This window comes from Dioscorea cayenensis, unplaced genomic scaffold (assembly GCF_009730915.1).
Source record: "Dioscorea cayenensis subsp. rotundata cultivar TDr96_F1 unplaced genomic scaffold, TDr96_F1_v2_PseudoChromosome.rev07_lg8_w22 25.fasta BLBR01001115.1, whole genome shotgun sequence".
NCBI lineage: Eukaryota > Viridiplantae > Streptophyta > Magnoliopsida > Dioscoreales > Dioscoreaceae > Dioscorea > Dioscorea cayenensis.
The window spans coordinates 1-52,074 of record NW_024087506.1 but is presented as its reverse complement, the minus strand read 5'-3'; the positions used below and the strand labels follow the sequence as shown (position 1 = coordinate 52,074).

Sequence of the window (52,074 nt, the reverse complement as noted above, 5' to 3'; positions counted from 1 at the left end):
TCACTACAAAGAAAAATTACTGTTTAGAAGCGGTATTTTTCCGTTCTAATCCGTTGCTAAAGTAAATTAGCAGCGAATTAGAAAGCGAATTTACTGTTCGAATACCCTTGTTCTAATTTAAATAGAAAGCGGAAAAAAATATTCCATTTCTAAATTTAGAAAGCGGATTGGAAACAAAAAAGCATTATATTTCTAATTTTTGAAAAATTAAAACGGAATAAGATGTGTTGCTAATCCGTTCTAAGTTACAAAAATAGAAACGTATTCCAAACAGAATATTTTCTGTTTTATTTTTGTTCCTAATCCGTTCCTAAATTTTTTTTAAAATTAAAAAACAATATTCAAACAAATAAAACCGTTTCTAATCCGTTTCTAACATTTAAGTCAATAAAATAAAATAAAAATTATATCCCTAATTTTTTTTAAAAACCTGCTACATAAATTTTTAACCTAGAACACCAACAAATAAGATAAACTCATCAATTCATACAAAAAGAAATATTTAAGTATATATGTTTAACACAAAATAATAAGTATACGACAAATACAATCATGATAATGATTTTCAAATTCACTAACAATTACCAGTTTAAGTACTAACTAAGCAATAATATTTGAATGATGTAGATGACATAATACTTATGCACAAATAATCTCTAGGTTTGTGAGGATAAATTAACGTTACAATTTATTTATCCTCACAAACAACATCAATTATTTATTTTTACCAACATGTTAAGGATTTACAAATTCAATAAATATTACAAATATAAGCAAACAAATTTATTTTAAATATTATATAAATCTTATATAATATAATAATAATAATAATAATAATAATAATAATAATAATAATAATAATAATAATAATAATAATAATAATATAAAAGATTATTAAAAAAAATTAAAAAAAAAAGAGTTTACATATAAATAAACAATGTGCCCTAGATAAGGGCCACACTCCCATCACTCTTTTTCTCCTGCTTTCCCAAAACATACTTTGTGGGTCAACAAAGGCCTTTACCAAAAGGCACAAACATCTTGCTGGTGTTGCACAAAAATCCAATGCCATAAAGTTTGTGAGGAATTTTATTTGCATGGCCAGACACCACTCATCCACTTTGTAGGCCTATATAGTATATAAAAACATTTTTTTTCTTTATTAATTTAATAATAATAATTATTAATAGTATATATATTTTTTTAAAGTACCTGAGTGTTCAGCACTTGTAGTAGTAGGCCAGGTTATCTATGCACATCTATATCACAACTTTGGAATGAGAAGATTGCATGTTGTGTGTGGGTTGGATCACTTGGAAATCACTTTGGTGGTGGACTTCCATTCTTTTGGTCAATAGATTCAATTGCAAACCCTGTCCATGCATAAATGAGAAACTCATATATGAATGAAAAATGTTTTTAATGGATGATGCTAGTGAAGATATACAATTGGAACAAAAAATTAATATAACAAAAGTGATGTGGTCTTTTTGTAGGTGTGAAAAAAACTTTTTTTGCAACCTTGAAATTAGGGTTCAAACAAACAATCATGGATGATTCTATAATGATATCAACATTGACTTTTAAGACAAGCTACTTTCGTCCCTTAATTATCTATCATCAAACATACTCATATATACATAAATATATATATATATATATCTTAATAGCATAAGATAGGTGCAATAGTCTAAACTCATGTAGACAGAGGTAGTTCGTAGTCTCTTCAAAAAGAAAGTGATAGATATAGATAGGGAAGAAAAATTAAGATGGCTTTAGGATTATGTTTATCTAACACTGTTGGACTTGTGCATGGCTTTGAAAAAATTCATATCCAACTTACATCTATCATATCTCCAAGGACCCGATAGCGATCGTTTGGGTAACAAGCGTACCTATTTATGACATCTCATTATTGCATTTCATTTTGCAATAGAAGAGTTTGATGATAGGATTATGTTTATCTAACACTGTTGGACTTGTGCATGGCTTTGAAAAAATTCATATCCAACTTACATCTATCATATCTCCAAGAACTCGATAACGATGCTTTGGGGTAACAAGCGTACCTATTTATGACATCTCATTATTGCATTTCATTTTGCAATAGAAGAGTTTGATGATAGTGTGAACTTGAGACTTAATTTGGTATTCAGTGCTTGGGAATTAATCAACTTTACTAGACTAGTGGAGAAATGCCTCTTCCATGTGCATCTTGAAGATTTTCTCGGACAACCCTGAACAGGGTTTCAGTAAGAAAAAGTTGATTAAGATTGAGCAAGATAGTTTCATTGCATGATTCGAGATCAGTGTAAGACTACTTTGCCTCATCAAAATATTATAATGAAAAAGAAGATGGAAAAATAAAACAGCAATGAAGAACCAGCTGACAACATTTGTTCTCTACGTAGAAGATTTAAGATTTATTGTGGTTAACTGATATATTTAACTGAGACTTGAACTTTGCAGATGGCATTCTTCTAGGGGGAATTCTTATCATGTATGAATTGCACAACTTTTTGTGCCCCATCTTATTCCTGATGTACTCTTTCTGGATACCCCAAATTATCACCAATGTCATTCGGGATACAAGAAAACCATTGCATCCTCATTATATATTAGGCATGACCCTCACAAGACTTGCAATTCCACTCTACATATTTGGATGCCCGAGTAACTTCATGCGTATTGAGGTCAATCAAAGCTGGTGTATATTTTTGGGAGTCTTCATGGGATTGCAGGCATCTATTCTTCTCCTTCAGCATTATTTTGGTTCTCGTTGGTTCATTCCACGGCAGGTTAGAACCTTATATAATTTGCATATATAAGTTGAAGGACGGATAATTTATTTATATTGCACTCACCATGGCTGGAAATTCCCACATGAAAGTGTGCTTGCTTTTGACAACAACATGATGGATAATTTGCCTTAAAAGTTCTTTGAGAGGGTTAAAAATAATTGTGACAATTCTTACTTGTTAGGCAGCATTTGCAGGTATAAGTAATGGGAAGAGCAGAGTTTCTGCAGTTAATGTGTGCTAATCATTATTGTATGACAAGGTTATTGGTTTTGTAGATTGATGCTCATGTTGGTGGTGTTAATGATCTGGTATTCTCTCATCCTAATAAACAATTGTGTGTAATCACCTGTGGAGATGACAAGATGATTAAGGTTGGATCTTAATTTAGGTGGTGGTGTTCATATATTCAGGTAAATATTTAATTTTTGACCATGTAATGTAGGTGTGGGATGCAAGTAGCGGCACCAAACAATATACTTTTTGAAGGTCATGATGCACCTGCTCATTCGCTTTGTCCCCATTACAAGGAGAATATCCAGGTGACCTTCCATCTGACTATTTGAGACTGCTTATATCTCTTTTGATGATCCTTTGCATGTTAACAAGCATGCGCTCTTTTTGTCTTTTGCTTATTTGCACCTTCACAATACTTATACTTGATCATGCAGTTCGTCTTTTCAACTGCATTGGATGGAAAGATAAAGGCATGGCTGTATGATAATGTGGGATCCAAAATTGATTATGATGCCCTGGTCACCGGTGCACTACAATGGCTTATAGTGCTGATGGATCTAGGTTAGTTTTATCTACTGCTTAATTTTTGTATTACTCATCCTTAATTTAGTTTACATTTCCTATTTCCTATAATGTATAAAGTAAAACTTTGTTCTTTGTAGGCTCTTTCCTGTGGGACCAGCAAGGATGGAGAATCTTACATTGTCGAATGGAATGAAAGTGAAGGTGCGGTAAAAAGAACATATCAAGGATTTCGTAAACGATCAATGGGTGTTGTGCAATTTGATACCACTAGAAACCAGCTTTTGCCTGCTGGTGATGAGGGTTTGAAACCGGTTCTTCCTGTAGTTGTTACTGGAATGGTTTGTCAAATAACTCAAGTTTTTCTTTTATTTGGTTGATTTGTCCATGCTTGCTTTCCTGTTTTTATTCAAATAATTTTATGAAGAATTTCACATTTGTTGAATGAGATATGACTGTGCATTATAGGATGGAGACAGCAGAAACTTGGGAGATGTAAAAAGTCGAATAGCTAATGAAGCAATGGAGAAATCAAAAATTTGGAAGCTCACAGAAATTAATGAACCAGCTCAATGCCGATCCTTGAGTCTCTTTGATAACATGAAAACAAGCAAGGTCGTGCTTTCTTATCTTGATGTTTTTTTCTCAGATTATATCATTTATGATTCAGTTCTTATAGTACTACACATTACATATGACTCTTCTGCTGTACAAAGCTTGTAGGCCATTTAAAACAATGTTCCAATTATTATCTTTTCGGACAAATTATAGGAGAATGTTTTGAACATATTTGTGTTCGGTTTTTCTTCCCCTTAATTTGAACTGTGATTCTAGTTGTAATTATGACCTACCTTTTAAGAGAGGGGTATCTGAAGGAGCTTGTTGCTTCCAGCTTGTAACTACTGGGACAAGTCTTAAGCAGGATTTAAACATGTTTGCATAAATATTTTCCTCATTTGCTAATACATAGTTCTACAAGAATTTTATGTTCCAACACCTTGAATTATGATAAAGGTTGTTTTGTAGAACTATCATAAAAACTAACATGACATGGGTTCCATCCATTTTTAGCAATATGCTTATGTTTTTTTTTAACCTAAGTAACATTGGTAATTTTATTTTTTTGAATTGCTAACAATTTTCGTTGACTGAACATGGTGTGATATAGTGGATGTATGTTAATGTCTGATTTTTGATGTTTTAAGTTTGAACCAAGGTAATGGAAAAGGCAGAATACTACTAATCAATCTTAGTCAGTAATGTCTCAGTTTACTGTGATGAAAGGTGATAATAGAATGCCTTAATTTGATTGAGATTTGCTCCTGTGTGTACAGATATCGAGGCTAATTTATACAAATTCTGGAATTGCCATCTTGGCCACGAAATGAATGCCATCTGAGTGGAAAGGTGGGAATATTATTGTTTAGACTACACAAAGCTTATTTTGCAAGTTCTTGCCAAAATTTAAGTATGAGTTATTTGTTTTACAGGCAACAGCAAGTGTCGTTCCTCAATTATGGCAACCTGCAAGTGGTATAATAATGACCAACGAAATAACTGACATAAATCCTGAGGAAGCAGTTCCTTGCTTTGCTTTGTCGAAGAATGACTCTTATGTCATGCCTGCTGGTGGTAAAATTTCTCTCTTTAACATGATGACTTTTAAGGTACTCCTATGACAACTCTTGAAGGCATTTCTTTTTCCAGTCAGATCATTTCATATTCTCAAAATTGTAACCATTTTAATAATATACTGATAAATGCAGACCATGACAACATTCATGCCTCCGCCACCAGCAGCAACATTTCTTGCATTTCATCCTCAGGATAATAATATAATATCTATAGGAATATGGATGACTCGGCAATCCAAATCTATAATGTTCGAGTAGATGAGGTTTGTGACTACGGATGTAATTGTGTGATTAGTCACAAAAAGACCAACATTTATAAGTTATTTGTTTATCTTGTTGCAAGTCAAGAGTAAACTTAGAGGCCACACAAAAAGAATCACTGGTCTTGCCTTCTAGAACACGCTGAATGTGTTGGTTTCAATTGGAGCTGATGCTCAGGTTATGGTTATATGAAAAATTCAACTGGAAACATGCAGACACACCACTTCGCAAATAAGCTTGAGATTTCAAATTGTGGTTATATGAGACCATGCATCTCTCACCTCATGAATGGTCCTTGTGTTGTTGCTTGATGTTACTGTAATTTTTTATCCCCAGCTGCAGAAGTTGCACTCACATCTCCACCAATTAATGACAGTGTCATATCAAAATGGCATTTCTGACCATAATGTAAATAGTTCCTTTCAGAGCCAAAGACTGCCAGCAGAATGGGGTTAGGTGAAGGTATTACTCATATATTCATGTGGATTCATTGGCTATTTGCTTGTCCAGAATGAACAAAGTGTATGGTTGTGCCTTTCTATTTTACAGAAAAGAACTGTAAGAAACTATAATTGGTGTTGTGTTACTCCTTCTGGTAAATAAAATATGGTTTTATTATATCAATCAATAGATTTTGTCAGTTTTTATTATCTACTACTCAGGATATTTAATTATTGTGTTATTTATCATCCTAAAAAATGATAATAATAAAAAAAATAATAATAATCACAATCTCGGCGGTTTAAACCGCCCCCAAAAGAAAATTCCAAAATTATCTTTCAGAATCCTGGCAGTTACATCATGGCGGTTAAAACTGCCGGAAATCTTGATCACGAGAGCTAGTGACAGTTACAAACCACCGCGGATGTCGTAATCCATCTCCCGGCGGTTATTCCGGCCGTTGATCATAACCGCCGGGAAATGCATTGCCGACATCTGAATTCACGGCGGTTTGTTAACTGCCACAGAGTGCATTTAGCGGCGGTTACAACCGCCGGTAAATGACCTAAAAACAGCCACTAAATGCTTTATTTCTTGTAGTGGACTAGTCAAGAGCGTTCAACAGCGTGCGGTTCTCGTCCCTTTGTAGTAGCTCGTCGACCATGGTTGATACCTGCTCCTTGGTGCGCGAGGGCTCGGCGGTGCATCTCACTTGGAGGACCTACGACCTTGGAGATGGAGCTCTAACGGCGAGTGGGGGTTTGGGAGGGAGTAGGGTTTGGAGGCTAGTGAATGGCATTGGTGGACGCATTATCATCGTACTTTGGATGCGCTGACGAGAGACGATGAAATTTAATTAAAAGGAAAAAAAATATTATTATATGTTTAAAAGTGGAAGTTTCTTGTATGCCCTTGATTTTTATTATATGCTGATTTCAGGACCATAATATGGTGATTTTTTTTTTTTATTTGTACAAATACATTTTTCAAAGTAGGTTAATTAGGTTGTTTATTTAATTTTCAATAATATTGTTTATTTTATTTTTTTCTTGTATATGACCTCAATATTGTTTTTTTACTAATTTGTACAAATACATTTTTCAAATTTGTTAAAAGTTATGAAATAAAAATTATCGATAAAATTGGGATAATAGATTTTTCCTAGTAATAAATTTTATTTAAATAAATAATAAAAAATAGTGGAGATGATTTTTCACCTTTAAATATATTTTTTAAAATTTAATATGTATGACGGCTAATACATGAATTGGCCGCTATAAAAACTATTATTAAAAAATAATAAATAAATTTCTATTTATAGTAGCTAATTCAAAAATTTGCTGCTAAAACACATATGTATCAGCTAATATAAAAAATGTGCCGCTATAGATTTAAAGTAACAAATTTAATAATAGTTTTTATAGCCGCTGTAGATCAACTTTCTTGTAGTGAGAACAAGATTCAACCATGTGTTAAGTTACTTCAACAGGTTCTATAGATCATACACTAATTATATCACATGCACAATCCGATTTGCAGCTAATTAAATTTACTGTCATCAACTCTTGTCCCTCTATAACTTAACTTGAATGAATCTTATTATTTCTTCATTTTAACATTGGCAAACCCACAGCACTTTGATTTTGTAGTTGCATATATGGAAGTCTAAATTTAAACATCCATTTCCTCATAACTTACATGTTAGGTTTTGATTGGATTCACTTCTGGGCGTAGAACTTAAACCAAAGATATATAATTAAATTCACATTCATAAGGATTGATGAGATGTGAAAAGTGAAATTCATAGTTTTTATGATATGACTGGTTTTCATCAAGCAAATGATACAATCAAGTATTGATTGTTGCAAGGTTGCTTGAAACTGGGTTGAAGTCGTTGACTGGTCAGGGATTCAAAAGACACAATGTGAAGAAGCAAAAGGTTGGTTGACTTGTCAACAAGCAAATGGCAAGGATGCCTCTCCACTCACATTAAATGAGCCACTCAGCATTAAAAGCAAAGAAAAGGAAGATCCCTCACCGCCACTGTTAGCCAATGAATGCTCAAGCTTTTTGTGTGTACTAAGTTTTATTAACGTTGTTTGTCTTAAAACCATGCTATCATGATGAAAAACTTTTTGTAACTTTTAAAATGGATTTGGTTTTAGCCCAATGAGATGAATGGAAAAATACATTCTCTGAAGAACATTTTCCTCTCCACCTTTAACTTTGTTTCTTTCTGGTCACTGTGTCTGTATCCTTTTGGGTACTGAACTTTGACAGGGAACGATCCTGAACAAAATATCAGGACCTCAAACAGTGGTATCAGAGCTGGTACTTGTCAAACATCAATGGCATCCAGCAGTAATCCACCAGGAGGCGTTGCAGGACCGGCTGTGCCCATCTTCGATGGAGAAGACTATGATCTTTGGAGTCTCATGATGAAGACTCTCTTTAGATCTCAAGACCTATGGGAGCTTGTGGAGAAGGGTTTTTCAGAGAAGGAAGATGAAGTTAAAATGAAAGAGAACAGAAAGAACGACGCCAAGGCATTGTTCTTCATACAACAAGCCCTCTCTCGGCCCATCCTTGCACGAATTGCTTCGGCCAACACAGCAAATGAGGCTTGGATCGCTTTGAAGAAAGTTGTTCAAGGAAATCCAAAGGTGGTGGCTGTCAAACTTCAAACACTGAGACAGGACTTTGAAAATCTCAGGATAAAAGGAAATGAAGGAGTCCAGAGCTACATCACAAGGGTCCAAGAGGTGGCAAACCAGATGAAGAGCTTGGGAGATACCATCTCAGAAGCTATGGTTGTTGGGAAGCTGCTGAGAAGCTTGGGACCCAAATTCAACCATGTGGTCACTGCCATTGAGGAGTCCAAGGACCTCACCAAGCTAACAATGGAAGATGTGAGTGGCTCTTTACTTGCTCACGAGGCTAGGCTGCTAAGACAAGTTGATGATCAGTCCGAGAAGGAAGAGAAAGCATTTCATGTCAAAGGTGAAGCAATGGGAAGCAAAGAGAAGGATAAACATGCCTTTAGAGGTTGTGGAAGAGGATACTCTCGAGGGAGATTCAGAGGAAGAGGGAGAGGCCGATCAAGTGAGAATCGGCAACAACAACAACAACAACAATAACAAGGAGAACAAAGGAGCTACAAAGGGAACATACAATGCCATATATGCAAGAAGTTTGGCCACATGAAGATGGATTGTTGGTATAGAGATAAGAGCGCAGATAAGGAGGCTATAATGGTTGTTGAGGAGAAGGACACATGCAATCTTTTCATGGCTGTGTGCGAAGAAAGAGAGAAGATCTCATCAGTATGGTTGCTAGACAGTGGATGTTCCAATCACATGACTGGTGAGAGGGGCCTGTTCTCTAGCCTTGATGAAACTCAGAAGGTTAATGTAAAGCTGGGAGATAATAAGGAGATGCTTGTACAAGGGAGAGGAACCGTGTCACTCGCTGCAACTGGAGGAAGGACCAAGTTGTTACATGATGTACAATATGTTCCGGGGTTGGCGCATAATCTCTTGAGTGTTGGTTAGCTCGCGGACACTGGATACTCAGTAATATTTGCAAGAACTGAGTGTGTGATTCATAGTGATAAAACTGGTGAGATAATGGCAAGGCTAATTAGAACAAGAAACAACATGTATCCTCTCAACATTTCAGATGTGGGACATGCAAATGTAGCAATGAGTGTGAAAGAGACGACGAGGTTATGGCATCTCAGGCTTGGCCACTTGAATTTTTATGCATTAAGGAGTATGAAGAGTCATGAATTAGTGTTGGGACTTGGCAATATTGGTAAGGTGAATCAATGTGAAACCTGTGCCATGGAGAAGCAAGTCAGGAAATCTTTCCAATCTAAGATCGGGGAAGGTGCTCGTGCTCCTCTACAGTTGAGTCACGCTGACATCTGTGGGCCTATGCAGACGAGCTCTCTGGGTGCCAGCAAGTATTACTTGTTGTTTGTTGATGATCATACCAGGATGTTCTGGATCTATTGTTTGAAGCAAAAGTCTGAAGCATTACAAACCTTTATGATATTCAAACAGATGGTGGAGAATCAATCGGGATTGAAGATCAAGGTGTTGCGCACGGATAGAGGAGGAGAATTCACCGGCAATGACTTCAATTCTTTCTGTAAGAAGTGTGGAGTTATCAAGCAGCTTACTACTCCATATTCACCACAACAGAATGTTGTCTTGGAGAGGAAGAACAGAAGCATTATGAACATGGCCAGGGCTCTGATGAAGGAGAGAAGACTACCAAACTGCTTTTGGGATGAAGCAGTAAACGCAGCTGTTCATCTAATCAATTTATCACCCACCAGTGCTCTGAGAAATATGACACCATATGAGGCCTGGCATAATCGAAAGCCCAAGGTGAGTCATCTCAGAGTTTTTGGGTGCATAGCTTATGCTTTAATTCCCTCAAATAAACTGTAAAAGTTAGACACAAAGTCTGAAAGGTGTGTGTTCATTGGATATTGTCTGAATTCTAAGGCATATCGGCTGTTTAATCCTATCACATCTAAGGTTGTTATAAGTAGAGATGTAATATTTAATGAAGGTGCAGAGTTGGGATTGGAATTCTAGTTCACGCCCGGGAATTCTCCATTGATTTTCTATGATGACTCTACTGCTGGCGAATGTGGTTCAGATGAAGTCACTCACCATAGTCCCAGTTCACCTTCAGCAATTCAAAGGAGTGTACTCGATCTGGGTTAATACTGAAGGAGAGACCGGAGATGATGCTTACCATGGTGATGATCAAGTTGGGAAATCTCCAGTAAGAAAGGTGAGATTACTGAGGGACATTTATGAGAGCTGTACATTTGCTCTAAATGTCTGTGATCCAACCACATATAAAGAGGTAGTGAAGACTGAGGCGTGGAGACAAGCTATGAAGGAGGAAATGGATGCAATTGAAAGAAATGGCACCTGGGAATTGACCGAGCTCCCTCACGACAAGAGTGTAGTACAATTGAAGTGGGTATACAAGACCAATATCTCTCAGATGGGAGAGTTCAAAGACACAAGGCCCGCTTGGTCGCGAAGGGTTATACTCAACAAGCAGGAGTTGACTTTCATGAAATCTATGCACCAGTGGCTAGAATGGAGACTGTGCGACTTCTCCTTGCTGTTGCAGCTCAACAAGGTTTGCCAGTTTATCAATTTGATATCAAGTCAGCATTTCTGAACGGGGAAATCCTTGAAGAAGTATATGTTGAACAACCAACTGTTTATGAAAAGAAGGAGAAGAGAACAAGGTGCTCAAGTTGAGAAAAGCTCTATATGGCTTAAGACAAGCTCCTAGAGCATGGTACTCGAATATTGATGGATATTTTCAGAGTAAAGGGTTCATTAGGAGTGCAAATGAACATACCTTATATAAACGAAGTGATAGAGATGGAAACTTACTGCTGGTAAGTATCTATGTAGATGATATTATTTATTTAAGTTCCTCTCAAGCAATGGTGGAGATTTTTAGGCAAGAGATGAAGAATTGTTTTGAGATGACAGATTTGGGATTGTTAAACTACTTCCTAGGACTGGAAGTGAAACAAAATCAAAATGAAATCTTCATCACTCAAAGAAGATATGCGGAGGAAACATTGAAGCTGTTTCAGATGCAACATTGCAACCCGGTTTATATACCTATGAAATGCAGTGAGAAGCTTCAAAACGATGATAGTTCAGGAGATGCAGATCCAAAGGTTTATAGAAGCTTAATTGGGAGGCTGCTATACCTCACACACACACATCCTGACATTGCTTTCACTGTGAATTTACTCTCACGGTTTGTTAGCAAACCCAGCAAAACTCATCTCGGGGCAGCAAAGTATTTGTTAAGATACATAGCAGGAACAACCAACTTTGGAATAAAGTATACCAGAGTTGAAGAATGGAAACTGAGTGGCTACAGTGACAGCGATTGGGGAGGTTCAATAGATGACAGACGCAGCACTTCTGGAATGGTTTTCGATCTTGGTTCAGGGGCCATTTCATGGAGTTCCAAGAAGCAAGAGGTGACAGCTCTAAGCACAATCGAAGCTGAATATATTGCTCCATGGCCACAACTTGTCAAGGAATTTGGTTGAGAAGAATCTTTGGATGATTGTGGAATGAAGGGTGATAAAAGCCATTGAAGTGTGGTGTGATAACAAGTCTGCTATAGAGATTGCAAAGAATCCCGCACACCATGGGAGGACAAAATACATCGACATTCGCTTTCATTTCATTCGTGGCTTGGTTGCTGATGGTTCAATTATATTAAAGTATTGTAGGTCTGAAGATCAGAAGGCTGATATTCTCACAAAGCCCCTGCCAGTGAAGGGGCATAATCATCTGAGATCACAGTTGGGAGTTGAAGAAGTTTCAAGCAAGGAAGGGTGTTGCAAGGTTGCTTGAAATTGGGTTGAAGTCGTTGACTGGTCAGTTATTCAAAAGACACAATGTGAAGAAGCAAAAGGTTGGTTGACTTGTCAACAAGCAAATGGCAAGGATGCCTCTCCACTCACATTAAATGAGCCACTCAGCATTAAAAGCAAAGAAAAGGAAGATCCCTCACCGCCACTGTTAGCCAATGAATGCTCAAGCTTTTTGTTTGTACTAAGTTTTATTAACGTTGTTTGTCTTGAAACCATACTATCATGATGAAAAACTTTTTGTAACTTTTAAAATGGATTTGGTTTTAGCCCAATGAGATGAATGGAAAAAAATACATTCTCGAAGAACATTTTCCTCTCCACCTTTAACTTTGTTTCTTTCTCGGTCACGTGTATCGTATCCTTTTTGGGTATCGAACTTTGACGAGGAACGATCTGAACAAAAATATCGGGACCTCAAACATTGATTCCTTCTCCCAATGGATTAAAAAGTGTAATTGGAGTTTCATAACTTGTTCTTCAACTCTGCATGAGTCCGAATTGTGTTTCAATCTTTGTAGTTTGTCTAGAAAAACCATGAATACAAGTAGATTTTTAATGATGTTTTCAATTTTTCAATGTTTCTTGTTTAGATCATATGTTATCAGCTTTAGTTACCATTTGGTTTATGTAAAGAGAAAGTTAGGGTGACTGACTTTCTGCTTGAGTACTTTGAAAAGAATGCTATGTCTAATTCAGTGCTTGACAGAGGAATGCTGGAGAATGGTTCAAAATCTAATATCATAGAAAATCAAAATCAGACTCTTTATAGTTGTTAATGTATTTGTAAATGCTTCAGTTATAAAAAAGATTAAATACTGTTTAAATAATGAATGATGATCTTTCAAGATGGATCTCTTCCTGCATAACAATGTTGGGTAAATATCTTGAGTGGGTACTATACTATGGTCAAATTTCACTTTGAGCATCAAACTTCAATTTGTATCATTTTGGTTACCCAATTTTAATTTGATTTCACTAGACGGGTACCAAGATGTTTTTGGGAGAAATTTGATAATGTTGCTGCTGGAATTGATTTGTTAGTAGAAATTGACGACGTCATCTACTAACGTGTACATGCCACATCATAAATAATGTCTATGTTGCCACCTATTATGTACAAGGGGACGTCATTGAATTGCATAATAGGTGACCACATTGACATCATTGATAATGTGGTATGTACGTGTTAGTAGATAACGCCATGAATTGCTACTAACAAGGCAATTTTGATAGTATTATCATCAAATTCCTCTCAAAAATCTCTTAGTATCTGCTCAGTGAGGTTAAATTGAAATTCAGTAACTGAAATGATATAAATTGAAGTTTGATGCTCAAAGTGAAAATTGACCATAGTATAGTACCCACTAAAGATATTTGTGTTTACTGTTTACACAAGGCATGACATAGCTGTGAACATGCAACAACCATTGCACTGAAAATTAAGATGCAACAAATTTAAGTATAATGTACTGATAAATGTCTGATAGATAGTGTTAATTGAATTTTTTTATCTGGATTTAGAATGAGTTTTGTACCCTAAATTTAAAGACTTGTAATTATTAGTCATTATAAATTTTCCTTCTCACGTTTATGTAACAATGTTTAATTTTTTTCTTAAAAAAAAATATAAATTGCAATTGATTAAAAAGAGAAGGGAAAGCACAGGCTGGTGACCCAAGAAAAGAAAGATAAAGAACAGACTGACGACTGCATTTATGTAACAAATTAAATACATAATCTTTCTTTGAGAATTTAAAGAATAAGTTCAGGGTGGGCATCGTTGGGATCTGTTCAAGAGGCGTGCTGGCCAGATCTCTTTCTTCTGGAAAAGTGTCCTTGACTGTTATCTGGCCTTAAGTGGTGGTATCTTACTGAATGTCAATAATGGCGAGGAAACCCTTTTCTGGCATGACCGTTGGCTGGAGAAGAGAGTGCCCAGACACTTGTGGCAGGAGGAATTCTTAGCCAGCCAATGTCAGAATGACACTGTTCATAATCTTGCTCACTCGTTGGAGAAGGCTCCGTTTGTTGATAGCCCTTGTGTGATGCAGATCAAGGATCAGATGTGTACATCGAGAGGGAATTTGAGTGATAAAAAACAATGGCAGCTCACTGGGAATGACTCTTTTTCGGTGAAATCTTTCTATAGCTTCTTGAATGATGGTGGGTTGCATTGCCTAGCGGTTATTTTCTTCTGGGAAAATACGTGCCCAAAGAAAATCATTTTATTCAATTGGTTGGTGTGGAAGGACACGATTCTTTCTTTGAAGAATCTCTTTTAAAGACGATGTAATAAGCTGCCAACGGCTACTTATATTTTGTGTCACTCCGATATTGAATCGGTTGATCATTTATTCCTTCAGTGTTCCACTGCCAGAGATGTTTGAGACTATTTTAGGTGCTTGTTGTATATGCCGGCTCTGCCTTATTCTATGTTAGAGGTGTGGGGTTCGTGGAGATTGGGCTCACGACCGTCCTTTAGGGCCATAGGTGATCTGATTGTTAGGGCCCTTGTGTAGAATGTTTGGCTTGTTCGAAACGATTGCATGTTTAATGCTAAATTGGTGTCTTATCATGCTCTTATCTTGAAGACTAACTGTATGCTCTTATCTTGGTTCTCAGCGGCTTCTGAGTGTTCACAAGCAAAGTTGGAGGATTCTATGGCTATAGTTCGGCGAGGTTTGAACTTTTTAGGCCTATGTTCGGAGGGGACTATTAGGCAGTAGTCTTCCGAGGAGGCGCTTGATCCTGTTGCAGACTAGAGGTGGTTGTTCTTCTGAGGTGGTTGTTGGTCTTCTGTTTTTGGCTTTTCTATTTTTGTTGAGTGTTGTTGTTAGAGGTACCATAGCTACTAGTTTTCTCTTCTCCTTTTGTATGCTGTCCTCTCACCTTGGTTGAGAGTGTCGTTGTACTTCCTTCTCTTTTAATCTAAGTGGTTTATCCATTTTTTTAAAAAAAATCACAATTAATTATATATAAAATTCATTATTTCTACATTACTTAAAACAAAAAGAACAAAACCCAAAATTGTGTGTCACAGCCACGCTCACGGTCCAGCTGAGCTAGAAAAACCATTCTATTTCCCAATGTGATTTATTATGACAACTATAGTTGTCAAATGAATGATATTTTTCTTCTTATAATTTTCTTTTATGGGTTTTATGTATTTATTAGAATGGAAATTAAGCGTAAACTCTAGACTTGACCTTATCAGCTTGTATTTCATAAAAAAATATGTGGTGTATTAATTACTTGTGGAATTGAAGGGTCACATTTGCCTATTTTTCCCGGTGGACCCTAAGATGTAACTCATGCCATGTTAGACAAATTATTCATTAACATTTCTTATAAAGAATATAACAAGTATATAGTCAAGAGTATTGATTGCTTGAAGAATTGACTAGTCAAATTTGCTTATTTTTCCAAAGGACGCTATGATAGCTCATGCCCATAAACTGTTAGATAAACTATATGTTGAAGTTTTTAATGGTGGATATAATGAATAACCAGTCAAGAGTAAAACTTGCCTGTTTATATCCAATGGATCCTTTCGCAGTTCATGTAGATGTGATTGACGAACTACATTGATCTTTTTAAATTATGGTAGGTGTAACAAACAATTAACAAGCTCAATAGAGTACACTCACATATTTCATTTAAAGGGCTATCTGTGCAGTAATGGACAATACCCTGAGTCAGAACACACCTACATAGGCTAATTAGTTTTGTTGACCACTCTCTAAGGTTTATGCTTTGGGGATGGATGATTTTATATAAGGTAAAATGGTGGGAATAAAATTACAGTTTAATGGAAGAACTCATATATATATATATATAATAAATCCTTCACCTTTATATAAAACTATTATTTTTTTAAGTATCCAAAAAAAAGAATATTAACAAGTAATAATATTACTGAATATAAAAAATAAATAAATTATTAAAAAGAAGAGTTGTTAGATATGTGGTCAGAAATTTTTGGGTGGGGGCGGTCTAAAGTGGATCTTTTCAAATATTTATTCTTAATACCTTATGTTTAGTGTGGTAGAGTATATAAAAACACTGCTAAAATTTTTTCATTACTAATGAGTCTTTGTTAATGAGTTCAACATTGGACAGAGAAAATGGTCTGTGAAACCAGACAATTAGAACCCATGTGTGGGTCAGTGAATGACACAACAAATTGGACCATAATGTGAAAGTAGAAAAGTCTCAGTGGAATTCATAGATCTTTGCCATGCAAACATAGAACACAAAATTAATGAAAGCCAATATCATTATGGTTCACTTATATTGTGTTCCGCTTGTTGTTGCTAGTTATCTTGCAACAACATTATGGTTATCACCAACGATTAAGTGGTATATTCGTAACTAAGTCTCTATTAGAACCTTTCATAAGTGGTTAGAGTTCGAATCATGGGCGATGACACATTTTTGGAAGTGTGAATAGTAGTTGTGTGCAGGTGGTCCCAACACCCATGTGTGCATAGCCCTGCCTCCACTTACTCCGCCGAAGTTTATGCACCCTCCTACCTTTCTTGGCGACCTGGCCACTCATCTTGGCAAACAAAAAACATTATGGTTGTCTTTATGAAGAAATGATTGCTCTTTTTTATATCAAATCATGGTGATTAGGAAAGTATTGATCCATACTCTATATTCATGTCAAGGAACAACAACAGTGACACCAACGACCAAGTAGTCTATTGGTAGCCAGGTCCCCATTAGAACTCTTTACAAGTGGTGAGAGTTCGAATCATGAGTGAGGGCACATTTCTTGGAGTGTGAGTAATGGTTGTGTGCGGGTGGTCCCAATGCCCTCGTGTGTGCGGGCCCTTGCCTCCACTTGCTCCACCGAGGCTTGTGCATGTCCCTGTCTTTCTTAGCGGCCTAGCCACTCATCTTGGCAAAACAATAGCAATAACTATGGGGTGTTTATCAACAACAAAGCATGTCACAAGATTGGACATTTTCTATACCAATTTTTGGAACTCTGATCACATTCTCAACATCTCTTTATTCTTGAGATTCAAGGAAATGAGAGCCCTAATTCTATCAAGAAACCAAATCAATGGCTACATCCCCATTACTAATTGTTTTGGGAGTTTGGCGGGATTGAAAAACTGGACTACTTGGACCTCTCCGACAATTATTTCAATGGCAAAGATTTGTCATTTTTGGGTGCATTAGCCTCTCTCAAAGGTCTCTCCCTGTCAGGCAATTGGATGGGAAGAGAACTATTTATCAGAGATTCAGAGGTATGTATCAGCGTAACTGATAGTTTTACATCAGCATATGATTATATAATAGTTTAAGATTTTTTTTGGTTAAATAAGTCCACATAACATGTTTTATTTGCATCTAACAGGTTATTCATCTCTAGCATCCGGAGCTTTGCCAAAATTGAGCAAACTCAAATACTTGGATTTGTCATTAGAAGCATTGTTCCATATTTAATTAGACTATCTTCTCTAAAAACTCTCATCCTTAATGTGAATAGTCTTCAAGGAGAGCCTCCCATGAGTGGTGGGTGTTCTGTTTTATGTTTCATATATAACAAAGGATGTTAATGCAAAAATATTCTCTTAGATATTAATATATATAATTTTTCTCATTTAATTACTGAGTTGAGTAGATTAAGGAGACTTGAGAGGAAATATGTTTACGGATGATATCCCATCAATGGTAAAAGATTGGAACTCATGCACAGAAATTTCAGTATTAAATAATGAACTTAATGGCACTTCCTTCGCAGGTAAAAGTTAGTTATATTCCAAATTATACTTTTCTTCACAATAAATCTTCTGTTAATAAATTCATATACACAATTAATTCACAACGCAAATGCATTTTTTCAAGATTGTGTGCAATGAAGAAACTTCAAATACTTGATCTTAGTCATAACAAGTTCAAGGAAGACCTTCCCCTCTACTTTAGGAACCTCTCATACCTAAATTTCTTTGATATTTCCATTAATCAAATTGAATCCAATTTCCTATCAACTTCCATTAAAAACCCTATAAAGTTATATGTTTCTGCTTCAAACAATGGTTTTCATGGCATTTTCTCCATAGGATCAGTTGTTAATCATACTATAATAAAGATGTTGGATCTTTCAAACAATAATCATTTGGAGATCCACATTGAAACTCCAAGTTTGGGGCCATTATTTGAGCTGGAGGATCAGCTTTTGTCAAATTGCATCATCAACCAAGATAATGGGTTGAAAACTATAATATTATAACTTTGTTATCGGAGAATGATGCCAATTTACATTACCTTAGCCTACAAAATGATTCCTTAAGTGGAGCACTTATCCTCCCATCCAATCTCACAATGAGTTTGTCATACATTGATTTATCCCACAATCAACTCATTGGAGAACTACCTATTAACATCGGCCTTGTTCTTCCCAACTTGACATATTTAAATATGTCACATAGCATGTTTCAAGGTATCATCCCTACCTCATTTATTCATCTGAGACTTCTAGAATTTTTGGACTTGTCATATAACTGTTTCTGGGGACACCCATTTCTTTTGGAGATATATATGCTACATATTGAAATATTAAACCTTTCTATGAACAAATTTATAGGAAACTTACTTCAAATAACTCAAACCTAATTCAATTATAAGTTTTTCTTATATTTGGGAATCAGCTCACCGGGGAAATTTCTGAGAGCCTTTGCGAAAGCTCTTATCTTTATTAGTTGGATACTAGTGAGAACCAGTTTTCTGGTGTGTTACCAAGAAGTATAAGTAACATTTCACAACTATCTGTCCTCAATGCCACGAGAAATAATTTAGTAGGTCATTTCCCAATTGAGCTTTGCAATCTATCTTACCTTGAAGCTCTTGATCTCTCAAGAAATCATTTCTTTAGTCAACTACCATTCTTCTTCAACTTATCTCATTTGGAATATTTAAATTTGAATTATAATAACTTTGCCGGATCCATCCCAAATTTTTTGTCAAACAGTCCACTGAGAACATTAAATATAGGGAATAACCATTGCTCTGGGAATTTCCCGAGTTGGACAGGAAAAGCATTAAAAAATTTCCTTAAGAGGAAACAATATTTTGTGGCTTGATATCAAACCAAATTTTTAACTTAAGACACATCCACATTCTAGACTTAATTTGCAATAACTTATCTGGAAATATACCTCTATGCCTGCAAAATATGTGTCATGATAGTGATTGGCAATATGAATTCATGGATTCAATGTTTAACTCGTTTGCATCTGAAAATATATATAACATGCATAGAGTCTTTGTCCCTAATCTCGATTTCACTCTGATGTTTGAATTACTTAGATTTAAAGGTATTATTGATTTTGCAAACAAAAGAGAAGTTTATGATTACAAAGGGAACATAATGAACCTTTTTTTTGGGTTGGATTTGACTTCTAACCAATTAGTGGGTGAGATTCCTTGGGAGATTTGCAACATCATTAAGTTCCATGTTTTGAATTTGTCTAATAACTGCTGGTTGGATCCATTCCTGAAACATTATCAATATTGATGGAGATTGAAAGCTTAGATCTCTCCCACACAATGCTCAATGGTAGCATACCTACAAAACTAAAGAAGCTACATTTCTTAGAGGTTTTCTTTGTGGCATACAATAACCTCTTTGGTCCAATACTAGGAGGAATCTCACAATTCAGCACATTTGATGAAAGCAGCTATGAGGGAAACCCCTATCTTTGTGGGTCCCCTTTGGTGAATAATTGCTTTATTATAACATAAATGCTGCCATCACCACCATCACCACAGAGTGAGGTTGGAGATGAAGAAGCAACGGAACATCTCATATTCTTTACTTCATTCGCCATTGCTTACATCATCAGCTTTTGGGAATGAATGGCTCTTCTATACTTCAATAAGAGCAGGCGGAATTCCTTTTTCTAACAATAGACGGATACACTAAACAAGCCATTTACAAGGTTGGTAAATTGATATCAAGGATGAAATCTTTTGGTAGGCATATTTATCCACATATTGCATTTAAGCTGGGTAATAATCTTGAGTTTGGGTACCTTATTATACCCAAATTTCATTTTGAGCACCAAATTTTGATTTGTTTCTTTTTGGATATCTTATTTTTATTTACTTACACTGGAGGCCAACAGGGAAAATCCAGTGAAGTTTTGCTTATGTGGCCACCGGAATAGCCACATCAACCCCTAAAAACAATATCATTTCTTATGTGGCATGGACATGTCAGCAACTTGATGATGTGGAGAAGTTGATGCCACATCAACGTCCACATCACCTGCCACATCAGTCACCCTAAAAAAACCCTCCCGTCCCCATTTCTCATCCCCACCTTTCCACCTCCCGCTCTTCCCCATCTTCCCTCGTTTCCATCGGAGCAGCCCATGGCCACCTGACTAGCCTGAACAAAGTCCAAGCATTTCACATTTCTTCTCTACACCGACAAACAATATTTCTCTATCCAGACCATACATCCTATCCCTCGCAATTGACGGTGACCGCAGAATAACAAGTGACAACACTCGACATACATGGACGTCAATTGGGCGATAAGACCTCTGGGGAAGGAACCACCAAGCTATCAAAAGTTTACCTGACAAATATTTTGAAATTAGAAGTGGCGATTGACCATTAGGGTTTCATGTGTAGTCTATTTTAAAATAAGATTTAGGGTAAACTAATTGATCATCAATTGTTGCCTTGCCCTATTATATGAGATGAGGATAAAACCTAAACTTCATCATTAGTAGTGAATACTAGTAGTACTTTTCTTTTTATTGCATGAAGAACCAAAGCACCTTTTTTGGAAGATTCTCACATGGTGTATATTCTTTGGTTTTGGATGTGAGCTATTTATATGTTGTGGAAATGAATTGTTCTATAATTGAAGGTATGAGATGTTGGCTTTTTATGGGGAGTATATATATATTGTCTGTATATGTGAGAAGTCATCAATTCCACACATATGGTCCCCGCATAGATAAGGAGAAATAGGGTTAATACCTTGAATGAAATTTGGGCATAGTTTAGTACTCACTAAAGATATGAATCTGTAAAGCTGTAAGCAAATTTTGTGCTTTCCTTGCAAGCTGTGTTTAAGTCCTATGCAAACTTGTTAATTATTAGTAGATGTTTGTTACCTTAATTGTCAATGTTATATTCCCTTAAAATACTGTAAAGTTTAATTTCTTAGTTGCAAACTCATATGAATAACATTTACTTATGCAAGTTTGTATGGTTTGTTTTAGTTTGTACTTTGTAATGTTATGTTCTCTTAAAATATGTTAGGTATTTTCCTTAGCTGCATATATATATATATATATATATATATATATATATATATATATATATATATATATATATACATATGTATTCATTAACAGAAATTAAAGTATCTTCATATACTATTGCAGTTGTATTTGTATTTATTTTAGTGAGATGTTGCTAGTATAACTGAGTACAAACAAATTTATTGATTGGGTTATGCAAACAAATTTATTGATTGGCTTATAGAAACAATTTTTTTTCAACACCCAACATTGAGTATTTCACTTTTAAGTTGCAATATACAGATGGTGAAGTGCACAAATGGGCCGACCGTGGTATAGTTGGGTTTGCAGACTATTGTTGCCTGGATAAAATATATAGATTAGAACTTGTAGACATGGCAAAGGAGATGGGATTAATAGTTGATGGTTGTAGGTTCTGGTGATTAGACATTAACACCAGCACAATGGGTTTAAGAGAAATAATTAATGATGCAGATGCACTAGCAATGTTAATGACTGTGAATCACACCAAAGTAATAAATTTGTATCTAAGGTATCATCCTCTGACAGTGGTGCTGTGAAGGTTAATGTTGTTAGGAACAAGAAATCAGGAAATGCATCAATTAAAAATGTTGACAGAATCATAGAAAAAAATCAGGTGGGTAATGTTGAAGAAAGTGAACCAAGAAATGTAGAAGGTGGTAATGCAACAGATGAAGAAGCTGATGATGATGATAAGGAATTAGATGAGGGCAGTGAGCTGCATGACTCAGAATATAGTTTCAATAGTCAGGAGGAGGGTGAGGAGGAGGGAGTTATTGCTGATAGTGGTTATATCCCTATGCATATACTTGTGGTAGATGCTGGGGTACCCGTAGATGCTGAATCAGATTATGCTTCATCTGATGAATTGAATTCCTGTTCTTCAACAGATGAGGAACAATTAGAACCAAATAAACCAAAGTATGAAGAATTCAATCAAGATTGTGATATGAAGGATCCCCATTTCAAGATTGGGATGAAATTCTCTAGTTTCAAGTAGTTTAGGGAGGCTATTAGGAATTATGGAATAGATGTGTCATGAACTTTAGGCCCAATAATAAAAAGAGGTGCAAGGCATATTGTAAGAAAAAAATGTCCTTTTTATTTATGGGCTGCACCCATAGTAATTGATAGAAGCACAATTCAGATTAAATCAGGTATTTTGAAGCATGAATTTACTCAGGATCACAATGTTAGACATGTCACTGCACAATGTTATGATACCAACATGATGATATCACAAAATTTGGTGCTCCAAGTGAAATTTGGGCATAATAAGGTACACACTCAAGATTATTACCCTAATATTTCTATGCCATGTAAATGTTGGAGAATAAATCAATTTTTTTATTTCAATTTTACTGCCCTTAGCTTTTCTCAATGAACTTTATATAGACTGGTCTGTTAGTCAACTTGGTGATTGTCCCATCTATGATTCTCATGTTATAAATTAATACGTCCAAGGCATTAGTGATATCATCATGCTAGTATCATATTAGCTTTAAATTGTTCAGAATTAGATCTAATCATTGAATGATATTGAAAATTGCTGAATTCCATGGTCTAGAAGACCATATCAAATTGATAAATAAACACCTTGTTTATTATGAAGTTTAAACGTACTCTATATTTGTGTTTTGTATCAATGTGTGGTCCAATAATAGAAGGTAGTATGATGTCTGTCTCTAACTTCAACATATATAAATCAGACTCATCCTAAATATGAACACAAATTTATTTTTATTGTTATTTGTTTATGTGATTGCTCACGCCTTTTTTTTAAAGTTTTCTAGCACAACTACTATGCCTTAACAAAGGCTGAGCATATATGATCTAAACCTCATGGTATACATAACCAAATGAGAAACTTAAGGGTGCACATGCAATTGTTGTTTTTTTCATGACGTACATGATCACAAATCAAGTAACAATTTCAAAGTTTATAAAAAACCTAAGAAGGGAATATTATAAAGGTCATTATCAAAATAATAATGATAATAATAATGGTGTCAAATGAATTATTTTTTTAGATATCTCTAAAAAATTTATATAAATAACTGCACTGCAACGCAACAATAAACAAATAAATATCTAAACTATTTAAAAAATAAAAAAAGAGGAAACTTACTGGTTACCAACATGGTGAATGTAAAAGGGCAACCAATAGAGGAAGGTGAAAGCCACAAGATTTGAGAAGGAGAGACATAGGGCAAACTCTACAACTCCTGCCAACCTCCATGCTTCCATGAACCCCCCTTATCCTTCTTCCATTTTGATTCTACAAACCTTACCTCTTCCTCTCCATCCTCCAAATCATCCAAGCACTCCCGGGGATTCATCTCCATCTCCGTCACCATCTCCCTCTTCCGGGGCTTCGAATCCCATTTTTCTTAGATCAACCACCAAGAAACCCCAAACGAAGAACCCAACCAAAACTATGAGCATGTTGAAGATGTGATCGAAGTTGGCAAGATGGCAGCGCATGTGGACATACATGGAATGGGGGATCACAACGTGGATGGGATGATGCTGAGGCATGGTGAGAAGATGGACGCGCAGCATGGATGGCGGGATGGTGTTGTCCCGGTCCAGAATGGGAGCTCTCTGAAGATATGAGAAGAAAAGCATGGTGCCTGCGTGATGGCAGTTGAAGTAGTTGAAGTTTTTGAAGAAATGAATAGTTTAATGGGGTCAATCTCCCGGTGTGAGGGAAAGACCAATGCTGGCACACTTTAAGGTTAAAGTGTGGCCAATGGGAGTTTAGTTTTTGTGTCAGCCAATCGGGAGATGGCATTTTGTTTAATGGTCTGTAATACTTTATTATATAAGTGAATGTTAGTGGAGTGTGCTGATTGGGTCTTATTGCCTTTCTCTCATCTGTTTTTTCCTTCTGACCCCTTGACCGAGTGTGAGAGACCAACCAGGCATTTCATCAAACACTGGTTGTTCTCTTGAGCATTTCGTCAAACACTCTACTTCTCTTCTTCTTCAGTGAGCTCTACCTTGTCAATCTGGTATCAGAGCTCCTCTATGGCAACTAGTAGCTCGTCGGCGTCAGTAAATGCACCGGTGTGTCTCTCTCAGCCGTCGGTCCCAGTGTTTACTGGCCAGGAGTACGGGCGGTGGAACTTGCGGATGAAGACCATTTTCAGGTCCCAGGAGTTGTGGGACTTGGTGGAGAACGGCTGGACGGAGTCGAAGGATGAAACTGTGGAGAGGGAGAACCGAAAGCGAGACACGAAGGCACTTTGTCTGATCCAGCAAGCCGTGGACGGTCCGAATCTCAACCGGATCGCGGAAGCTAAATCAGCACATGATGCAAGAGAGATTTTGAGAAAGCATTGCCTTGGTACCTCCAAGGTGCTGTCGGTGAGGATTCAAGCGCTTCGGCAAGACTTTGAGACGCTGCAGATGGGAGATGATGAGGGAGTTCAAGGGTACATCTCTCGAGTCATAACAATCACCAACCAGATCAAGGCACTCAGACATAAACTCAAGGAACCCGAAGTGGTGTCCAAGGTGCTCCGCAGTTTAGCACCGAAGTTCGACTGGGTTGCTATCGCGATTGAGGAATCAAAGGAGATTGCGAAGCTCCCACTAGACAATCTCTGCCGCACACTGCAAGCCCACGACTTGAGAGTGAACCGTGCGGCAGGCAAGGTTGGTAAGAGGGCTCTTCATGTCAAGAACGAGCAACTAGTCACTAATTTCAACAAGAGTGGAGGTAATGGGAGCTCGTGGGGTGATAGTAGAGGACGTGGGAGGTCCTTTGGTCACGGGAGAGGAAGAGCTCGTGGTGGCCGAGGTAGGAGCATGGACAACAAGATTCACATACAGTGCTTTCAGTGTAAGAAATTCAGGCACATGAAAGCTGAATGCCGAGCATGAGAAAAGCAGCCAGAGAAGGCAACTAGACTTGTAGCTGAAGAGGGGAGCATGGAGAACCTCTTCATGGCGAGTAGTTCCACAGGTACTCACTCTAACTCTGTGTGGTTGATTGACTCGGGGTGCTCAAATCACATGACCGGTGATAAGTTGTTATTCAGTGAGCTTGATGAGTCACTGAAGGTCACTGTGAGGTTAGGGGATGACAAAGAAATGAAGATGTGCGGTGTGGGGACAGTTGCAGTTAGTACACAGGCGGGAATACAAAAGAGGTTGCAAGGTGTTCAGTTTATGTCGGGACTTGCGTACAATCTATTGAGTGTAGGATAGCTACTCTCCAGAGGTTACTCAGTGATGTTCGAGAAGAACCAATGTATCATTAGAGATAATCAAGAGAAGGAGCAAGTGATCTCTGTCCCAAGAACAAGCAACAACATGTTCCATTATATATTGCGAAGTTGGAGAACTTTGTACTGACGGTGAGGAGTCAAACTGATGAAGAATTGTGGCATTTGAGACTTGGGCATCTTAACTACAAGGGCCTGATGTCCATGGCGCACAAGAAAATGGTAAGAGGAATGCCTGAACTGAAAAAGAAGTCCCAGTGTGAGGACTGTGTTATGACAAAGCAAGCAAGAACCCCTTTTCCTAGCGGGGTAGCTAGAAGGGCAAGTGCATGTCTTGAATTAGTACACATGGATCTCTGTGGTCCCATGAGTGAAGGCACACTGGGAGGTAATAGATATTTCTATTTGTTGGTTGATGATTATAGTAGATGGTGTACAGTCTATTTCATCAAAAACAAATCTGAAGCTTTTGGAAAGTTCCAATCTTTTCATACACTGATGGAGAGACAGTCGGGCATGAAGTTAAAGACAGTGAGAAGTGATCGAGATGGGGATTCTCATCAAGTGAGTTCCTGGAATATTATGAAAGGTATGGAATTAAAAGGGAATTCACAGCATCTTATACACCACAGCAAAACGGTGTTGTGGAGAGAAAAAACAGGACGGTGGTTGAAATGGCAAAGAGTCTCTTGAAGAGTGGTGAATTACCATTGAGATTTTGGGGAGAAGCTGTATTTACTACTGTGCATCTAGTGAATAGAAGTCCAACCTGTGCACTACACAACATGACCCCCTATGAAGCCTGGCATGCAATTAAACCAAATGTAAGTTACCTTCGTGTATTCAGTTGTATTGCATTTGCTTTAATTCCCTCACAAAAGTTATAGAAACTCAGTGATAAATCTGAGAAGTGTGTGCTCATTGGCTACTATTCTGAAGCCAAAGCATACAGGTTGTATAATCCCTCTTCTTCCAAGATTATTTTAAGCAGGGATGTCGTGTTCCATGAAGGATCTCGGTGGAACTGGGATGCAAAGAGTCATGGATTGCCAGAGATTTTAACAGAAGAAACAATTGGGATTCCTGGTGGTGTGGTTACAAACAGTGATGCTGGTGAAGAAACATCTATACAAAGAGCTGGTCCTCAGGCTGATCAAACAGGAGATGAAACACCAAGGAGGACACGATTCCTGTCTGACATTTATATCACTTGTACCTTTGCTTTGTGTGTAGGTGATCCACAAGACTTTAATGAAGCAGTGAAGCACAAAGGCTGGCAAGAGGCAATGAACTCAGAAATTGTTGCAATTGAGAAGAACAATACGTGCGTATTGTTTGAATTGCCTCCAGGGAAACGTGCAGTAGGACTGAAGTGGATCTATAAGTCAAAGGTGAATGCCCAAGGTGATGTGGTGAAGCTGAAGGCTCGGCTGGTGGCCAAGGGGTACTCACAGAAGTACGGGGTGGATTATGAGGAGGTTTTCTCTCCCGTAGCTCGACTAGAAACTGTGAGACTAGTGTTGGCATTGGCAGCACACGCAGGGTGGCAGGTGTTCCACTTTGATGTCAAGTCGGGCTTCCTGAATGGAGACATTGAAGAGAAGATGTTTGTTGCACAACCAGAAGGGTATGTAACTGAGGAAAGTGAACATCTGGTCTGTAGATTGAAGAAGGTGCTCTATGGGTTAAAGCAAGCCCCCCGTGCATGGTATAGCAGGATTGATCATCACTTTCGAAAGCATGGCTACATAAGAAGCCAATATGAACATACATTATACCGAAAGGAACTACCGAGTGGAGATAGTTTGCTTCTGAGTTTATATGTCGACGACATCATCTATACAAGCTCATCAAGAATTCTCATTGATTAGTTTAAGGAGGAGATGATGAAGACCTTTGAGATGTCAGATTTAGGAGAGTTAAATTACTTTCTCAGGTTTGAAGTGAAGCAAGAATGCAATGGCATCTTTATTAGACAAAATAATTACATAGAAGTGTTGTTGCATCAGTTGCATATGGAGAATTGTAAACCAGTGCAAACCCCGATGGGTGTGAATGATAGATCACAGGGAACCACTAAAGATGAGCTTGAAGATCCAAAAATGTATCGCATCTTGGTTGGGAAATTATTGTATTTAAATCACACTTGCCCAGACATATGTTTCTCCATGAGTTATCTTTCCAGATTCATGAATTGTCCTAGTTTAGTTCACTTCTCCGGAGCAAAGAGAGTGGTGAGATACTTAGCAGGGACCAAGGAGCTTGGGTTGTGGTTCTATCAGGGTGATGAGGGAACACTTGAAGTCTTCTCTGATAATAAAGGGGTGTTCATTTCACTGAAGTGAGGAGAAGTCAGGAAGTGAAGGAAGTGTCACTTTCCTGAAGTGGGGGGAAGTGATATCACTTCCAGGACTTCTGTGTTCATTTGTTAGAAAGTAAGAATAGAACCGAAGAATTTAAGTGTTGGATGAAGTTCTATGAGTTCAAAAAAGACTTTAGAAGTGAAAATAAATTAGTTTTTATAGATTGACTCACTTCCCCCCACTTCAGTAAAAAAAATACTGAAGTGGGCTTAGCTCAAAATCCACTTCAGTCGGAAGTAGGGGAAGTGCCACTTCCCCCACTTCAGCACAAATGAACACCAGAAGTGGGGAAAGTCAGACCAGTTCCCCTCACTTCCACCCACTTTTCCTGAAATGAATGCCCCATAACTGGGAAGGCTTACAGCCTGACCGAAATAGCACCACAGGCATGCTGATTCGACTGGGATTAAGTGCTATGGCTTAGAGTGCAAAGAAGCAAGAGATCGTGGCTCTTTCAACCATCGAGGCAGAGTATGTTGCTGCAACTTCCATAGCGTGCCAAGTTGTGTGGTTTAGAAGGCTGTTACAGGAATGTGGGCACATAATCAGCAGCTCAACCAGGTTATGGTGCGACAATCAATCGGCGATAGCTGTGGCGAAGAACCCCATGCACCATGGGAGGACAAAGCACATAGATATGTGATATCACTTCATCAGAGAGCTGATAGCAGACAGTGTGATTATAATCCATCATTGCTCCATCGACAACCAACTTGCAGATATATTTACTAAGGCGCTTCCACCTGAAAAGCACGTACAGATAAGGAGTCTGATTGGAGTCTGCACACTTCAATCAAGGGGAGTGTTGAAAATGTGATAGAAGTTGGCAAGATGGCAGCGCACGTGGACATACATGGAATTGGGGATCACAACGTGGATGGGATGATGCTGAGGCATGGTGAGAAGATGGACACACAACATGGATGGCTGGATGGCACTGTCCCAGTCCAGAATGGGAGCTCTCTGAAGATATGAGAAGAAAAGCATGGTGCCTGCATGATGGCAGTTGAAGTAGTTGAAGTTTTTGAAGAAATAAATAGTTTAATGGGGTCAATCTCTCGGTGTGAGGGAAAGACCAATGCTGGCACACTTTAAGGTTAAAGTGTGGCCAATGGGAGTTTAGTTTTTGTGTCAGCCAATCGGGAGATGGCATTTTGTTTAATGGTCTGTAATACTTTATTATATAAGTGAATGTTAGTGGAGTGTGCTGATTGGGTCTTATTGCCTTTCTCTCATCTGTTTTTTCCTCCTGACCCCTTGACCGAGTGTGAGAGACCAACCAGGCATTTCATCAAACACTGGTTGTTCTCTTGAGCATTTCATCAAACACTCTGCTTCTCTTCTTCTTCAGCGAGCTCTACCTTGTCAGAGCAAACCTGGGAGGATGAAGGACCATCCCCATCCCAACTCGAGAACCGAGGACACCATCACCGACCCGAGGATGTTCCCAATGGAGGTGTGCGAGCTTCATACCCCCATGATAAGCCCTCGCCTTGACCTCCCTAACCAATTCCCCACGATTGAATGGAATGACCCTGCTAGGCCTTGGACGGCCATAAAGAACGTGAATCGGTAGATTTTGAGGAAGAATCCATGGCCAACCGATCTATAGGTATATATATATTCCTTTTTTATAAATTATAAATTTCTTGAGCAAAAGGTTGTGTAAAATTTTTAGTAAATCACTAAACTTTGACTTATTTTATCATCAAACTTTAATTTGCATCAATTTGAATATTCAACTTTAATTTAATATCATTGGGTAGTAAATCAAGAGATTTCGGCCCCCAAATGAATGATGTGACTTTTTTCGATGACGTGAATATTTTCAATAGACTTAACAATGTTCATAGTGAGAGCTGACTCGGATTTTCAAATAACCATGTAATCAGTTGGGAGTTGAAATCCTTGATTTTTTTTGTCCAATGAAATCAAACTAATGTTGAGTGACCAAATTGATATACTTGAAGTTTGGTGATCAAAGTGAAAATGAGTCAAAGTTTAGTGACTTACTAAAATATTTAACCGCAAAAGGTTAAACCTTTTAAAATGGGAATGGAAAAGGTAAAAAGCTAAATATATGATATCAAAAGCTATGCGGGAGATGTTGACTATTTCCGAATGGATATGCCAGGGTAATTTTCTTAGTAGGGCTATTTTTATTTGGTGATCAAACTTCAATTTGCATCAAAGTGGTAATAAGCCATAATGTTAAGGGTATTAAAGATAATTAATATGATTTTCATTTGAAACCCTTGCTCTTAACTAGATATTAGGTTGAGTGTGCATCATGATTCAAATCTATGTACACAATTCCCCCATAAAATTAATTATATATATTAAGTTAGATAGTTTGATATTATTTATGGCAAATGCATGAATAAGTCTATGCCATTGTTACCCAAACAATGTTGTGGAATAATATATTTCTCTCATTTGTAATTTCTTTCACTAAGATGCTATTAGAAGGAAAGGAACATTAATTGTAGTATCTTCACTCCTTTCTAAAGTCTACAAATTTGCTTAAGGTGACAATCAGACCTTAATTCAATGGACATCGGTAGTATATATATATATATATATATATATATATATATGTTGGTAAAAAGATAAATTGATACTTTTAAAAGGGGATGATTAAATGTGAATTGTTCACTTTGTTATTTAAAGCCTATTGTCTCCCTCTCTTGACAATTAATTTGAACATGTCAAATTACTTGTACCTTCTCATATTCATCGATTTAGTTCTGCTGATTGGTCATTGATCTCAGTCATTCACAATATTACGTAAACTAAATAATCAAGAAACACTTGGTAGTCTAACCAACATCACTTAGTCATCTAATGACACTGGATCAGAAATCATTTTCTTTGAATGAATTGTAGACCATATTTCATTCTTGACCTCTACTCTTCATGATGTTTTGATCTTTCTTTGTCATTTTTTTTCTGCTTTTTAATAATCGATGCAATGTAAACAAAGCAAAGGATCCTCTAGTGGGTTCGCCCCGCTCCTCTTCCAAAAAAAAAAACAAAGCAAAGGATCCAATGAAGGTCACTTCCCAAAACTAATTCTAGTTATATCAAATCCTTTCTACACTTGGATTTTCCTTATTCACATCAAATGCAAAGAGGAATGGCCGGCTGCAGTCATAACTAGAATCTATGACCAAGTCTTTACATAATTAACTGCATTATAAATAGATTTCATGTGATTCACAGCATTCAGAAACCCATACCTATAGATCTTGTTTTTTTTTTAAAAGAACCTCTCAAACAGAGAAGCTATTTATTAGAAAAAAAGAAAATACAAAGGCCTAAACAAAAACAGATAAACTACAACAAGAGAAATAGAACAAAACAACTTAGAAGTAGAACCCACTACTTAAGATCGATTTCATGATCCAAAAAGGTAGTTCTTTCCCAAATAAGAAAAGGTTGAGGTGTTGATGTTGAAATCCAAAAGACGCAAGATTGGTAGCAGGAGAACCCCAAGACGATGGTATGATATGAATTCGAGGACAGCTACACATGTCCAAAAGGAAATTCAGATTGCTAATTTGCAGTTGAAATCTCCAGGAGGAAGTGAAATCCGAGCTCTGGATAAGATCAAGAATAACATGATGAACACAGAATATATGGTTAACCGGGATCCAATGTTCCAAAGCAGTTTGAAGCCAACTTCAATAGCAAGTATGTCATCCGAGATGTTGTCCAGCAAATGCTGAGAACCATAACCTGCAAGAGAGATCTCATACTTAGTGTTTGTAAAGAAGAAACCAAATGAGCTAACCTGAAGGTTGCGATTGGTATTTGCATGAATGAAGAGGAAACCACCATCAGCTGTAGAGAAATTATTTAGAATAAGTTTCCTGCCCAGCAGCTCATTGGTATAGATAGAGAAGTCACCAACATGGGCCACAGTTTTGATAACAATGGAAAGGTAATTTGGACGAACATTTTTAAATATAGCATTACAGCGACAAAGCCAAATGTGCCATGCGCTAGCCGCAATGAATGCCAAGGTATGCAATGAATGACCAAACTCGGTGACCCAATTACCAGAAGAAAAACCGTTATTGAAAGTTATAGGCGTGTTCAGTAAAGAACAAAATTGATCCCATATTTCCAGAGTACAAACACACTGGCCAAAAATGTGGTCAATGGTCTCACGATGGATACCACAAAGCACACAGGGAGAATCAGTGCCAATGTGAATACTATGTAGATATGCATAAGTGGAAAGGCGTCCTCTTAAACAAAGGCAAATATAGTACCTATAGATCTTGTTGTTCATATTAGAATTGCCTTATCTCTTGTGCTTAATACTTCTTTTAATCTGGCTGCAGTCAAATGGCTACCTTGCCTGCATAGAAAAAGAAAGAATTGCTCTGCTATACATCAAATTCTCAATCACCGCCGATGGGCATCCTTTCTTCCAAACGTGGAACATTAGTTATAGCAGTGACTGCTGCAGATGGGGCCTAATACAGTGCTCATGAATCACAAAGCGTATCACAAACCTAGACCTCAGTTGGGACTTGCAAACCGGTGCCCCGTTCTCATACTACACTCTGAGCATATCTTTGTTCTTGCCATTGAATGAATTGCGAAGCATGGTGCTATTCAACAATGGTAACATTGCCTGTCTTCCTATTGATTGTTTTCAATACCTTGTTCCATTGAAGAGGCTGGAGTACTTAGACATCTCTGTAAACTACTTTGATGGCAAAACTCATGAATCTTTGGCTGCTCTGAGATCTCTCAAAGGGTTGGCACTGAGAGGCAATGGCATAGAGAGTGACTAATTTATCAGTGGTATGTATTTTACACACTATAAGTTTCTTGTACTTAATGTTTAAGATCTTATTGTTTTTGTTTCCAGCACTGGGGGATTGGTTAAAGATGAACAGGCTCGATTATTTGGATGTGTCTTCCAATAGTTTGCATACAACCAATGTTTCATTTTTGGCTGGACTAACTTCACTCAAAACTCTCTTCCTTAGTGATAACCAAATGGAAGAGAGGCTTGCCTTTAAAGGTGAAATTCTTTTATTTCTTCTTGATCTAGTTTTTATTTTCATCAAATGTGATGTTTTTGTTGAAAATATAGAAGAGGATATTGGAAAGAATGGCTTACATTTCTATTGATTCATATGATATATTTATACACACGATTGTGAGGTTACAAAGATAGAAACTATCCTATAATTAAGAGATTACAACTAATTACACAATAATACAGCTAATAACAAGATTATTGGTGATTGATTGAGATCCTATAATCAGGGGGTAATTGAGTACAAGGATTCTCTAATATGCCCCCTCAAGATGGTGTTCGGAGGAGACGCCAATCTTGACTCGTAGGTCTTGGAAACATCACCGTGGAAGTGGTTTGGTAAGAGCGTCTGCAAGCTGGTTGGTGGAAGAAACATGAGTAACACGAAGAGCCCCTGATTGCACTTGATCCCGAATAAAATGATAGGCAATAGCGACATGTTTCATGTGCGAATGAATTCAGTCTTTCGAAAGACTGGATTAGAGCAGAGATAGGTGGCACCAATGTTGTCACAATAAATAGTATGGGGTGTAGGAAGAGTGACACGAAGCTCTGTGAGAAGAGAACAAATCCAATTGATTTCAGAAGTAGCAGTTGCAACTAAACGGTACTCAGCTTCTGTGGATGATCAAGCAACTGCGCGTTGTTTGGTGGAGACCAAGAGATAGGATGGCGACCAAGATAGATAAGATAGGCACTCATATATGTATAATCATCTTTGTTGCCAGCCCAATCAACATCAGAGAAGGCATGAAGTAAGAGTGGATTTTCCTTAGGAAGAAATATACCATGAGTCAATGTGCCACACAGATAGCGAAGAAGTCGTTTACAACATTCTAATGTGCAGATATCGGACGATGCATGAACTGGAAAAGCTTGTTAATAGCATACGTGATGTCGGGGTGAGTGAGGCAAAGATATTGTAGACTGCCAACAATAGTTCGATATTCTGTGGAGTCTGTCAATGCTGTACCTGAATGAAGTGTGAGATTTTCATGGGTAGCAAGTGGTGTAGCAACAGGACGTGCATCAAACATTTTTGTTAGGGGCAAGAAGATCAGTGATGTAGCATGTTTGAGTAAGCATTAGACCAGATGGAGTAGTGAGAACCTCAATGCCAAGAAAATAAGATAAGGCACCAAGATCCTTGATGGAAAACCGTTGGGCCAAGAGATCAATATAGCGTTGAATGATATTAGCGTGGGTACCTGTGATGATAATGTCTTCTACATAAACAAGGAGATAGATAGTAGTGGTACCTGAGTAGAGTGTGAATAGAGAGGTGTCTGCAAGAGAGTTGGTGAACCCAAACTCAATGAGGAATCTGCGAAGTTCAAGGTAACAAGCCCTTGGAGATTGCTTTAGCCCATATATAGCCTTCTTCAATTTGCATACATAAGTTGGATTGTCGTGATCAACAAAGCCTGGAGGTTGGGTCATGTAGACATCTTTGGAAAGATGGCCTTGAAGGAAAGCATTATTAACATCTAACTATCGCAATGTCCAACCTCTACTGATGGCCAAGCTTAGAACAAGGCGAATTGTGGTTGGATTAATAACGGGACTAAAAGTGACATGATAATCCACACCATGCCATTAATGAAAACCTTTGGCAACAAGGCGGGCTTTGTACCTATCAACAGAACAATATTCTGCAAAGAGGTAGATGAAACAAGCTCCCAAGTTCCATTCCGTACAAGAGCATCAAATTCATCATTCATAGCTTGTCTCCATTTGGGAACTTTTTAGGTCCTGGGTGATAGTATGAGGCTCAAGGGCGAAGGAGGAAGAAAGTGCAGCAGTGAGAGTCATCTTGGTGAGGGGTTTGTGGATGTTGTTTTTTGATCGAGTGGTCATGTGATGAAGATTTTGATTGGGAGGTAGAGTTGTGGTTGAGGGAGAAGGGATCTCAGAAGTATGTGGTTCGAGTGAAGGAGAAGTGGAGGACAGATGGTGGGGAGTGACTGGAGAGGTATTATGCGAAGGAGGCAAACACGAGGAATCCTTTTGTGGAGACATATTGAGTGAGCCATGGGAAATGGGGAGAATTTGGACCGGGGGAAACCATTTGGAAATAAAATCAGGGGTGGGACGAGATAAAGTGGATTGACGATGAAGAAAAGGGAAAGAGTTTTCAAGAAATTTAACATGACAAGAGATGTATGTTTTAGAAGTGGACAAATCGAGACAAATATAGGCACTTTGTGTGGAAGAATAGCCAAGAAAAACACAAGGAGTTGAGCGAGAATCAAGTTTACGCTGAGAATAAGGACAAAGCCACGGATAACATAAGCAACCAAACACCCGAAGTTTGGAGTAGTTGGGTGGAGACCCGAAGAGTGTTTCAAAAGGAGATAAAAGATGTAGTGTAGGTGTGGCCATTCGGTTGATGAGGTAAACAGTAATGACAAAAGTATAAGTCCAATAAGTTAGAGCAATTGATGCATGAGTTAGAAGAGATAGACCGGTTTCAATAATATGGCGATGACGTTGTTCGGAAAAGCCATTGTGTTTAGGTGTATGAGGTGGGGTAGTAAGATGAGAGATACCAGAGTGGTAGAGAAAGCGATCAAGGGCTTTATATTCGCCACCATTATCTCGAATAAAGGGTAACAATTTGATGTTTGAATTGATTTTTCGACTAATGCCTTGAAGCGAACGAAGACATCATACACATGAGATTTACATTTTAGTGGATGGTACCAAACATATCGGGTATAATGATCAACAAAAATAACATAGTACTGAAAACCATCAACAGAATAAACAGGAGATATCCAAACATCAGAAAAGAGAAGTTCAAGTGGATGGGACGAAGTTAACATTGAAGAAGAAAATGGAATTTTATGGTTTTTATTGTATGCACAGGCATTACAGGGTGGGAAAGAAGATAATTGGCTAGATAAAGGTAAAGAAAACTTAGAAATAATGTTTTTCATAATAGGGAATGAGGGATGACCGAGTCGAGAGTGCCACTCGGACAGGTTAGTTTTGACACTGGAAAAGGCAAGCAACGGAGAAGAAGTAACTGAAAGAGATTTGGTTGGCCACTCATATACACCATCCTTAGATTCTCCCGTCAAAAGGATTGCCCCCATGTTGAGATCCTTCACCTGAAAAGCAGAGGGGAGAATTCAATAGAAACATGGTTAGTAGTGCAAAATTGATAAATGGAAATTAAGTTCTTTTTCATGGAGGGTACATAAAGGACATTTTGTAGAGCAAAGGTGCGAGAGGAAGTAGGGATGGTGGTAGAACCAGTATGAGTGATGGGAAGAGCCGATCCATCACCAATCAGGACATCATCAGATCTCAGATACGAACTATGAAGGGAGACATTGCTCAGGTCAGACGTAACATGGTGAGATGCACCACTATCCAGCAGCCATGTAGGAGTAGAGGTGTTGCCGAGGATAGCATGATGGGCTTGTGGATGCCGAGGTGGGAAGGGACGAGACCCCTAAGAGCCTTGAGGGCGAGATTGCTGAGATTGTTGAGAGGTGACAAGTCAAAACATCGGGCACCATTTAGCAGTGTGTCCATGAACGCCATAGGCTTGACAACGACCCAAATAAGGTTTGGGTTGGCGCTAATCCGGAGAAGAATATATTGTGGTAGGGCCGGACTATTGGGATTGGTGTGAATGCCTATTTGGATGATTCCGAAAAACAGTAAGATTTACCGTTGCCGGTAGTGATAGAGGAGAAGGTGAGGTAGTATGAAGAGAAGCTTCTTGGTTAAGGAATTTATCATGGAGTTCAGCAAAGGAAATTGACGTATCACGAGCGTTGATCGCATCAATGACGGATTTGTACTCATCACGAGTCCCTCAAGAACATGATCAATAAGATCCTCTCATCAACAGGGCTTCCCAATAAGAGCAAGTTTATCGAGCATGAATTTTTGATGGTTTTCATATAGTCACTAATTGATGTGGAGCCCACTGGGAACATTGTTTTGAACCGAGTCTTCGGTTGTTTAATATGACCACAAGATGGCTTGGCATAGGTCTGAGCTAAGGTTTGCCATGCATCAAGAGAAGTGGCGGTGCGGGCAATAAGTGGTTGCAATGAAACAGAGAGAGCACCAAGAAGAGCGCGAAAGATGAGACGATCTTGACGCTTCCATGTGGTATATGCCGGATTGGGTGATGTAACACCATTGACAGTAACGGTGGGTAGCGGTGGAGGATGAGTGCCATCAAGAAAGTGATAAAGATCATAACCTTCAAGCAGGGATTGGATTTGAAGGCTCCATGTAAGATAATTGGTTAAGGATAATTTGGTAATGTTGGAGAGATTGATGGTAAGGAAGCGATGGTGAGGATCCTGGTGGTTGTGAAGGGAGATAGGATCGTTGGTGGAAGAGGAGGCAGTGTTAGAAGCCATTGAATAGAGAGAAAGATGTTGGGAAAGAAAAAAAAAATTAGGCTCTTGATACCATGATGAAAATATAGAAAAGGATATTGGAAAGAATGGCTTACATTTCTATTGATTCATATGATATATTTATACACACGATTGTGAGGTTACAAAGATAGAAACTATCCTATAATTAAGAGATTACAACTAATTACACAATAATACATCTAATAACAAGATTATTGGTGATTGATTGAGATCCTATAATCAGGGGGTAATTGAGTACAAGGATTCTCTAATAGTTTTTACTTATATTAGCTTCATAGTTTTATTACTATTTACTGTTTTTTTAATCATCAAAAGAGTTTTTCTATTACTGAACACCTTAAGTAATTTTCAGAAGATTGGAAACTAAGATAACTTTGGATAAAGTGAGAACTGTGAAAACTATTTTGACATTTGTTTTTCTTTTCACAGAGTTGAGCAGATTAAACAAACTTGTAGTGTTGGATTTGAGTTCGAATGAATTTAGTGGAGACATTCCATCCATGGAGAATGAATGGAACTCACTCAAAGTCTTATCTTTGTCATGGAACAGGCTCAATGGCACCTTCTTGCAAGGTAAGAGATGATTTCCCTCCAAATTAACGCATAATGTTTCCTTGTTCTTTGGTTAAATTTATTTCCTTTTTAATTTAAAAATGCCTTCAACGTTAAGCGTTTTTCGCTATTATATTTTTTTGATGAGGATTGTGCAAGACAAATAAACTTCAAGAGTTGGACCTTAGTTTTAACAAGTTGAATGAAGACCTCCCCTTTTGCCTAGGATATCTTTCGTCCCTAAAATTTTTTGCTATTTCCAATAATCAATTAAAAACTGATTTCCCTTTAGCCATGATAAAAAATCTTACCATGCTTGAATATGTTTTCTTCAATGATAATAATTTCGAAGGCACTTTCCCAATTAGTTCACTTGTTAATCACACCAAACTCAAACTATTGGACCTTTCAAACAATAATTGGCTTGAAGTCCAAACTGGACATCCATTATTGCTACCATCATTTCAATTGGATGGTATCATATTAGCAAATTGCATCGTCAATAGTTCTATTCTCACTTTCTTGTCCTCTTAGCATTATATTCGATACATCGATCTTTCTAATAGCAACATGAATGGTGATATTTCCACATGGTTGTTTGAGAACAAGACCATCTGAGCTTCCTCGATTTCCATAACAATTCTTTGACAGGACAACTTGTCTTTCCATCTCACGTCGAAATACATTTGTTGTGGCTTCATTTATCTTACAATAAACTCATCTGAGAAATTCTGGTGAGCTTTGGCTTCTCACATCCTAACTTAACATACTTGAATATTTCTCGCAATTTGTTGCAAGGTGCCATTCCTCCCTCATTTTCTTATATTCATCAGCTACAATATTTAGACTTGTCAAATAACAATTTCTTAGGACAACCATCTGATTCGATTGGAGGTCTACACCAACTCGATATATTAGACTTGTCTAAAAACAAATTTCATGGAAAACTACTACCAGAGAACTCAAACTTAGCTTCACCATCTTCTCTGCTTATGAATGACAATCGATTCGTTGGGGAAATTTCAAGCTATCTTTGTCAGAATAGGCTAATGTTTGTAGATATAAGTGAAAACCAATTGTCTGGAAATCTGCCTAGTTGTTCCTTTTTCTCATCATCCTTAATGTCGGAGGAAATAATCTGGAAGGCCAATTACTCAATGAGTTATGCAATTACTCTTCTCTTCAATACTTAGATCTTTCTAGAAATCATTTCTTCGGTGAAATTCCATCTTGCTTCAATCTGTCTAACTTGGATTGCCTCAAATTAAATGATAATCTACTCACAGGTTTAATTCCAAGAGCTATGTCAGGCAACCCTTGGAAAATATTAGACATAGGAAACAATGATTTTTTTGGTGATATCTCTAGTTGGATAAGGGGAGCTATCCTAAACCTCAAGATACTTTCTTTGAAAGGAAATCATTTCACAGGACCAATATCAGAAAAAATATGCAACTTGAAATATTTTCGGATACTAGACCTTTCTCATAACAATTTCTTCCAACAAATACCTTCATGTTTCCACAATATGGGACATATTGAGAGCGTACGATATTATTCTGTGGAAATTAACACGGGAATAACTAGGCAATTTCTTTCCTCTTATAAAGGTATTTTCCAAGCAAAGTATTATAGTGGTTATCTCACAATAATCGAAGTTGAAGACATTGACTTTGAGACAGAGCAGATCATACATTTACAAGGGGCAGACCATTAACTATTTTTCTCCGGACTAGACTTGTCGTGCAACCAACTTGTAGGTAAGATACCAATGGAGATGGGCAATATGAGTTGGCTATGAGCTTTGAATTTATCTAACAATCAACTTTCTGGTCCAATTCTCGATACATTATCAAGGTTGATGATATTGAAAGTTTAGATATCTCCCGCAACATGTTGACGGAAGAATACCTACACAATTAGCAGAGCTATATTTGATAAAGGCCTTCTTAGTGGCATACAATAAACTTTCTGGTCCTACACTAGGAAGGGTCTCGCAATTCAACACATTTGATGAAAGCAGTTATGAGGGGAACCCATATCTTTGCGGTCCACCATTGATAAAGAATTGCACTCCAGTGCCATCACCGCAACAAGGTGAGGTAGAAGATGATGATGGAAATGAAGAAACAATTGATAATCTTTATTTCTTCGCATCTTTTACATTGGCTTTCATCATTGGCTTTTGGGGATGGATGGCTCTACTCTTCTTCAAGAGAAGTTGGTGCCGCTATCTATTTTTTTGCACTCGATAGCCACAGTGAGGCAATCCTTATTTATTTATTTATTTATTTTGGAGAAAGAGGCAGTCCTTTTTAGATTCAATAATTTGTTAGCCAAAACAAAGTTGCGCTCTTTGGTTTGCCTTTGATCATTTACTATTTCAGTTGTCCAGAGAGTGTGGAATGCTTTTCTTAATTCTCTGCTTCTTAGCTTCTTGGAAAGATCTGATCTAAGTAAGGTATTTAAAGTCGCGTGATTGTTTTTTGTTTCTTCAATGTTTTTACTGTTTGCTTTATTTTTTACTCTTTATGTTGATGAGATATTAAACAGGCTTTTAATTTAAATATCAATCATCTATGAAGTTCTTCAGACTTCAAGCTTTGGAATAATGCTTTAGTGAATATGCCTCCATTATAACTACTTTTCAGAATGATAATGCGCGGTTGCAGCTACATAGATTTGTTAATATGGTTGATCCATCTCCAGTTTCACTGTCTTGTATTGTTAAATTTGCAATCAAAATACTATTTAATGAGTCCAACATATTGAAATTGATTATTAGTTCATTTCTTATGTACGTATGACATCTGAACTGATCATCATGTAAGCATGCTAATTTAACACAAGTTTTATTTAGATGAAAACAGAGATAATGAATAAGAAACCAAATATCTGAATTGAGATAATTTGTTAAAGTAAGCAATATGATGAACATTAAACTTAGTTATTGATAACTCAAACAACTATTGATATATGAACCATCTATGATACTAAACAGCATTGAATTGATTATACAAAAATTGATATAAAAAATTAAAATGTACATGAATTGAAGATTGTTGAGTTCTATATATATGATGGTTTCGAGCTACAGGGAAGCTAACATTTCTAACAAGCCTACCCTACTGGGTGTGCTTTTATTAATATATTATCTCACTTATAATTAATTTGATGCCTTTTTCGCCCTAATCTACTAATCCAAATTAATATATATGGAATTATTAGCTATTTTTTTATGAGTTAAACATATATTACTAATTAAATTCCTAAACTTAAGATGAACTTAAATAATTTACTTCGCATTAGATCCAAAACAATTGATCATCAACAAAATTTTGAATTTTCATAACTTTACCATATTTTGATCCAATTAACATATTTTTCTTAATTACATAGTTGAGAATTTCCTTGAACTGACGAGTTCAATTAATTGCAAGACATTATGAATAACTCAGTCCTTTGTTAGCCAATGTGTCTTGAGAATAAAAACATGAAACCCACTAATTTGTTTATTTCTTTTTGACAATGGGATACAAGCATTTATTAAAAAGAGTAGATAGCTACACAAGACAAGCAACAATAATACTACAGGAAACAACATAAAAAGGCCATCCCCAAACCACCTAGAGTGATTACTCGGCTCAGATAGATGACACAAAACACAATAGACCACAATCCATAGTACTAAAAATATAGGCAACAATTAATGTCACCAACACGATTTGATCTTTTGCCAGAAGGTTTCTAACCATATGAACAATATCTTCCATGTACTCATCCACTGTTAGAAAGAAAGAATACTGCCAACTTCTCTAAAAAATAGAAGAGCCACCCATCCCCAGAAGCTCATAATGAAACCCAAAGCAAAAAATTATGTGTTATTGTTAGATACATGTATATATGTGTATGTATATCCCCGAGTATAGACCTTGTACACCATAATGCGATACAGACACTTCATCATCATCTAGTTTATACATGAGCTTGTCCCATCGAGATCAATGGTTCAAGCATTTCCCTTCCTCCTCACCTCTAACATGGTAATGCGATTAGCTAGGCTGCGCGATACGAACGCCACTCCTTCTCCCAAGGACACTGGCCGTCCGCCCTACCGGTGCTCATTCTCCGCCACACACGTCACGTCACCGCGCCCGGGCCACAAGAAGCGCACGCGCTTCGCCCGCCTCAGTGGGCCGCCACGCTCGCATCGAGCTCAAGGCGCCTCGCACGCCACGCCTCACAAGCGAGGCACACAGGCGCCTGCCACTGCAAGCTCAAGGGCCAAGGGCCATGCCTCGCGCGCTCAGCCTCGCCTGCCTCGGCCTGCGCTCCGCCTCGCACGTTGCGCCGCCCGCGCCCAGCCGCTCCGGCCGCGCCCGCCTCACAGACTACGTCACCGCCGTATCTCGGGTCACCACAGTATCCCTCTTTTCCTCTCTCTCTCCTATTTTATTGTTTTCTTTTGGTGTCATCTCTTGTTTCGAGAATTGTTTTTATTTATTATTATTTATTATCTTTTCGTCTCGATTGTACTTTAACTTGGCATCTAAACCGATGGACCTCAGACGGACTCAGCGGAATTCTGCGCGATGTCCGTCACCGCAGAGATTCCCACTGATGTGGTGCTTGATGGCACCACTATATTGCATGGCGACTTACTTCCTCAAGCTTCCATTCTCGATGGCATTCGTGTTCTTTTTCCCATAAGCCGACGGTACTTTCATCGCCTCCATTCGAAGCCCGACAACTCGATTCCTCATGCCATTCTCAAAAGCTTATGAGCAGTCAACTTTTGAGAAGTGTGATTGTCGGCGATTCTACGACGCGACGATTATTTGTCGATCGTTACCATTGATATTCGCACCTATATCGCAGGATCTATCTCGCTGCGTATGTGGAGCTACTTGAGCGCCATATCGGTGGTCCCAACAGCATGCATCTATACCTTATATCGCCCTTGACACTCCTGATCAGGGGAGTTGATCACACTAGTAGATTCCCAGGGTTATGGCTGATACTGATGCCCTTACACCCTCTCACTGTCCTACCCACACGCCCGGGCCCCTCACTTGTACTCGATGAGGCATGCACCGCCACCGTGCCACGAGGAGTCACGACGACGGCTCATTATGCGCCTATCGCCCGAGTTTGAGTCGACCCGGCCCACCGTTACATGCCCCCACCACACACCCTTAGATGAGGCATTCACTATTGTTCGCGGCCGAGAGACTGCCTCCGCTTCCTTCCTGTGGCAAGCACTTGCCGCTACTGCCCCTCCCGCCTCCTTCCACCGGCTACTCCGTCCTCTTCTACTTTTGTTGCTTCCTGCCTTCTCGACCGAAGAAGACGTGACTTGCCACTGCCAGGCAATGGGACACTTTGAGCGGATCGCCTGAAGAAGCAACGAGGCCTTCCCCGCATGACTTCATCACCGACCCCTCCACTTCTTCCACACCCTCCTTCTCGAGACGACTCAAGACGACTCCACCTGCCTCTCCTCGCTGATCAGCCAGCCTATAGTGATGCTCACGGGCCAAGAAATGATCCGGGCGACATCTCAACTGGGTCGTGCACGCTCGCCAGAGTTACTCCACCCACCCTGTAGTTCCCGTCCCCTTGCCTTTGACTCGGTGCTAGCCACATGACACATGATGCCACCATCTTCACCATTCTCATCCTTCTTCCTCATACTGTTCGCATTGTCGATGGCACACTTACCGCCTCTTCCACCGGGTTATCTCTCCACTAGTGCTTTCTCTCGTCCCTTCCGATCTCATGTCCCTCATCTATCCATGAACCTTATGTCCGTTAGTCAACTTACTCGATATGACCGGCCAGTCATTTTTGACCGGACCTCATGTCGTAGGCAGGATCACAGAGGAGGTGATTGAGCCGGCCGCCATAGTGGAGTATATGCCGGATTCCTTCGCCTTCCCTCTTCGCACAGTCCGCTTCTCATTGTTATGCTGCTACTATATCACATCATCTCGTGGCATCATCGCTCCTTGGTCATTTGGTCGCCTCCCGTATGTCCCCCTCGTGGCCGTGTCCTAGGAGCAGCCCTCCTCCTTCCGATAATATTTGTTTTGGTCAGAACTTGGCAAACAGCTATACCGTCCCTATCCATCGAGTCGGCCTCAAACTAGTGCCCTCTTTTGACCCCATTCACTCTGATGTTTGCCCCGTCTTTTGTATCTAGCAGGTGGCACATATATATTATGTTGCTATCGCTGATCGACACACCATTTTACTGGCTTTATCTCCGGCGTATCATCGAGCGCACCTTTTATCTATATATCGCCTCTTTTACTACTATGGTGCACACCTCGCCTCCTCGCGCTCTACTCAAGACCTTTAGGTCTCTGGATTCCCGGGCGGAGAATGGGACCTCCCATGCTTTTCGCACTCCATTTCGTCTCCTGCTGAGGGCACCTTGCCTCAACCATCCCGCTCCGGGCCATCCTCGAATCGTCGCCGAGCGCAAGCACCGCCACATTTTGTAGACAGACAACAGCTCTCCCCGCTTGCAGTTCACTCCTCTCACTTTCGCTGATGCAGTCATTACCCGCCGCCTCACCTCATTAACGCGGCAAACGATCATCCCATCTTCGGTCGTCAGTCCCGTGAGTCCCTTACATGGAACTCGCTATGATCGACTCACCTTCGCTGCGTTTGGTTGTCGTTGCTTTTGTGCCTTTACTCCTCACGGAGCGGACATCAAAACTCACCACCCAAATTTCGCTTCTTTGTGTTTTTCCTGCATAGTCTTGAACACAAAGGTTATCGTTGTTATGACCCGCTCACTGTCAGCTGCATCTCTCGAGATGTCACATTTGATGAGCACTACCCTTTTATGCTCCCCCTTCTACTACATCTACTTCTCCAACCTGCTCTCTTTTCCTTCCTTTCCTCTCATCCACCGAGGATACTCCCAGCCCACTACTTTCTACCACGTCCTCCTTCTCCAGAGCTTCTCCTCATTCATCTCTATTCCATCCTCCTTATCCGTCGATTCCTCCTTACTCCCTTCGGTTTATCCACCTATTCGTTATACTTATCATCGCTTGGGAACCCAGCATCTTCACCTCCGGCCCTTCCTCCTCGACACTCCCCACCGGTGATCCCGATCCCCGAGGTACCCTCTCACTTACATTCTACGATCGATCCACTTTACATCCTCCTAACCGTTATGCTACTGCTAGTACTAGTGTTTCAGATGTCCATGAGCCAGCCTGCTACAGAGGGTGACAGCCACCGTGGCGGCGATCGCCATGGTCGAGGAGCTGATGCATTGTCTCGACTACTTGGGATTTAGTTCTCTTCATGCTACCGATTACATGCCACTGGATTTACTGTGGTGAAAGACTCGCTCGATGGTCTCTCGAGCTATAAGGCGCGCTTTGGTTGTCAGGGTTTCCAGCAGAGCATGGTCGTGACTATGAGGAGACCTTTGCCTCTAGGCCCACATGCATCAGACGCGACGCTGATTGTCAGGAATGGGCCGAGAGCTGACCCTACATCACTGATGTGAAGAATGCTTTTCTTCATGGTGACTTAAAGGAGGAAGTTTATATGACCTCCTCCCCGGCCTCGGTGCCCAGGACTGCTTGTCGACATTGCGTTTTTATGGTCTTAAACAGCTCCACTCCGGCCCTCGCTCGAGCGATCTTCAGCATCAAGCTATCGAGGCGGGCCGGTTTCTACTGAAAGCATCCATGATTCGGCAGCCTTTATTTGTTCATTCCTCATCACGGCCGTGACCATTCTTCTCCCTCTATGTGGACGAGCACGACCTCATCGAGACGATCCCGCCACATTGCCTTTGTGAAGCGTAAACTCGTGAGACACATTCTTTGATGACACCGATTTGGTCCGCCTGCTACTTTGGGTATCGGTGATCACTTCTCACCTCCCACTGGCCACTGCCTTACCTCAGACGAGCACTTTCTACCCTGCCCGCCCTGCTCTGACCGACACTCAGCACTCATTGCTTAGCACCCATGGAGAGCTCACTTGCGCCCGAAGCATGGCGGGACTCCTCACCTCGATCCCTCCTCGACATCGGCGACATCTTGCTTGGCACTTTGGTTTCACTGAGTCGCCACCCGTCTCCGACATTTCTCACTACGCAGCCCATATTCCCGAGCCGGGCTTTGTCATAGCCTCCTACTCGCTCATCACTGCACACCTTCTTCCCGAGTAATCGCCACTCTTCGCAGGTACTCGCGATCTCGCGGGTCCTGTCTCCATTCACGCACATTCCACCTTCGCCCACGTGCCTATTCCGACGCCACTTGGGCTAGTTCCCCGATGATCAAGCTTTCTTCCTCACATCGCCACGTATCTTCTTGGATCTTCTCATTGTTCGAAGACGGGTGAAACAAAGACACAAGAGCGTAAGTCCAAAGGCTCGCGCCCGAGGTCTCGCGGCTTTAGCTTCTACTGCTCAGGAGGTGCTTTTGGCTCGCCTCGATCCTAGCCAGACTCTTGGGATACCTGCACCTCCCCTATTCCTATCTTCACCCGGATAGCACCGGCCCTCTCGATCGCAATCACCGACCCGCAGCATGAGCCCATCACACATCGAGTGGATGCCCATTTCACTCGATGTCATGTCTCGCATCGCGTGACAAAGGTCTCTTCATTACCTTCCCACGTAGGTTCGTGTAGTCGACTTCTTTTCACCAAAGCGTTGCATCAAGCGATCGCAGCTTTTCGATGAAACATCCAAACCCGCACGTATGATCCGTCTGTCGAGTTCTGAGGAGGGGTGTTGGACACATGTATATATGTGTATGTATATCCCGAGTATAGACCTATGTACACTATATGCATCTGCACACTTCATCATCTATTTACACATGAGCTTGTCCATTGAGACTCACTCGGTTCAAGCATTTCTCTTCCTCTCACCTCTAACAGCTTATATAGGCGCCCATTGTTTCTTCATTTCAGTGATCATCTTTAACTTGATTTTTGTTGTGGTGATGATATATTATTGCAACTCTTCACTAAAGGAGGGCCACAAAGATAAGGATTCCCCTCGTAGCTTTTCTCATCAGAATGTGATAACTGTCCAACCATCCCAAGTGTTGGGCCAGAGAGGTTGTTATATGCCACTAAGAAAGATTCAATGAAATGCAACTCTGTGTTGTGAAGCGAATGCTTCCTTCTCACACATGTTGTGTGAGAGATCTAAACTTTCAACTCTGTTAGCTTGGACAATGTATATAGGTATTGGACCATAAAAACATGTTGGACAAATTTAATGCTCGAGCTACGTCATGTTGCCGATCTCCATTGGGATCCAACTAACCAATTTGTTGCTAGACAAATCTAGCCCAGATAAGTAGTTGATGATATCACCTTTTGTAACTATATGATCTCTCTTGTTGCAAAATCGATATATTGAATAGGAAAGGACAATATTTTGCTCATCGTAAGGCATATCAGAGATGTGATTCACAATATTAGGAATAATCAGCCCAGAGTTGGAGGATTGACTATCAGAAGATTTGCATGTAAGATGCCAAATCACGGCCTATATTATGAATGCATGCTAGAACATTTCCGATAAATTGTTTTTTGAGAGAAAGTCTAATATAGCAAGATTTTTAAGTCGCATATTTGTTTTGGGATTGGTCCTTCTAAAATGGTTTCCTTTTCAAAGAGAATATCTTTAAGCATATTGAAAGGTGCCTATCCAATTAGGGTATATTACCAACAAAATGGTTGTTTCATGTCTAGTATTTCCAAACTGTTGCCAGATAAAGCACTTGAATGGGGGCCTGTGAGGTTATTATCCTTTACATTCAAATACCACAAGCTAGTCAGTTGAAGCACGATGGAAATAAACCGGATAAAATGATTGTGAGAGAGATCCAAGGAATAAAGCATTTGCAGACCACAAAATTCAGATGGTATACTTCCTTCTAAACTATTTCCCTCCAACGTGAAAGGCCCCATGGGTATGAAGGTTGTTCATACAACTAGGCAACGTGCCAGACAATTGATTTTCACTGATATCTATGATTAGAAGATTAACCATCTTGCAAATACTGCGTGGGATTTCTCCAATTAATTGATTCTTATTGACAACAAAACTAAATAGAAGACGTGAAGCTAGGAATTGTTTTTAAATATATTTCCTTTGAAAAATTGTTCTCAGCTAAGTCTAGAATTAAAAAGATTATCTAAATAATCAATAGAATTAGAAATTTGTCCTGATAACTTGTTATTTGATAAGTCTAGGTAATATAGTTTGCTCAAATTTTTAAATGAGAAAGGGATGACTCCTCGCAAGTAATTATTCGACATATTCAAATATTTTTATACTAGGAATCACTATTGTCAATCCTCAAAGGTATTTCTCCGCATTTGAGTTTATTGTTGGATACATCAAACCATAACAAATTTTGTTTTGAGATGTGAAGGGAATATCAGTGATCCAGTCAATGAATTATTCCTTAAAATAAGATAAATTAGATTAGTTCTATTTTGAAAAAAGCCATGCTGGAATATTGCCTTTTGAGGTTATTGTTAGAAAGATCAATATATTTTTATTTGATACTGAGTGGACAAAAACATGGAATTGAGCTAGACCCTTTATTAACAATGCAACTGGATAAGAAAATACCATCGTTGAAATGATGGCATCAACCCTACATATTCAAGTTGGACCTCTAACTGATTATTATCAGAAAAATCTAACACCTTAACCCCAGTATTGTGAGCAAATTTTAGCTATTGAGATATACACTCTAAAGTAATTGTTTGAAAAGAAGGCATACTTGAGTTTTGTAAGGTTTCCAATGATAGTCATAGGAAAAGGCACATCCGAAATTGGTTGTAGGAGATATCAAAATAACTGAAAGATGGTAGATACTGAAGACACGATGAAATATCTCCACTTAAATTATTGTGACTAAATGCTTAACACTTCAAGATTCTTTATCTTGCACAATCCTGATAGAAAAATAAATGAAATAATATATATTTTCAAATGATAATCTCATCGTAATGAATCAATAGATGTAAATTAAATCAAAAACAAAAATACTAGCCATAAAAACAATGTAAAATGTCGGCAAAATTGACAATAGTTTTAGGTGTACTCTGTCAAGATTAAAGTGATCATAATTCTAGTTGAACTTTAATGAAACCTTGTATTTCTAGGTAAAAGCCAATTTTGGTCCATGAATTCTAGAATAATCTAGATTTTCTCGTAATTATGTAGATGCATGACAATAACAGAAGAAAATGGCATTGGTTTATAGACTATTGTGCAATTTTCGAAGAATGAGAAAGTTGTCTCTAAATTAATGATACATGCCAAAAGGTGAGAAAAAACAAAAGAAAAGAAAAACTTTCACTCAAGGCTTTTTACTTTGGTGAATTATATGATTACCAGTAAGGATACGCAACCATGCATGTCCCCATGGAAAACATTTTTAAGAAGTAGATCAAGAAACAATAGTTGATATACTCAAAATTAGAATAAGGTGGGATCTATCCTCAATTCCTACATTGGCCACCTTGCCATGATGTTTGGTTGCTTGGATATGCCTTTTCCTAAATAAAAAAGTGATGGGAGGCGGATATGTAAAGAATCAATATAGAATGTTTCTTATTCTAGTAACATTATTGAAAAGATGTGATATAGAATGTTTCTTATTTTAGAAACATGACTGAAATAATGTGATGTGGATTTGTTTGTATTAATATTTGTATAAATAACCTTTGTTAATACAAATAAGTTACCTTCAAGAGGAAGTCTACCACCCATGTTATTCCATCCAAATAAAGAGCCTTGGGAGAAGCTAGGCCAACCAAATATGGAACAATGCTTTCCATTTAACTGGTTGTAGTGGACAACCAAGTATTTAAGCTTGCTCAACTTCAGTGTGGCACTAGATACTGCATATGTAAATGATATTTTTAATAATGTACTCCATAAAGTCACTGTTAATATAAACAATACTAAACAAAGATCTTGAAACCCTAGCATGCAATGATGTGATAAGTAATAGTATATAATCCCGTAAGAAATCAAAGTGTATGAAAATTTATTTATTTATCAATAATGACGACAAGACCCCTATGAATATAAACAAGACTCTAAACCCTGACAAGACAAAGATATTTACAAAGATGAAAAATAAGTATAAAATCTCTAGTGACAATATATGAATAACGAAGACATGGAACAAGACTGCTCAGTGTATAGATACGTAACAAAGACAGATGAACATGATATGAATGTGATATGAACACACTGTAAAATGAAGAACATTTAGATATATATAATTATCAAAATAAAATAAGATACAGTTATTTATTTGCCATATCAATGATTTTGATTAAATATCAATGTAATTTTAATTTATATATACAATTTTAAAAATAAGAATAAGTTACTCCAAGAGAAAGTACTCTACCACACATGTTATTAATTCCCATCTAGATAAAGCTGCCTTTTGAGAGAAGATAGTCCAGCTACTATGGATTACTTTTATGTAAGGACCATATTCTTATATTATTCATGTAATCGTGATAAGACATACACTATACATTCGGGCTCTATTTATGAAAAAGGGCACATGTCGCCTATTATTTTTTAAAAAGTGGTTTGGGACAAATCTAAGTATTTAAGTTTACTCAACTTTAACTTGGCATTGATATTGTACACAGGCACATGAAGAGCATTAGAAAATCAAAGAAAATGACAAAAGAATAGTATCCTCACAAAAGATCAAATCTCACTTCTATTTAAAAGTGGGGGAATTTTAAATGCGGTAGTTGTAGGAGTCAAGTATAGTTCTCCTTTGCAAACCCTCCCTGCTATCATCTCCATTAAATTTGTTTTTTTTTTCTTCCTATCCTTTCCGAGGGAGGAGATTTGCGTAGAATGTCATTACTAATTAAATAAATAAGGTACAATTATTTATTTATCGATATCAATGATTTAATTTTTATTCTTATTTTAATTTTTTATCCTTTAAACACAAGAAGATATTACCATTGAGAGGAAGTCCACCAATTATTATTCTCATCAAGATAGAAGTCTTGATAGAAGATTATAAAATAAATTTTCATTTAACAAATTGTGGGACAACCATGTATGTAACCAACTTTGACATGGCATTGATGTTGTGCACGTACACAAACATGAAGAATATATATATACTATATGATGACAAAGAATCCTAAGTCTGTTTTTACCTAAATCTCTTTAATAAAATAAGATTTGCACAGAATATAATAATTACTAAATAAATAAGCTACAAATATGTATTTGTCAATATCAATGATTTTGCATTATCACTTAAATTTTTATAACCTTAAATACATGAACATGCACGTTACCTTGAAAGGAAGTCCACCTCCCATAATATTCCATCGCAGAGAAAGAGCCTTGAGTGAAGATACCAATCAAATATGGAACAATGCTTCCATTTAATTGGTTATAGGACAATTCCAAGTATTCAAGCTTGCTCAACTTTGTGTGGTATTGATGCTGTATACACAGAAATGAAGAACATTAGAATAACAAAGAAATGAGAAATCCAGAAAGTAGAAACAACAACAGAAATGTAGAACAGAATGAACACATGCATATATAATAGGACCATTAATAAAGTAAAAATTATTATACGAGAAACCAAGTGCTGGAGGTTGTCCAATTCTGCTAGACTCCCAAAACAATCACTAGGGATGCAACTGTTGAAACTGTTGAGTGATAAATTAAGGCCTTGCAGTTCTTGGAAAGGTAGGAACATTGAGACATTCAAAATGCTATTACTATCTC

At 38.2% G+C, this 52,074-nt stretch overlaps 1 protein-coding gene and 1 pseudogene across 1 annotated transcript; both read left to right on the top strand.

Annotated features, from left to right (window-relative positions):
- The first annotated feature begins 2,624 nt into the window (after positions 1 to 2,624).
- Positions 2,625 to 9,030, top strand: LOC120255633 (annotated as a pseudogene).
- A 15,649-nt stretch (positions 9,031 to 24,679) lies between these two features.
- LOC120255632 lies at positions 24,680 to 25,537 on the top strand. Its single transcript, XM_039263417.1, has one exon. The coding sequence runs from the start codon at positions 24,680 to 24,682 to the stop codon at positions 25,535 to 25,537; it is 858 nt and encodes a 285-aa protein (XP_039119351.1).
- The last annotated feature ends 26,537 nt before the right edge of the window (positions 25,538 to 52,074 follow it).

Excerpts from the sequence above, each read along its gene's own strand:
- LOC120255632 (XM_039263417.1), top strand. The coding sequence starts at position 24,680 with ATGGCAACTAGTAGCTCGTCGGCGTCAGTAAATGCACCGGTGTGTCTC.